Source organism: Mustela nivalis, assembly GCF_964662115.1.
Source record: "Mustela nivalis genome assembly, chromosome: 3".
Lineage (NCBI taxonomy): Eukaryota > Metazoa > Chordata > Mammalia > Carnivora > Mustelidae > Mustela > Mustela nivalis.
This window is the reverse complement of record NC_139022.1, coordinates 168,907,166-168,977,521: the sequence shown is the minus strand read 5'-3', so window position 1 is coordinate 168,977,521 and position 70,356 is coordinate 168,907,166. Positions and strand designations below refer to the sequence as shown.

Sequence of the window (70,356 nt, the reverse complement as noted above, 5' to 3'; positions counted from 1 at the left end):
TTCTTTTTCCTATTTTCAGATTTTACAGCTAGAAGCACTGAGAAACACTGTTTTCATAAATAGATGAGAATGGACTTCTGCAGTAAGAAAATTATTCAAATCTTTCAGCTTCTGATTTGCATGCCAAAAGTATCATAGCAATTTCTCATTAGGTACTTTAATTATATTTAAATTAATTTAAATTTAATTTAAATCCAATTAGCATATAATATATACGTTCCAGAGGTTGAGTTCAGTGATTCACCAGTCTTATGTAATTATCCAATGCGCATCACATCCAGTGCCCTACGTAATGCCCAACACCCTGTTGCCCCATCCCCCGACCCACCTCACCTCTGGCAACCCTCAGTTTGTTTCCTAGAGTTAAGAGTCTCTTTTATGGTTTGTCTCCCTCTCTGATTCCAACTTACTTTATTTTTCCCTCCCTTCCCCTGTGATCCTCCGTTTTGTTTCTTAAATTCCACATATGAATGAAATCATATAATTGTCTTCCTTTGACTGACTTATTTCGCTTAGCGTAATACCCTCTAGTTCCATCCACCTCATTGCAAGTGCTAAAATTTCATTCTTTTTTGATGACTGCATAATATTTACACACACACACACACCACATCTTTATCCTTTCATCTGTTGATACACATCTGGGCTCTTTCCTTAGTTTGGCTGTTGTGGACATTGCTGCTATAAACACTGCGGTGCACGTGCCCTTTCAGATCACTATGTTTGTATCTTTAGGGTAAATACCCAGTAGTGCGATTGCTGGGTTGTAGGGTAGCTCTACTTTTAACCATTTTTTTTTAAGGATTATATTTATTTATTTGACACAGAGAAAGAAAGACAAACTGTGAGAGAGGGAACACAAGCAGGGTGAATGAGAAAGGAAGAAGCAGACTCCCTGCTGAGCAGCGAGCCCGATGTGGGGCTTGATCCCAGGACCCTGGGATCATGACCTGAGCTGAAGGCAGAGGCTTAATGACTGAGCCACCCAGGTGCCCCTATTTTTAACTTTTGGAAGAACATCCGTGCTGTTTTCCAGAGTGGCTATACCGGCTTGCATCCCGACCAAAGGAGTAAGAGGGTTCCTCTATCTCTGAATCCTTGCCAACATCTGTCATTTCCTGACTTGTTAATTTTAGCTATTCTGACTGGTGTGAGGTGGTATCTCACTGTGATTTTGATTTGTATTTCACTGATGCTAAGTGATGTTGAGCATTTTTTCATGTGTCTATTGGCCATTTGTGTATCTTCTTTGGAAAAAATGTCTGTTCATGTCTTCTGCCCATTTCTTAACTGGATTTTTTGTTGTTTTTGTAGTTGTTCAGTTTGATAAGTTCTTTATAGATTCTGGATACAAGCCCTTTATCTGATAATTCATTTGCAAATATCTTCTCCCATTCAGTAGTTGTCTTTTGGTTTTGTTGACTGTATCCTTTGCTGTGCAAAAGCTTTTTATCTTGATGATATTTCCAATAGTTCATTTTTGCTTTTGTTTCCCTTGCTTTTGGAGATGTGTCTAGCAAGAAGTTGCTATGGCTGGGGTCAAAGAGGTTGCTGCCTGTGTTCTCCTGTAGGATTTTGATGGATTCCTGTCTCCTGTTTAGGTCTTTCATCTCTTTTGAGTTTATTTTTGTGTATGGTGTAGGAAAATGGTCCAGTTTCATTCTTCTGCATGTGGCTGTCCAATTTTTCCAACACCTATTGTTGAAGAGACTGTCTTTTTTCCATTGGATATTCTTTCCTGCTTCGTTGAAGATTAGTTGACCATAGAGTTGAGGGTACATTTCGGGGCCTCTGTTCTGTTCCACTGATCTATGTGTTTGTTTTTGTGCCAGTGCCATACTGTCTTGATGATTACAGCTTTGTAATAGAGCTTAAAGTCTAGAATTGTGATGCCACCAGCTTTGATTTCTTTCAACATTCCTTTGGCTATTCAGGGTCTTTTCTGGTTCCATACAAATTTTAGGATTATTTGTTGCAACTCTGTGAAAAAAGGTGATAGTATTTTGATAGGAATTGTATTGAATGTGTAGATTGCTCTGGGTAGAATACACATTTTAACTATTTGTTCTTCCAATCCATGAGCATGGAATATTTTATTTATTTTTAAAGACTTTATTTATTTATTTGAGATAGAGAGAGAATACAAGCAGGGGGCAGAGGGAGAGGGAGAAGCAGGCTCCCCATTGAGCAGGGAGCCCAATGCTGGACTTGACCCCAGGACCCCGGGATCATAACTTGAGCTTAAGGTAGATGCTTAACTGACTAAGCCACCCAGACTGACTAAGCCACCCAATGATTTTATTTTTAAGTAGTCTCCATATGAGACATGGGGCTCAATCTCACAACCCAGAGATCAAGAGTCGCATGCTCTACTGCCCAGCCAGCCAGGTGCCCTCGTGAAGTACTGTAAATCATCAGCTAAATCTGTAGGTTCTTCTTCAGACCTGTTCAACACAAAGACTTAGAAACCACCTTGGATTACAGAAGGACTCATTCTGCAGTCATCAGAGCCTGTCCCCTTCTGGTTTCTGGGAAGCACCACCTCACTCATAAACACTCATTCGAAGACAGTGTCCTTGCCAGGAGTTTGTCACCTGACATAAGATGATGCCAACATCTCTTACTCATGCTCTCTCTTTGTTCTCTCAAGACACTTCCTCAGGAGCAAGGTTTTCTTTGAGTCAAGTTATCATCATCCTAATAACCCTGCTCTACACTCTGTCTGAATGAACATATCGGCCAAAACACTCTGCTGAAATACCAAAATACCCACTCTTAGGAGAAGAGAAGGAAAGACACCAAGTCTGAATGCAAGTTTTTGATGCTTTCTTGATGCTCTAAAGTAGCACCATCCAATAGAAACATAATGTGACCCACATATGTAATCTAAAATTTTCTAGTAACATATTAAAAATTAAAAAGAAACAGGTGAAATTAATAATGTATATAATGCAATTCATTTGGCTTTTGAACAATATGGGTTTAAACTGCATGGGTGCACTTAAATGTGACATTTTTTCAATCAGTATAGTTCAGTATTTTCTCTTCTTCTATATTCTTCAGTATAGTTTCAGTATTTTCTCTTCCTTATGATTTTCTTTTCTCGGGGTGCCCAGGTGGCTTAGTCGGTTAAGCAGCTGCCTTTGGCTCAGGTCATGATCCTGGGGTCCCGGGAATGGAGTCCCACAGCAGGCTCCCTGTTCAGCGGAGAACCTGCTTCTCCCTCTCATTCTGGCTGCTGCTCTGCCTACTTGTACTCTCTATATGTGTGTCAAATAAATAAAACCTTTTAAAAAAATCTTCTTTTATCTGGCTTACCCTATTATAAGAATATAGTATATAACACACAACGCATAACATACAAAATATGTGTTAATTGATTGTTTATGTTATCACTATGTTATTAGTAATTAAGTTTTAGGGAGTGAAAAGATATACTTGGATTTGTGATGGCGTGGTTGGTGGGGGGGGGGGTGTCTGTGCCTCTGACCTCCATGTTGTTCAAGGGTCAGGTGTATCATTTCAACAGTCAATATAAAAAACAGAAAATGAGATACTTTACATTCTTCTTGCTTTTTGGTCCTAAGTCCTTGAAATCCTGTAGCATTTGATACAAACAGCAAACCTGGATGTTGACCAGCTACATTTCAGGTACTGAATACCCACATGGGACTAATGGCTACCGGACTGGACAGCCCAGTCCTTGAGGCACACACTGTAGTGAGCTTTGGGATGGATAAGAGAGGTCTTCTGTTTTTGTAAAGACTATTTTGAACAGAAGAAGTGTCTTGAAAGGAAAACAAGCCTCTCCATGCCCTATTTTTGACCCTGGGCTTTTGCAGTATAACTGTACAAAGGGGCCTTGGTATATTCCAGGAAATCGAGGTACCTCAGTTTGAAGACCCTCTTTTAAGATAGATTCTAGCTGCCAAAGTTTTGGGGAATGATGCAAAGATGATGAAATTATACATCCATATCTTCTGAAGAAGGCTTAGTCAACTATCCTTCTAAAATGCTGGGTCGAGTAAAAAGAAAAAATCACGAGACAAAATATTAGCCGCAAGATCCAGAAAGTCCTTGTTACTTTGTCAGCAATAGGCTGGTATGATTTCTAGGGTAAAGTTGACAAGCTACCTTATCACAAGCAGAGGGTTTTGGGTAATGGTAGGGTGATGTTTTCCTCTCTTAACGTGATGGAGATAAGATAAGATGTGAATCATCAACCTAACATCAGACTACTTGACGAGGGGAAGCTATCCAACATATGTATGGCACAGAAGTGACAAAGAATCTCTTCTTTGCCTTAATTTTCTTGGGAAACCACTACAGTTTGCCCCTTTGAGTTTTTTAAAAGTTTGAGTGTGCCACATGAATGATGGGCTTCCTTGCCAAAGGAACCCATAGGCTTGTCCTAAAAGACAAGTACAAGGAAGTAGTTTATGATACCATCTCTGTTTGCTTAAGGCTAAGGCTTAGGATGCGTAGGCTGCCAGGAGAAAACCCCACAGACTGGGTGGCATAAACAGCAGAAATTTCTTTCTCACAGTTCTGGCAGCTGGAAGTCAGGGATCAGGGTGCCAGGATGGTCAGGTTCTGCGGAGAGCTCTCTTCTGGTTTGCATACTGCTGACTTCTTGTATCCTCATCTGGCAGAGAGCAGAGAGGGGGAAAGCAGACTCTTTCATGACTCTTTGAAAGGCCCTAATCTCATTCAGGAGGGCTCCAGCTTCCTGACCTCATTTGATTCATCTTATTACCTCCCAAAGTCCTGCCTCCTAATAACATCCTATTGTGAAGCAGGATTTCGACATAGGTTAGGGGATGGTGGTGCGGAGCACAAACGTTTAGTCGAGAACACCAGATATAGTCACTTTGGGGGTTAGAGTTTCAACATATGAATTTATGGGGGATACATTTCAGTCCAAAGCAGATATTAAGGTTTGGAAGAGTATGGAATTCCATTTCAGAAGCTCTCTAAATAAAGTGAGATTCTCATCTGCCTGGATGATTTCTTTAGGATGAAATTCTATTTAGCTAGAGGCCAATGACTAGTCTAACATTTTCCAGAATCCCACGTCTTTGTATAACATCACTCTGTCTGTCATCTCCTTATAAGTTTAATTTTCATGACAAAATAAATTTCATTATGACCCATGCTTCTCCCAAGAAAAACTCTTGGGGACAGTTTTGGGGTTTTCTAGGTAAATTAATACTGTTGCAAGATATTTTTTCTAACGAACTATTTCCCCTATTTTTTTTTCTATTTAAAGTTATTCCTTTGAGTTTCAGAACTGCCAAAACTGACCCCAATTCTGTTTAAAGTAATGAGCATGCCACAATCCAGGGGTATGCTGGAAAAGTCAATTAGAAGTTGGCTATTTCTAGAGTAGTTAATTTCTAAGTGAAACTTATAATATTTCCTTTCAAGCTTGAGAGGTACATAACCTATGAAATAAGAATAAACTAAAAAGTACTTTTCCTGTTAGTACTTTTGAAATTGATGTACATTATATACTTGAAGTCTTTTTTTTTTTTTATTGCTATGACATTGGGAAATTCCATAGAGTAAAAATGGAAGGTGTTTTGACTTCACTGTAAAATGTGAGTTTGTGGTACTGAAATTTTACTATGGATCCAAGTTGGCTACTCAACCAACTTGTACAAAATTCCTTACAGAGAATTCATCAAACAAGAAACACCCTGAATAGAGGGTTTGGCCCTGTTCCTCGTGAAGATATTATAAATAAGGGTTGCTGTTTTCCAAGAAAAGGAACTCAGTCTTTCATGAATTAACTATTTTAGGCAAGGCAACTGAAGAGGTAGTTACCTTAATCCAGGGCAATTCAAAATCTAAGTTGCCAAGTGTAAGGACTTACAAATTACAATGGCATCATATAACTTTTAGTTATCGAATGAGGAATAAATCAAAGGAGAAGCCGGAAACTAATTGGGATTGTTCTGGTGATGTCATTACATAGGCTTTTCCATCTGTTTATGGACTTTTACAAAGTCCATACAACTTTTTACAAAAGTTTATGGTCTTTTATTTTTATTTATTCATCTTGACATAAGAATAGGCTAGTTATAATTATTTCACAGTTCTTAGGTTTATCTCTCACAATTTCCTCTAAGAAACTCTAATTTTTGAATTAGTTTAACACACTTGCTCTCTAATAATTTAGTCCTGTAATGTCAGTAAAATTTTACCACATCCCCAATGTGCATATATTAAAAATGTATGTGTACTTCTGTGTTTATTATGTATACTATAAAACATATACAAAATAGGAAGTTCAAAAAGGTTAAAGACATTAAAAATTTTCTATCTAAGTGCAAAATAAGAACAATGTGGGTAGATATTCATCATTATTTTGGAAAGTCTTGGTTTAACAGTTTGTGATGTGGTGATTTGATTTTTACTATATAATAGACTTTATTTTTTGGAATAGTTTATGTTTACAGAAAAATGGAGAAGCTAGTACAGAGTTTCTATATACTCTACACCCAATCTCCCCTGCTGATAACATCTTACTTTAGTATGGTACATTTATTACAGTTAATGAATCAGTACTGATACATTATCTTTTTAAAGATTTATTTATTTATTTGAGAGAGAGAGCACAAAAGGGGTAATGGGAAGAGAGAGAGAGGGAGAGAATCTCAAGCAGACTCTGTGCTGAGTACAGAGCCTGACCTGGGGCTCAATCCCACAACCCTGAGATCATGAACTAAGCAGAAACCAAGAGTTGGACACTCAACTGACTGAGCCACCCAGTACATTATTATTAACGAAGGTTATAGTTTACTTAACTTTTTTTTAAGGAAGGATTTTTTTGCTTCAGGATCCCTACCAGGACACCACATTATATTTACTGTCAGTCCATCTCCTTGGGCTCCTCTTGACTGTGTTAAAGTTTCTCAGACTCTTGGTGTTTTTGATGACCTTGACAGTTTTGAATAATACTGGTCAAGTATTTTGTAGGATGCCCCTCTCATGGAATTTGTAATATGTCCAGTTTTTCTCATGACTGGACTGGGGTTATGGGTTTTTGAAAGATCACAGAAGCACAGAGCCATTTTCATCAGATCCCATCTATCATGGTTCCAATCGACTGACATGATTTATTGCTGAGCCCAGGTTACATGGTGACTTGTGACTCACAGAGAAGCATTCTTCCTCTAATAAGGTCCAGTACAGGCCAAATCTGTTTCTCAAAGGGAGAGTAACTTCCACAGAGGGTAGCAGGGCTTTAGTCCCCAATCCTAAGATTTGCCGTGTGATTCACTTATAAATGTTTGCCAAGGACTCTAAATAGTGTCTCTATCTGCTACTCCAAGCTCCACTGGGTCTACTGGGTCCTGTGACCCAAATGGCAGAGCCACTTGCACAATAGCCTGGACCCATGGCAGAGATTTCTCTTTTCTCACTAGGTGTTGGGCCTCTTCCTATAGTAGTTACTTCCTTTAGTAACAACTTGTCCTTCACCTTTAAAGTGCTATCTTGATGAATCCCATACTACTGGACCCCTAGTAATTTCCCTGAGGAAGAAGGCCCTTGAGTCTTGGAGGATTTATTTTTCCATCCTCTGATATACAAATATCTTACCAATATGTTTACAGTAATTGCTACATCCTACCTATCAGGGCCAATCAGCATATCATCTTCAATGGAACGGACTAGTGTGATTTTCTGTGGAAGGGATAGGAGGTCTTTGCAGACTAAATCATGACACAGGGCCGAAGAGTTGATATATCTTGTGGTGGGACAGTGAAGGTGAATCGCTGGCCTTGTCAGCTGAAAGTTAATTCCTTCTGGTAGACTTTTTCTTTCAACAGGCATAAAGGGAAAAAGCATTTGCCAGATCAACAGCCAGGTCTTACATGATAAATCCACTCTAACATGTCAACTCCCTTTACCCCCAAGCCTTTGGATACCTTTCTCAATAGTATCCCAGGCAGTTCTGGCACTTCATTTAGTGTAGGCACTTTGGGGAGGATGGAAATCAAGTGATCAGTAGAGTTTCACTCAAGTCCTTCTCATAGTGGGTCCAGGGGGTCCCTAAGCCCATCTTATGATTATGTTCCCAGATTTACATGCATAATAGAAAAAGACATACTCAGCAACCATTCAAACAAACTGTTAAACTTTTTCTAACCGTTGGAGGTAACATGTTGTATCTAAAATATCTGATTGGTGGGCCCTTATCAGTAAATGCAGCCTGATAGAAATTTTGTAAGTCTTCATCTTGATATGTTAGTTTCCTATGGCTGCTACAGCAAAGGACCACAAACTGAGGGCTTAAAGAAACAGAAATCTATTCTCTCACAGTTCTGGAGGACAGATGCCTGAAATCATGTTATTAGCAGGGCCACACTTCTTCTTTGGGATCATCTTTCCTTGCCTTTTTCTAGCTCTGTGTATTGTTACAACACTCTAATCTCTGTCTCTGTCTTCATATGTTCTTATATATATATATATATATATATATTCATATATCTATATATTTCTGCATCTTCTCCTATTATAAGCACACTACTGATTTGATTTCTGGCCCACTCTAAGGCATTATGACCTCCCCTTAACCTCATCTACAAAAACCCTATTTTCAAATAGGTCACGTTGAGGTTCCAAGTGGACAAGAATTTTGGGAGACACTCTTCAACCCACTATAATCCCACATCCTTAATAGCCACTGGGAATATAACTCCTGTACTCTTTTGCATGCTCTGAATATTTTTAGCATGTGTATTTTTCACAATTAACGGAAAAAACCCACTCCATTGTTCTTTGCCTCAAAATGCAAATATTTTACCCCTATTTTTCCAGTTTTATTGAGAAATAACTGATACACATCACTGTATGAATTGAAGGTATGCAGCACGATGGTTTGATTTACATAGATTGTGAAATGATTACCACAACTGGTTTAATTAACAACCATCATTTCATATAGATAAAACAAATTCTCCTGTTATTAGAATCCCTAGGATCTACTCTTAACAGCTTGGCTATGTATCATACAGCAGCGTTAGACACAGTCATCCCACTGTACATTACATCCCTAGTATTCTTTATCTTACAACCGGAAGTTTGTGTCTTTGGACCACTTTCCTCCAATATTCTAGGAGAAGAAATAGTCTTTCCATCCAATTTCTTCCTTTGATGCCCACTACTATCTAGTCTCCTCAAACTGGACTCCCCGTCTTGCCCTCTCCCAATCTCTTCTCTAACAAAGTCACCTTGTCAAATAGTCGCCACCTTCCAACTTTTAGCGAAGATCACGCAGAAGCTGCCTTCCCAGGCTAAGGAAGCTTTTCTCCATCTGGTCTCCAGCATCCTCCTTGCAGTAAGACCCCCCGCACCCCCGACCGCTCCTCATCTTTCTCCCCGGAGATGAAACAGTTCGGTGTCTCCCGATCTCTGAGGTCGCTGCGCACCTGCCCTTTGCTCGTGTTCCCCTTACATCCACTTTCCCTTCGGAGACCACGGCCCGCACTGGACGCGCGGAGCCTGCGCAGCGGCACAGAACCAGTTCACCCCGCCGCCCTCACCGAGGGGAGGGACCTAACTCCCAGCCCTCGACAAGCCCGACCCCACACCCGAGACCAAAGCTCTCCGGGCTCCAGGCCGGGTCGTGACGGAGCTGTCACCCGGGGAAGGCCAGGCAAGCCGCACATCGCTCGTCCGCCCACATCCTGCGTTCTGCGGTTGAGGAAATCCCGGCCGGCTCTGAAGCCCAGACTGCCACTGCAAGCTGCTCAGAAGCGCTGGCGCTCTTCACACCCGGGGCGGGCCTTCCTCCTCCTCACCGAGGATGCGATCCTTCGCTCCCTCTCACGTCCCGGGCGGGCCCCAACATCCAGGGACAGCCAGACGCGCGGGGAACTCCAGCGAGGACCAGCTGTGTGGAGCATGCGCAGTGCCCGCACCACGCAGGCGCCGTATTGGCCCGCGGCTCAGTTGGTGCAGCGGCTTGCGCAGGCGCCGCGACGAAGGGCTCCCCGCCCACCCCTAGCGGGCCACGCCCCCTCATCGCGGGTCAGAGGCCGCGGGGCGGGCGGGGGTGACGCGTGCGGAAGCGTCCTGCGCGGCCTCGGAAGCCGGCGGGCTGTAGAACGGCGGCGGCCGCGGCCGGGCCCCCCAACGGGAGGGGCCCCGGATCGCTCGGAGCGGCGGAACCGCTGTGGCGCCCCGGCCGCCGGCGGTCCCATGAGTCGGGGCACCATGCCCCAGCCCGGAGCGTGGCCGGGCGCGAGCCGTGCCGAGAAGCTGGTGCGGGAGGCGGGGGCCGCGTCTCCGGGCCCCACGAGAGCGGCGGCGCGGGAGGGCGGGAAGGCGGCGGCCGGCGGGCAGCCGCGGTCCGCGGGGCTGTGCCCAGCCGAGCAGTGAGTCGCGGGGCGCGGCGGGGGCGGGCGGGGGCGCGCGGCTCGTTCCCCTTGGGGAGGCTGGGCGTGGGCTGGCCTGGGCTGGGGGGTAGCCGGCCGAGAGCCCGTCGCACCCTCGGTTCTGGGTAAGGTCGGCGACGGAGTGGAACTCAGACACTCGTGTCCCGTCTTGGTACAGAAGGTTTCCCCGCAGGGCCCGGGGGCGCACAGTTCTGGTCGTCCAGTGCCCCTGTTTCTACATCTGCATAGCTCTAAAGTTAAAAGAAAGCTCCAGGAACTTGGGAAACAAACCGGAAAAGCGTACTGTTCTAACTCAGTGAATCTTTCCTCCGACCTGGTTGGGGAAGTAAGGTTGCTTCTGTCACAGCCAAAGGAAAACTGAGCCATACGACAAGTTGGTTCTCGAAAGGCAAGTCGCCGCTGGATGAGCGCTCCACCTGTTGAACAGACTTTGGTCGGAGCCTGACCCAGTTCTCTTTTGCCCATTAACGGCTTAACTAGCTGTCCCCCTCCCCCTTTATTTTTAGATAGGAAAGGCAGCGCTGGTTAGATCAGTTGTTTAGTGAATTGTGAGGAAGGCAGCACAAACCGGAGGCGTGGATATTTTTAGCAAGGATCTGGAGTGAGGTGCAGGCAGAATAGAGACTTGAAGACGAACTTTTCCTATGCTTTCAGGTTCTAGGCGCATGCAAATGCCTTTGAATTCCAGAATGGATGAAAGCACTCAGATAGCCATTCTGACAGCTTAATTGGCTGGCAAGCTGAATTGTAAGGTGTGTTCAAATGTGATCCCCCCACCCCCTTTGGCCAAGGGGTCCTTGGTGGGCCTGCTGTGCAGCTCGTGTATTATAATGACATTGATGTGCACAGTTCTTGACCATGGCTGTTGACCTTCTCATTTATTGAGCACCTAAGGCCTCTGGAATGGTATTATCCACACTTAGTGTGTTCATGGCTACTGGGAAAGATTTGGAGTAGGCAGTCTCAAACTCCTCTACCTATGCGGGTAACCTAGGTGAGTGAGGCTGGCCGGGTGTGGACCATGGGTTTCTGGAGAGCTGTGTCCGTCACTGTTGGGGTCAGAGTCCAGGAGGTTCTACGTTCTGCTTGCTGAATTTTCTGTATTTCAAGAGTCCAAATGTCCTGAATTTTTAATGAAATATCCTGATTTTTAAAGACTAGCATTTTGTTCTTTAACTGAAACCACTGTGCAGGCCCAGGTGGGAGCTGATGTTGGTTTGCTCTTTGGGTTAGAAAACGACCTCAGACTCCACAGAGGGTAAAATAGAATGGGTAGGGCGGGCGAGAGGGGGTGTCTTCTGCTTCTGCCCCTCCGCAGCCCATGCTGGTTACTAACTGTGGCTGCCTTCCTCTTGCTCTGGTGGCCAGTGATGTAACTCCCTGGTTAGAGACCCTGCCCCTCAGAAGCTGCACCTTAGCCTTGAGTGGAGCATTCTAATGCCCCTTCTAGATGCAGAAACTTTGAATCCAGAACCATGTTTCTAAAAGTATGTATAGTTATTTGGCAAGTTTTTGGATGTGGTTTCCAGAGTCAGAACCTGGGGAAGTAGGCCGTGGTGGGAAGGAGCACTCTTCCTCAATGAAAAGGTTTGAGACACACCCCTTAACCGCTGTCAGTAGATTTACAGACTTCGTCTGAAAGGAAACATGGCGGTGGGGGGACCAGCCTAGGTTTGTCATCTTACCCAGGAGGAAACTGAGTGGTGGATTCCAGAGGTCCTTCTTGGCCAGGGAGACAGGGAGTAGGTTTCTGGGCCACGTTCCCTGAAGCTTCAATGGGAACATACCCATCGTTTTCTGGCTTTCTTAGCAAACCAGGCAGAGGAACATGATTTATGACTCTCCCCTTACCTCATCTAGCTCATTTGAGAACCGGGGTTGGTTGGCATCCCCTGGACAGACCCTAAGGATGGCTCACAAGATGGCTTACGGTCTGATTTGAAGAAGTCTTAGGTCACACCAGATTTGGTTGACTTTTCTTGGAGCTTCCTCACTGTTTCTGTGAGCACACCTGCTCTGCACTATCCCCTGCTCACCCCACCCCTGCATTTCAAACTGAGGCTGTGTCTGTTTCTTGCCCTTAGCTAAATAAGTTACCATTCCTGAGGACCAAAATGGTCCTGAGACATGGTCAGTGGCCAGGCTAGACGAGCTCAGGGAACTGAGAAGCATGACTACTTCAAGGCCGGTCTTTGCCTGCCTGATGGTGCAACACGGTTTGAATCTAGGGTCCATAGGCTTGTTGTATGTGGTGGGGAGCATATGTCTGTGAAGCTCTCTGAAATGGAAGGTGAAATTTGATGTGTATTTCTTTTTCTGGGCGGAGATTCTGATGGGAGCTATGGATTTTCAAAAGGGCTGTGCACAACGAGTTTTTAAACCATTGTTCTTGGATGTTGCTAATATGCCGTTGCGGGTGTGTGTTTTCCCACTCACCTCACTCCTTAGCTCCTGTGGGCTATGTTTGATGGGGTAACAGCCATTCCCTCATTCTCTTGCCCCTTGTCCAACCGGGAAGTAAAGACTGTTTCAAACCTCATTGTTGAGGATATCTGGGTTGTCCCCAGATACCTCTGGAAGTCACGTGGAATAGCACGAGCCAGTCATGGAAAGTCCACTCGCAGAGGGGGGTGGAATTTTGGCTTGGGTGCCGGTACTTTCCTGCATGGGATGTGTTGTTCACCCATCTCTACAACCACGAAGTGGTGGAGAAAGGCTGGGTTGAGTGGCCTTTGCTTTTCCTCTACCTTTTTGGGAAGATACATTGGTGTCACAGTGGTTGACACTGTCTCACCAACACTGCCTGGGTGATGGGTCTTCTGCGATAGGCCAAGTTAAGCATGAACTGCAACGTTTGAGTTCAGAAAGCTGAACAAAGCCATACTTAGCTTTTTTAGACAACTAAGGGGAACTTAATGCAAATGTTCATAATGGTGAGAGATTCCAATCTGTCTTCTTAGTTTTGCATATATGTTAGAATTGACTTTTTTCATATTACATGTTGTATCAGAATTTGAAAAATTGGCTCTACAGAAATGTCTTGCTTCACTGAGCTCTGTGTTTTCAGTTGATAACTTTTGTTCTTGGCAACAGTATAAGTGTCTGTATGTAGTAAGCATTTTAAAATTAAATTTTCAAACATTTTATTGTTATGCAGTTCTTTGAACAGAGCAAGAGAGATTATAATGTGGTCTGCAGAATCATATAATTTATTCAATCACATATATTGCCTCAGTATTAAGATATTTCATCTCTAGCTTAAAAGAAAACCAGAGCTTGAAAATACACACTTTAAAATAGCAGTGTGCTAAACTAAGAATTTTCTAAGTAGAATGTATTGGATTTTGGTTTTAAAATTTAACTCAATTATGTAATTGAGCCTGACTCACATGCTATGGTTCACAAGAAATCAAGTCATTTTTAAGACTTTGGCTTACTTTTCTAGCTATCTGTATGTTTTCTAGAAGGAAACCTTTTGCTGTGGTGATCATTTGAGTCTTTGGGTTTCAGTGGCCTGTTGAGTGCTAAACAGTAGACACTTCCCGTCCCCATCCCAAGTTGACATATAAACACAGAAGTTTACTAAATTTCTGAAGCTGGTCAGTATCAACAATTTTTATCTTACAATGCATATCCTTTTTCTTTTCATTATTTTACTATCTTCCCTTCTCAAAACAAAAAATTCAAACCTCTAGTTTAAATATAATAAATATACAACAAACAAATAATACGTAAATATAAAATATAAATAAATATATCTGTGTAATATATAAATATTTTGTCACTTTCAGCCTTAATATTTTGATACTTAAACAGGTTAAAGCAATAGATTATTGAGTCAACTATTTTCCTAAGTAAAATTATTATTTTTCTTGTTCTCACACACCTCTCTCTCTCTCTCTCTTTCTCTCCAGCTGGTTGTCCTTATGTGGGATGACTATTTCATTTTGGCTGTTAAATATCTTCTTTTCTGACCATAGTAGTTGAATGTATTGCTTAAACTTAAAATTTGTTCTCTCTCCAAGAAATTACAGCTTTAGTATCATTTTTATGGTAGCCTTTAAAAGCCATATTACAGTTTCCTTAGTGGCCTTTTAAAGTTAGCAAATGTCCTTGGATATTGTCCTTGGTGGCCAGGGAAGTTAGCAAACATTTGTGTACAGGATCTGAATGAAATCTGGTTGTGGTTAAAGTAATTTGAATGCACTCGGGCCTCCCATTCACCCATTTCTGCTTTGCTGCTTTTGTGTATCTTGAATCAGTGCTTTTAATTTCCAATAATCTTCCTTTCTACTCCGTCTTCCCTTTGCATTTAGTTCTCACGTTGATTTCTTTTCGTTCCATTCCTGCTGGCCTTCGTGGGAATTTGTATGTGTACAAGAGAGGCTTGTTCAGAGAACTTCCTCTGGGCACTGGTGTTGCGCTCGCACTTGGGTTATTTTGCAGATTAAAAAGGAAGAGGACAGAGGTGGAGCTAAATGTGCCTGCAGCATAGCCACAGAATTCGCTTGAAGTATAGTTTTTAACAACACATAGATTCATAGTCTCATAGAACTTAAGACCTGGAAGAGGAACCATGTACAGACCTTGTCTGCTCTTCTCACTTTGAAGATGAGAGAAACTAAGGCCAGGATTAGGGAAGTGGCTTGCCCAAAGTCATGCTTCTGATGATGACATCAAGAAAATGGTTCACTTTGATGCTTGTTTTGTTGGATCAGAATTTCTCTCCTATTTGATAAAGCTAAGGAGGAGGCCAGAAGGTACAATGAAGTTGTTAAAAGAAGAACTAACATATTGAGTCACTTTTTATTTTAGGCATTTGATGTGTAGTCCCTGTGAATCTGGTTTTGGTTTCTTTTACCTCTGGCGTGACAGCATACATTTTACGTGGAATCTCATGGGGGTCAGAGAACATGGAAAGTACCTTTTCCTAATACGTTCCCTCAGCCCCACAGTATTTTTAAAAAAATGGGCACATCCATACCCATACCATTACCTTTATTTAAAGAGAAAAAAAGGAGTAAGAAATGACCATTGGGAGAATATTTGTTAATACTGTGCACCAGTGGTGTAGTTTGAGAACGGCTAACTTTTGGGAGAGCTCATATTTTACATGTGTCCTTTTTCACAACAGTCTTTTGAGGTGAGTTCTCTCACTGTCCTTTTTGTGGTGGTTAAGTTTAAGTGGTTAAGTTTGGGCTCCGAGAGGTATAGTTACTTCCGTTCCATGGCCACACAGGGCTAATGAGGGCCGGAGCGAGGAGTCGTTAAAAGCTGACCTTGTAACGTCGGGGTCCCTGCTCTAGCTCCGGCACTCTGCAGCCTCGTCACCCAGAGGCGTGTGTCCTGATGTCGCAGGCAGTGAGTCATTCCAGCAGAGGGAGTGGATCGAGCCAATCACAGCTGTAAAAGCGTAGGCTAGTGTCGGTCAGGTGTTTGGACCGAAGGGGGGGGATGTGTAGAGGAATCCTGGAATCCAGGCTAGCATGGTGGGTCAGGTCCACAGATAGACGTCGCTGCTTATTTGAGAGCCAGTAGAGGGTTTCAGTGAGGTGGGGGAAGGGGGGGTAGCAGATGGCTCTCTGTATCCCTTCATCTTTCTCTTACTCCTCTCGCCTCTTCTTCCTCTCTCCCCTGCTGTGCTGAGCCTTGTACCGGGAGCTGGGCTGTCGAGGGAATTGGGAATGGGAGTATCTCAGGTCGTTTGCTTAATTCCGTACTTGTTCCTAATCTTCCTAACTCCTTCCTGTGTCTCCTGGCGCCTGGAGCCTCTGTCTGGTGTGCAGGGCAGGGCGGGCTGTGCAGCCATGGGGAGCAAGTATAGGGAATTGGGCATCTGATTACACTTTATGTGTACTTTGGCCAGTTTCCTCCTTTTCGGCTCTGGGGGTCTCCTGTACCCTGAAGAATGCTTGGCACTGCCAGTTCCTGAGCCCCTCTAGGGTTTTCTGCAGGTTTACCGTCTTAACTGTCCAGCAGATGTTCCTCCGCTGGCGTGGAGGCTTTCCTGTCCTCGGTCATTTACTGTTTCTTTGTCCCTTTTTGGACTGTTTGGGTCTTGTGGTTTTAGCAAAGATAGGTTTGGTATTTCTGTTTCTCCTCCTTGTCGAGTTGTGGCTTCTCATGAGGGGTAAAGGAGATATCTTTTTTCAGTCCTTGTCTGGCAGCTAGTGGGCTTTGCTATTCTTGTTCACTCACTAGATGGAACTAGAGACTTCAGGAACCTACCGTATAAGTACCAAGTCGATCAGGGTGGCGGCCCTTCATGTATGTGGGAGGAACGTGCTCCACGGAGCGGGGCTGGTTGCTGCAGTGTGGGCCGGTGTCAGGGCGCAGGAGAAGCCTCGGGAGGGTTTTTAGCTTTGGGGACTTAAAATGATGGATGGTCTCCTATCCTTGTTTTTAAAGCAGTGATTGTAAAATTTGCTTGTGACATAATCAAGCACTTGGCCTGCATTCCTGTGTAAATACTTTTATTAGTGTTGTCTCCATTCTTGGAACTTGATAGCATCGCGACGAGGCTTCATTGATAAGACGCATGCTAGGATGCTTACGAATGTAGCTGAGCTCCCGTTCACAGACCTTCCAGTTCAAGTGGCCTCAGAGCCACGCAGCCAGCGGAGTGATGTGAAAGTGTCACGTTTAAATTAAGAAGCTCTGAAGTGGAACGATAGAAGCATGAGCGTCCAGGGTTTAAGATCCATATTTTATCAGATCATCATCATGTAATATGAAAAAAGCTACACTTTTCGTGTCTGATAAATCTTTTAAGCAAGTGCCTGTTGTAACGGGAGGGAAATGTCAGTGCAACACGTTTTTGAAATGTCTGATTTGGTGTGATTTCAGTGAGGAGGACATGTATCGTGACGCGGAAGAAATAGAAAAGGAGAAAGAATTACTTACACATGAAAAAGGGTTATCAGGTATGTTTGGAATCATTTTATTCATCCAGTTCTTACTGTTTATAGTAGGAAATGCAGTAGGTCGATATGGCCATTTTCATAAAATGCTGGGATGTGCTTCCTAGGAAGCATTCTTATGCGTGTGGTCTGAGCTGCGTCTGATCACTCATTTTGCTGGGGCCGGTTTGGGGAGTACTGTTTCTCAGGTTTTAAAATCGCAGCGCAGATATTCTCCCTGTGTCGTTTACATCCACATCACGTGTGGCCCTGTGAGGGTTCGTTCGCTCTCTTGACGCCGCCCTCTAGTTCCGTGATTTCCGTCCGTTCTTGGAGGGAGAGTTTGGAGTTGAAATGCACTTTCCATTTCAAGTGGAAGGACTTCTTGGGAAGCTGGCTCTGTGTGTCTTTGCACACAAATGGCCTTGTAAGAAAGAAGGATCCTGGGATCAGTAGTGGGATCTCTCTCGCTTCATGACCTTTTATCTGTGTTTCTGCTCAGTCACACCTGCTCTCGCCCCCCAGCCCCTCAGATCCCGCACCCGTGGGCCCAGGCAGGGCCGGCTGGGCTGTCTGAGGAGAAGAGCCCCCTCGTTTCCCTGGCTGGCTCGGGCTGAGCCGAGGGGGGTGCTGCGCTTGGGGATCCGCCAAAAATGACACACAAGTGACATTTTCTCTCACTACCTGTGTAACGTACATGTTCCGGTTCGTTCTGAGCACTAGCTTATGTTTGGTTTACGGTTCACAGAAATATTGTGTGTGTGGAGTTAGGAACATATGATATAAAGTGGGCTTTTGGGTCATTTTGAGGTTTTTCTTGAGTCGTCCTCACAATGACTTGGCGGAACTCTTGACTGGGGTAGCCCCGTGGACCAGCTTCTCTGTAGTTGTCCCATCACGAGTTTTCCCGGGCCACCTGTCCCCATCCCCCATGGAACCGCAGAGGATGCTCCGTTTCTGCTGCCACCATCGCACCCCGTTCGTGACGACCTTGGAGTTGCTGTTAGTTATAGCCCTGAGGAGATGGTGCTGTGTGTCCCACTGCAGGGACCTCTTGCTTTCTCTGTCACTCTGCAGGTGCTCTGCTGTGGTTCACCCTGTCCTCGGGGGAAGCCCTCCCTCTGCAGGTGTGTCAGCGGCTGGGGGAGCTGTGTCATTTCCAGCTTTCGCCCGAGGTTGCACCTCAGTCCTTCTGGGGTCATTGCCCTTCCTGAAACAAGGTCCTTCCTGAAATAAGTGCTTCTGCAAGGAAGGGTCTGTTCGTGGGAAGCCCTGTTTGCTTGCAAATTGAGTCTCAGCTTGCTTTTTAAGAACTTCGGATGAGCAGGTTAATCTTTCCGAAGATAAGGCAGTTGACAGTTCTGCAGTCAGACTGATCCTTCGTAGATAATGTATCCGTTTTTTCTGTCTTCTCTTTGTCTTCAGTCTTCTGCGGTTTCTTTCTGATGTCTGTTGAGTGTGGACTTTTAAAAGCCTACTGCTTGAGGTCTTCTTTTGGAATCCCTCCATGCCTAGTTTTCATTAGTTTGGGAGAATTCGCACCATTATCTTCTTTTCTTATTCTCCCTACTTACTCATTTCAGAACTCTGAGTAGATGTTTGCTCGCCTGCTTCAGTCATCTGAGGCTCTTCATGACATGACCTTTCATAGCTACATATTTTTAAGTTATTTATTAGGGGCGCATGCGTGGCTCAGTGGGTTGAGCCTCTGCCTTTGCCTCGGGTCGTGATCTCAGGGTCCTGGGATCAAGCCCCGCATCTGGATCTCTGCTTGGCGGGGAGCCTGCTTCCTCTCTGCCAGCCTCTCTGCCTGCTTGTGTTCTCTCTTTCTTTGTCAAATAAATAAATAAAATCTTTTAAAAAATTATATATTTATTTGACAGAGAGAGAGAGACACAGTGAGGGGGGGAACACAGGCAGGGGGAGTGGGAGAGGGAGAAGCAGGCTCCCCACCAAGCAGGGAACCCAGTGCGGGGCTTGACCCCCCAACCCTGGGATCATGACCTGAGCTGAAGGCAGATGCTTAAGGACTGAGCCACCCAGGCGCCCCTATAGATATTTTTATTGTGTAGCCTCTGTTCCATTCTGGGTAGTTTCTTCAGATCTCTTCTCTCTTTTTTTTTTTCATTTTTGGAGATGTTCTGGGGGCGCCTGGCTGGCCCAGTCAGTGGAGCTTGTGGCTCTTGATCTCAGGGTCATAGGTTTGAGTCCCACATTGGGTGCAGAGATTACGTAAAGACTTAAAAAAAGACAAAAAAAGAAAAGAGATAGAGAAGTGCTGTTTTCTCCAGATTTGCCTGGCTCTGTTTTTGATAGTTTTTTGCCCTTTGCTCATGTTTCTTGCGCCTTTTGTTTCGTTAAGTATTTAAGACCTACTCCTTTGGGTCTCATAATTTCATTCGCTGAAAATCTTGGCGGGTCTAATTATGCTGGTTGCTGTTTTTGCTTACTTTTTGTTTTTCAAAGTTTGAATTGAAAGCTCAGCTTTTGCGTATCTGTGGAGGGCTTGTGCAGTTTGGCCTGAGTGGGAGGCTTCGGCCTTATTCCTGTTGGGCACCCACCGTGTCACCTACCCTGGGCCACATTATGTCAGTTTCTAAAATCGAGTTTCCAGGGTCTTGGGGCTCGTCTGAATTCCTGTCCTGACCCTGTATGAGAGCCAGCCTGTGGTTATGAATTCTCAGGGAGACTTCCTCTTTCCCAAGCCAGAGCCCAGGCCAAGGCCGAAAGTTTTCTTATGCTCTCTGTTAGTAAAAAAAACAAAAACAAACAAACAAACAAAAAACAACAAACACTCTTCGCTAACAAAGATGTCCCAGGGTTGGCGAAACTATGGCTGCCTGGCCAAATTTGATGTGCGACCTGGTTTTAAAATAAAGTTTTATTGGAGCTTCTTTTTTACCTGTGGTCTGTGGTAGCTTTCACACATGGTAAAGTTGACTAGTTGTGACAGAAACCTTATGGCCCTCAGAGTCTGTGTTATTTACTCTCTGGCCCATTACAGGAAAAGTAGATTCTTGCCCTGGTCCACCCTTTGACCCTGAGTTCTGGCTTTCTGAAGTTCAGTTTTAAGTTCCCATCTTTCCAGGTTCTGAATCCTTGTCTTTGTCACCATACAGTGATTAAGGACCAGACCTCCTGGTTATTTGAGCTCCTGATTACCCCTCTGGTTTTTAGCTTCTCCTTTGGGTTTGTTTTGTTTTTGACATTTTTAATGTTCTTTCTTAGAAATAGTAACAGTCTCCGTAGTTTGCATTTAAACGGACGGTCGTATACTGTGACTGTCCTGTAGTCTAAGACGTTTTAGGTCGGGGCTGCCTGCCCTTTGCCTCCGTCTTCTATCCTGCAGGAGGGCATGCAGGGGCTGTCGGAGCCCTTCTCCCCAAGAACAGCAGCGGGGCAGCATTTGAAGTATCATTTCGGTGGCCGCAGCTGTGTGGGCGTGCCGTTTCGCACTCCACTGCCGCCCGCAGGCCCCTCGTTCAGCAGGGCTTACGGCTTGTGGCGTGGCCTAACCCGGTGAGGTCCCCTGCCTCCTCCTCTCAGTTTTGAGGCGGTGGACCTGCCCACCGCGCCCGCGGGCCAGGGCTTACCTTCGTGGGGGCAGGAATGAGGACTGCAGGCCCGGAGAGCCGGAAGGCTGCACTTCGAGCTCGTGAGGTCCTTCTTGGGCTGGAAACGTGCTCTCTGTTCAGGCTCATAATGCCTCCTGGTGGAAACATGGTCCCAGTGATGACCTCAGTTCTGGATATTTGCTCTTCCTCCTACTTTGTGGGGAGGTGAGTGAGAAGGCACATGCAGGGAATTCTTCCTTCCGCTAGGTAGACCCTAAAAAAATGTTTCTTGAATCTAAACACTGATGGGTCTGTATTTAGGATCGGCCGTGTGGCTCCAGTATTTGTGGTCTCTGCATAGTGTGCTTCAAGGGTGTGTGTCCCTTGTACGCCAGTCCTAACTTCCGCCGCCGAATTGTCTGTAACCTGCGAGGAGGACTTCATGCTCCTCACTCCCTCACACCCTGGCCTGTCGGTGCCCGTGCTCTTTCCGTCTTCAGTCGCCTCCCAGTCTGTCCAGGACAGGAGCTGGGTCTTCACTGCCTTGGTAACCCTGGTTTCTAGCTCAGTGCCTGGCACATGGTAGACATTTAGTAAATATGTGTCGTTAATTTACGTCTTTCCTCAGTAGTAAGTGCATTGTAAGGTACTTCTGTCTTTGTATCTTAATTTCCTTGCTAACATTTACTTCTCCAGTAATTTAAGAAGGAAGTCAAGCTATGCCTGAGAATTACTTCACTTTTTTCCTAAAACACACATACCCGTGTGCGTGCGTGCACGTATACCACGAAGTCAACCCCCAAACCTTGTATGCTAAACAAAGAGAATCTAAAGCCCATTTATTTTATTACGTGATTTTTCTGATTGCAACTTGGATTTTAAATGTCTTACAAGAGTCAAGTGAAGTCTGTAGCTCAGCTAACATTTAGAGAGCTGGTTTCTGGCTTATTAATAGTTTGTAGCCTTTTGGGATGGGGGCAGAGTATAAATAAATAAATACACATTTTTTAGTAGGTCTTATCTCTTTGTATAATGGATATAAAAAAACTAAGTAACAATCATTAGGTGGATTTTTTCATAGCTCAGACTCCTGCACGGTGGGTTTGAGTGGAATGATACTCACGTTGTGTCAGTGAAGCTCCGAGCACTAAGGACACAGCTGAGACACAGAATAAACCCTTGGCCTCAGAGGAACTCGTGCTTTGCTGTGTTTGTGGATGTGGGTGGGAGTGGGAGTTTAGGGAGAAGTGGAGAAAAAGAAACATGTTAGGTGTTGATCAGTGCGTAGAAGAAAAACAAAACCGTGTAAGGGGGCCAGAGTGAAAGTGTGTATGTGTGACATGATATATGGGTTTTGGGTGACGTTAGAGCGGAGACCTGTAGGGAGTGCTGGAGTCCGGCAGTATGTGGGAGAGGTCCAGGGGAGGCCACAGGTCGGGCCGGAGCAGTCAGTGTGAGGATCGGCAGGAGCCGAGGCCAGAAAGGCAGTGGTGGGGGGCGCGCAGGACAGGAGGCCCCTGTAGGAAGTGAGGACATCGCTGCCAGTCCCCGGGGAGGCTCTGGAGCTCTCAGAACCCACGAGTGGTGGCAGTTGTCTGAAGTTTTATTTTTATTTATTTATTTATTTTTTGTCTGAAGTTTTAAACGCATCGCTCTGGCTGCCGTGTGGAGAAGGTGTGGTGACCTGGGAGACCCACTGGAAGAGCTCCGGGGAGTGAGGGGGTGGGGGTGGGTAGTGGCAGGATTCTGGAGCTTTTTGGATTGAAGGTGGAAGGAGAGTAAGCTGAGTAAAGCAGTGCTGCTATTCTGGTGGGGCTCTGTTCGTTGCTCACCCAACCCCCTTTTGATTCTTCTGCAGAGGCCAGGTTAAGTGTAGCTCCTGAAATGGACATCATGGACTACTGCAAAAAAGAGTGGCGGGGAAATACACAAAAAGCCACGTGTATGAAGAAGGTATGATGTCTAGATACACAAAGTTTCAAGTCTTTTAAGTAGTCTGCATAAGTGATTACGTAATATGTCCTTTTATATTTTTAGATGTGGTTACAACAACTGTTCTTAGACTAGGTAAATATTGGTGTTCTAATTCTAGAGATGAGGAAACGGACTCCAAAGGTAAGGAGCTTGTTTCGAGTCACAGTGTTAATATAGGGCCAGCTTTAGCTGTTCAGTAACTCCTTTTCTTTGAAAAATACGATGCTGTGCTGTTCACAGTTGGGCCAGTCATTGGTTGTCCTCTTGGGTTCATTTGGGAATCTCCTTTTGGCCTTTTGTGTTAAAAGCATTAGGGATGGGACCAGCAGATGCCGTCCGAACTGCTGTCCCTACCTGGGTCTGGTCTCCTGCCCTCCTGTCCGAGGGGCCTGGGCTCTCCCACACTCCCTGTGCAGAGGGATCTGAAACTACTTCCTTTGTTTAAGGTGTCCCTAGAGCTGCCCCTCCCGGTCCCATCACGTGATTGATGACTCTTAGGGAGGGACTCCCGTGACGTGGTCCCGCTGTGGCTGGGCTGGCAATTGTTCAGCCGGGCCCCCTCCTGCTACACGCTGGTCAAGCCCACCACCCTCTTGGTTCTGCCCTCGACGGACCCTGAAGCCAACATTCCTTAGTGAGTGGAACGATGTGAAATTGCTACTCTCTGACCATTTCTGAACTACAAAAACGGCAGTTTCGACCTAAAACATCCACCACCTCTTAGAACCTCTGTGTTTATCCTTTGCTCATTTTTCTCTTGGGACTATTTACATTATGAATTTAAATGTACTTCTTTTATATTAGAGATACTGACCTGTCATGTTTGATAGGAATATCTGTTTTGTTGTTTACATCTATATTGTTCAGGATTTAAAATATTTAAATATTTGTATATATCTGTGCTTTTCCTCAGAGCTGTTTTTATCGAAAACAGTATGCCCCTTTCACATGTACTGCAGCGTTCCCGCCTGCCCTGAACTTGGCCGGCCTTCCGAACATAGTGGCTGCTGCAGTCTGAGAGCCCGTGCTAGCTTTGCTCCCTGCCGGGTCTGAGCTGTGGGCTGGCTGTGTCTCGGGCACTTGGTAGGGAGCTCAGTCATGAAGTGCCTGGGACGATGATTGTTGACACTTGTGAGGCTGCCTGCTGAATGTGTAAATTCTGGCCACTTACAGGTTTTCCAGACTTGAGCCCTGTATCAAACTAGATAACCAGGTGGCTGGATACCTAACATATGTTTTCTCATCTTTTCCAGAAATGCTTTCCCTGACTTCCGGTTTTTATTTTATGATCTCAGCCTCTTTAAAGGATCTAACAGTTGGTACCTCAGGGTCCATAACTCGAAAGTATCTTTGAAGTTATCCACATCGTCCATATTTTGGAACTCACGCTAAAACCCTTTCTCTGTGATTTTAGTTTGAGGGAACGGTTTGGCCATGTCGTCAGACTCTTCCAGTGACCAAAGAATCAAAGGCACGTCATTGGACCAGGGTCACTTTGGGACCCATGGTAGTGATGAGAGCCTCTCTGGGGCCTCAGTTTGGATCTCAAGTTCTTTTTTTGTCCCTACTTGTCTTCCAGTTAATTTTGTTTTGGATATTCTTTTGGAAGTAAGTTTGTATAAACCCAAATTTAATTTTTGAAGTTTGAAATAGCACGAGTGAGTTATGCATTTGGAAAATGCAGTTCCGGTTGGGTCAGCCGTTGCCAGTATTCCCAGGGTGACCAGGAGTCCGCCCAAGGGAAAAGGTGTGTCACTGGCCTTAGTATGTTGTAGCGATTGGAGCGTTGAATGAAAACTCGACTCACACCCACTGAGGTCATCCTATGACTTGAACCTCGAGAACAGCTAATAACGAGGGCCCAGTGCTTGCGCAGAGTCTGCATGGCGCCCACCCCCCGACGAGGGCGATGCTCCTTCCTTTGTGTAAGTGCAGGGTAGAAAGCAGAGTCTCAGGTGACGGTCACGGCGGAGCAGGAGGAGCAGAAGGGCCCCCAGAACGAGGCTAGTGCAGTGCAGAAGGCAGCAGCTTGATCTGATGCGCCAGCATAATCCCGCCAGAGAAATCCGGTTGTCCCGTGCCTGTGGCCCATTGTATGGTGGCTGTTTTCAGAGGATGCTTCGCAGCGGTTCGTTTGGATGACTGTTCTGAGTCACTCAACATTTTCATGTCCTCGTTTTGCTTCCAGACCAAATGACACTTAAAATCCACTTTGTAAAGAGTCTCATAGAATTATCCAGACATCTCCTAGCATGTGGACTGTTTTTGCTATACCGTGGAAACTTGGGATTTTTACAAAAAATTTTTAAAATACAGAGATATAAACTTAGTACTTCTCTCTGTTCTTTCCTGTCTCTTCATTAGAGTTAGGGTCACTTTTAATGCAGATTAACCCCCTCAGGATGTTGGTTATCAGTAAGTGAGTATTATAGCAGATGTTTAGAGAGGGACTTGTAACTCCTGACCTCGGGGTTGGATATATTTTGATATATTTGATATATTTTATTAAATGGTAATTTGTAATTATTGGTCTTAATGATTATTAATGTTTATTAATCTTGATTATTAATAATCATTAATAAATGATATATTTATGGTTCCTGTGTGTTGTATCTGTTACATATGCTGATGTTTTGTACAGTATTAACATTTGGTAATTTCTTTAGACTAGTAAAGACAGGAGTTAGAATGGCTTATGTGAGGGACTCAGCCAGCCTTGTTTTCATCCTTCCGGTGATCAGAGGCTTGTTTTTTCCCATAGGAATAAAGCTTTCTGTACGGTCTGAAGTCAGTAATGACCATTTTGAATTCTTTGATGCTTTTACCCAGGGCTATGAGGAAGTGTCTCAGAAGTTCACCTCCATCAGACGCGTCCGCGGGGATAATTACTGCGCGCTGAGGGCCACGCTGTTCCAGGCGATGAGCCAGCCGGCGGCACTGCCCCCCTGGCTGCAGGACCCGGAGCTCACGCTGGTACGCTGCTGCTGCAGGTTTGAGTCCACCGTGTTTCCGATCGTTTTTGTGAGAAAGCTCCCTTCTCAGCCCGGGCCAGATGCCGGTACTGTCCGCAGTGTGACGTCAGCATGCGGCTTGATTCGGTTTTGGGTGGCAGAGATGATTTTCCATAATAAGGTGACCAAGAATGATTGCAATGTACCAGAAGAGAAACGTGGTAAAATGTATTTGAACGGTTCTGCCGAATTCGAGAGCTGGTGTTTGTGGTCTGTAAAAAGCACTTCGGGGTTGTTTGGCTTCAGTGTTGCTGTCTGCAGTGAGTGCGCTGTACGCTGTTCATCTGAGAGCCTTGGCGGGGTTATAGAATGCACATTCTGTGGTTTCCGCTCCAGTTCAAGAAATGGGCACTTTCTGCGTTGTGCTAAGAGGATCAGTGTAGGGGGTGGCGCATGTCACCCCGGGAGGGGCTTCCTGGGAGGTCAGGGTCATGGGATGTGTCCCGTGCCTGGCCTTAGTTTTAAATTGGCAGTGTGGTAGTGGCGTCCTAGGGTGTCGTGTCAGTGTGACTTGTGTCTATGACCTGTGTCAGATGAAGTCACGTGATAGGTTGGCTGATAGAATATCTCAGAGCGTCTGGTGGGCAGAACTGATAGTAAGACGTTCATCGGAAGAAAATTGGAAGCGCCGTGCTTAAACACATGCGCGCACGCACACACACACACACACACACATACAAACACACCCACACACACATACAAACACACCCACACACCATAGACATTAACAAAACCCAAGAGTCCTCACAGTGGGAGATCTGCCTTAATGGCAGCTTACAGAGGTCATCAGGATGAACTGATTGGCGGCTCACAGAGGCCAGCAGGGTGGATGGAAGGCATGCTCAGTCCGAGCCCACATGGCGTGTGGCTGGCAGTGAGAATGAAGCCTTGTCTCGAACACGTCTGAACCATAGGCAGTGACCGTCCCATCTTGAGTTGCGCTGGTTAGACCCCAGCTTGAGGGTTTGTGCCCGTGTCCTCAGTACAGATGGGAGTGTGGCCGACATGATTCCTCTTGTTCGGGAACTGTTGAAGGAGCCGGGGTATTTGCCTGGAATCAAGATGCTTTTAGAGGAAGCTGGTTGTCCTCTAAGCCCGAGATTAGGTACACGAGAGGTCACATGGCCTGAGGGGCACAGGCCGTGGAGGCCTTTACACTTTTATTCTCGTACTGGCCCTTCTGCGGGTCTTCCCTCGGAAAGCCCAGCTCCGACAGGGGCCTGAGTGTGGGCGTGATGGGACAGCGGGACTGGCAGAACCAGGCGTGCAGACGGAGGCGGGGGTGTGGCTAATGGAGGCCGCGGTGTGCCCCTTGGTGGCAGGGCACCTGGACCACCTGGCCTCCGGAGTGGGATCTCCCCATCTCCAGTACTCCTTGTGTGACTGTGATAAGTATCCTCTTTACTATAAAGTATATATTTGGTAACATACTTGCTTAAGACACGCAAATCAAGGGATACTTTATTGCTGCCAAACAAGACAGTCCTACAGGAATTGGGGGATGAAAGTCATTTCTTACTCATTTTCCTGATACATCAGAGTAAGATGTGTCCCGTCATAGTAAGTAAAAGCCTGCGCTCCCTTCAAGCCCGGGCTACATTTTTTGTGTTAAAGATGGCATAGGCTTGCCATGGTAAACACTTGGGGCAGAGCCAGTGACAGTGGGTCTGTCCGCATTTACCCTGATCCTTGATCCTTCCAAAATGCCCGGGGCCTCCTCTGACCACTACCCCATGCCTGGCGACAGTCTTCTGTCCTGGTCGGTTGAGAGCACAAGCACCTTTTGTTATTGTGTGTCCATGGGGCTTCTAGAAGTGTGGGAATGCTGACCACTTCCGGGGACACAGAAAAATAGCTCTCAGCAGGCAGCTTGAAGGGAATCTAGTTTTGCACTATTAGGGCCTCCTGAATGGCACTGGCTCTACATTAACCCATCTCGTCTGCTTTTGGGGTCAGAGAGGTCCTGGGGCACCTAAGTTTGTGGGTGAGTCTGGACTGAGAACCAGCGTCGGCCGGTGGCCTGTAGGCCGTGTACTTCTGGGCATCTCTTGACCTCATGGAGAATTTGGGCAAGCCCACAGAAGCCCTGCTTTGTCACTAAGGCACAGGCGCCCTTTAGCTGGCTGATATGCTTCTGTTTGCAGATCGAAATATGTTCTCTGTAGCATTTTGCCATTTTCCCTCTCTTCCAGAATGTCCTTGGTTTCAGAACATTAAAGGAGGGAAAGAGGAAAGCTAGACTAAGAGAACTTCCCCTTAATCTGAGCTCAGTGAAAGAGACCCTTTTCCTGCCCACACTCGTCTCCTCTGGCCCGGCTTCGTCCGCATCCTGGGAGGTGGAGCTTTGCCCTCGCTGCCCCTCTCGTCCTGCCCTGCTTGGGTTCCCTTGTCCGGGTCCCAGTCTCCGCATTTAACTGCACTTGATCTTCTGACCCTGACGCCAGCATTGGAGGTGGCTTGGTCTGACTGTTCTTAAACTTGAGGCAGTGCCTTGGTCCGTGAGAGGGAGTGTCGGTCAGGGCAGGGATCCTTTGGTTTCCAGGTTTACCAGGTTATAGAGCGTCTCGATGAGCAGGCGATACCTGGGACAGTGTTTGTTTACTGGAGCTCTTTGTTTGTGAGTTATTTTGGGGGACACCTCTCTGTTACCCCACAGTCCTTTTAATCATGGTGAGGATGTCAAGAGTTAAAGACAGCTTCCCGGAGAAAGCAGTTGGTTTTATAGTATAGGCACAAATGAAATTCCATCGAAGCTAATTACCAACCTTATTTTTGAAATATTTCCAATCATGGTTTCTTGTTCAAATCTCGTTACCTGCTTAAATCTCTCTTATTCTGACAAAAGCCCCGTCTCTTTGTGTGTCCTAGAAGAGTGGGTGTGTATGTGTTCTGTGTACCGTGACTCTGGAAAGCATTCAAGGTTAGATCTCCTTTTCTATTTTTGAATTAATCATTGCAAATGCATTGTTCTTTTCTCAGTATTTCTTTCACACACCTCGTTTTTTGGACTTTGTCCAGGATCTCCACATCTCCCAGAGGCCTACAACCCTGAACTAGGTCATTACGTCATGACGCTGGCAACGGTTTGCCCAGTGTGTGGAAGGAACGAGGTTTCAGGGTTTCGCTGTACGTAGTTAGAACTTGGGGCTCTTCCAAGTGGTGCAGTTGTGTGTTGTGACTGCTGCTGGGGTACGTCCAAGGTCACGTGAGGCTCCAATGGTCTTCCAGGCTTCTCTCTACCCCACTTCTCAGCTGACCGTCTGGTATTTCCGCTCCGCACTCTTCTTTGTGCCCAGCTGTGATTTCGGCTCATCGCCACTTGGGGGCATTTTAGGTTCTGGTGATAAATCTGAGAACCCGAATGGAAGGTTCCCTGAAGAACCACCTACCTGTTGCGGAAATGCTGGGTGCTGTGGGCACGGAGCTGGGCTGGTGGTGGGGAGAGCGCAGCCACTCCCGACTTAGTGTAAATCACCGTCACCACGGGAACTTTCCCGAAGAGGTGTACATCCCTGCATGGTGCTGGCTTTTGCGGAAACAAGACCACCTTTGTTTCCCAGGGTGGCTGCGGGTTGAGAAGGTGGACCTGGAGTCACCCTTTGTGAAGGGGCCTTTGGAGGCTTAGATTCCCCGGGAACTGAGCACAGGAGGCCTCATTTAAAACTATTTTTGACTGTGAGACAAGCCTGCGTTCCACGTAGGATGCTGTAGGAATGAATTCTTCTCTACTGATCGTTTGACTCCGTGGACTTTCTCTTCCTGTCTGGGTGTTTCAGCAGTGAAGGGACGTGCCTGTGCCCAGCCTTATGATGCATTTTCTCCTGACACACCCGGGACTTGGGGGAAGGGGGGTGTCGGAGTTCCCATGCTGTCATCGTCCTGTTGTGTCCCAGCTTGCCTTGCAGACTCCAGATTCTGTGGATGATTAGGGGAAAACAAAATAAAACATGGTCCAGGAAAAAAAAAAGGAACCGAGGAAGGAGTAGCTGAGCTGTCAATTCTTTAATGAGCTGAGCCCCTGCAGCTGTTAACACCTTGTCCCCCCCTCCACTTCCCTGCTGTGGTTTTGTCTCACTGTACTGATGAGGCAGTTAAACTAGAGACACATTGTTTTTGTGAATATTGAAGCTTTTGAGGATATGTGGTAATATCAGAAGTTAGGCCGTATTTTTCTAATCAGGAAAGAGTCGGGTTTTTACTTGATCCTGGACCATCTGTCCTGCCGGAAGCGCCTTCCTAAGTCGGGCTTTAGGGAGTGGCAGGGAGGCTGTCCTTGACCCCAGTAGCTACCTGGGTGGTTTGTGAAGACGTGTTGGGGATGCTGCTTTAATGTCCCCCTTGCAAAGTGCTGGTGGAATGTTCTGGGTGTGGTGGGAGCTGAGCAAGGTAGATTGTGCCTCTGTTATCTCAGCCGGAACCACCCTGTCTCTCCAGCAGACAAACATGCGGGAATTAATTCTGGAAACAAAGGTAGGTTTTGTAGGCTTTGTGGTTTTTGTGGGATCCTGTGGTGGATTTCTTGGAACGCTAACACCTCTTTTTCTCTCTGTTTCCTGATAATCCAGTTACCGGAAAAGCTCATAAGCAAATACAACTGGATCAAGCAGTGGAAACTTGGACTGAAATTTGAGGGGAAGAGCGAGGACCTGGTTGATAGAATTAAGGAGTCCCTCACGCTGCTAAGGAAGAAGGTTTGGAATCTGTAGTGTTTTTTCCTCTGGGAAGTGCAAAACTCTCACTCCTGATCGTCCCAGCAGACCACTTCTTAGTCCTCACGGAGTGCATTGCCAAATGTCCGTGGCAATTTAAATGAACATAAACCCTTCCTGTGAAGTCTTTGGTAAAATCGAGAAATAATGACACCATTTATCATGTTTAGTGAAACATTTGACTTTCTTAAAAGGAAACCTTAAATGTGGTCTTTGTTTTAAGTCATACTAACAAGTTCAGGGGTAGTCTGTATTTAGTCTCTATTTCTTAAGAGTATTATCAATGACGTGAATGCATATTTATAAATTCTTTCCAACTATGTTCATGTTTTAAGTTTCTGTCCCTGTTTACTAGACTTGTTTTCATTTCTGAATGATTGTCAGAAACTTGTCTTCATTTTTTTTTTAAGATTTATTTATTTTAGAGCACGAGTGGAAAGGGCAGAGGGAGAGGGAGAGAGACTCTCAGGCAGACTCCCGCACTGAGTTTAGAGGCCAAGGTGAGGCGTCCTTGATCTCATCCTGAGATCGTGATCGGAGCCGAAACCAAGAGTCGGATGTGTAACCGACTGTGCCACCCACGCATGCCAGTAACTTGTCTTTTGAAAAGTGTCCTGAGGGTTTCTCTGAAACAGAATTCCAGGGCACACTGATTCCCAGTGATTTGGTTATTAAAATACTCCATTTCTGGAGTATTCCATGGGTTTTGGAGGTCCTGCTTGGACACTGGCCCATGCGGACTGCTAGGTTGCTTGCCTTAGAAGAGCTTGAAGCTCTCCCACCAGGAACCCCAAGCTGAGAGCCTGCTGATTGCTTCAGGCTTTGTAGATGGCGGGGAGCCTGGTAAGGAGGCATCAGCCGGCCTTCAGGAGTCCTTTAGCGCTTACCCCGGGTGTTGATCTGTTTCATCCAGTACGGTCTGCCCCCCGCTTAGACTTTCAGCTCCATGAGGCTCTGTCCTGCTCCTTCCTTTTCACCCAGTGTCGAGCACCAAGCCTGCCCACAATAGACATTTGGTAAATACATTCTTTAGTGAATGAACTGAGGGCCTTGACCTTCTAGAACCTAGTTTTTATTTACAAACATAAGTGTTTCATGGAAAGTCTAGCAATTAAAAACTTGTGACAGGAGAAGGAAACAGGGATTCTTTGTATTTCCTTTGCCTTTTGGAATGGAGCATGGGGTTTACAGGGGCTGGAGGCCCCAGGATCTAGGGTAGGTGAGAGCTGAGAGCTGGCTTTGTGGGTGAACAGGAAGGCTCTTCAACTCAGCCATTGGTGACAGTTTCTTTTTCATCTCTTTTAAGGTCTTGTGAAATTGTAATTTTTGCTGTATTAGCTATGTGTGCTGTAAACAGATCCTTATTTTGGGGAACGGTTTAAGTGTTTCCAATTTGCGGTAACATTAAAATTACTCATTAGTAATCTAAGCCAGCATTACTAGTACTTCCTGTGTGCCAGACTGTGCGCTAAATGTTTCACATGTTATTTAATTCTCCTAAGATGTTGCCATATTATCCCCATTTTAAAGATGAGGAAACTAAGGTCCCTATGTCTGTTAATGCCCAGCAAAAACCACCAGCTGCTTGGTAGCAAGGCCTTCATTCCATCCTGACCCTGTAACTCTAGAGCCATGCTCTTAACTGCTGACTGGGTTTACTTCTGGAAAATAAGAGATGCTCCAGCTTTCAACCACATATAGTAGAGAATCCTGTGGTACAGTCATTACCATTAAAATTCACTGTTGAATTTAGAATTTTAATGGCTTTCTGAGAGGAGCAATAGTTACTGGTTATTCATAAGGACTAGTTCGTGTTGGTATCTCTCGTCTTCATTCACTTTAATTTAAAAGCACATGTATTTATAGAGTTTTCTCGTTCACTTAAAGTGTTTGCCTGTGTTAGCTGTATTCCTAGGACTCTGATTTTTTCTTAAGCAGGAGTCCATAAAAATTTCCTGCGTGGATGTATTCATTTGGAACTCCATGTATATTTTTAGGAAGTTGGAAGGATGAGTTTAGTAACCCTAACGTTCAGCGGCCCGCACAGGCTTCCTTGCTCATCTTCGTTTCTGCAGGTTGGCTTGGTGCGTCTAGGTGCTAAGCGCTCTCTCCCGTAAGCCCCTTAAGGGGAGGTATAATTTTAGCTACCCCTCACCAGCTGCACACACAGCTCTCACACGTGCACCTTATTCGCTCCTCTGGAAGTTATTTCCGATTGGTCCAGTTTCATTGTCTTGGAAGTTAGGGCAGTTGAAAGCTCCATCCCATGGCATCAGTGCTTCTCCTTAGTGCACTGTACTTTTGTTTCATACTAATGGGGGAGAAGCTGATTAAGGAATTTGTGTGGTTTAAAGAGTACCATTGTTTGAGCTAGAAACTTGAATGTTGTGAGCATGGGTACATGACCTGTTGTCGCCTACTTTTGAAAATTATTTTGTGCTCGTAGTATGAAATATACCAGGGGTTTTTAGAGCAGGCATTTAATTGTTACGTAACTTTCTTGTTGCAGTGGGCAGGCTTGGCGGAACTGAGAACAGCCGAAGCAAGGCAGATAGCTTGTGATGAACTGTTCACAAATGAGGAAGAGGAATATAGCCTCTATGAAGCTGTAAAATTTCTAATGCTAAACAGAGCCATTGAACTATATGATGATAAAGAGAAGGGAAAGGAAGTACCGTTTTTCTCCGTGCTTCTGTTTGCTCGGGACACATCGAGTGATCCTGGACAGCTGCTAAGGAACCATCTAAACCAGGTGGGACACACTGGTGGCCTTGAACAGGTGAGTTGTGCCTTTGAATTTGTTTTAGTCCGAAATGGCAGCTTTAATCATTAAACATTGTATTACAGCTTTTGTAGGTCAAGAATTGGAGCAGTGTAGGTGTGTGGTTTTGGCTCAGGGTCTCAGGAGGGAGCAGTCTTGTATTGTTCAGGACTGCAGTCACCCGAGGGCTCGACTGGGCTGAAGGATCCACTTCCCACATGGCGCCGCACCCGGCTGCTGGCAGCACCCTCGGGGATGGTTAGAAGGAGGGTTTAGTTTCTTGACACATGGGCCCTTCCATAGCACTGCCTGAGTGTCCTTGGGAACCAATGGCTGGTTTCTCCCAGACAGGGAAGTGATCCAAGAAGGGCAAGGAGGAAGCCGCAGTGTGCTTTACCGTCTCATCTTGGAAGTTACATAGTGTTATATACACCACTAAAAACAAAGTCACTAAATCCATCCCACACTCGAGGGGAGAGAGCATCGGGTCCCACCCACCTTATCAAGTGAGGAGGCAGAAGAATTGTGGGTCTATTTTGTAACCACCACGTTGATTTCAGCCTGGACTTGCTTCTGCAGGATGCTGGATGAGATCAGCACCTTGCACCTGGCAGGCTACAAATAAATGCAGCAAAGGGTCTTATTATTTAATCATGGTAGCCAGAGCTGTATTAGATAGTGTCCTTAAAAATAGAATTGGAGTCACCTTGGCCAGTAGAGACCAGCCTGCTCTGGGATCTTTTACGCATATGCTAAGTTTGGAGTTCTGCACGCAGACCCAGACCCAGTGCGCTCCTGTCCCCTGACACCACACCCACCCTGTCCTGTCTTTGGTGTGTGTGCCCTGTGTCATCTCAAAAAGCTAAGTCTTTGTTAGTGGAGTAGCCAGCTACAAAAGTAGCATTTAAGGCTGTCCATCCAAAGCGCAGCCTCTGTGATATGTAGCAAAGGGGAAAGGCTCATGGTCACGGCCCGCTCAGGCAGGATTGAAATTGAAGAGGACCGCTTCAGACAGTATCTGCGCTCAGAGAGCATAGGCTCCTTCTGTCTCCGGAACGGCAGCCCTTCCCTTCTGTGCAGAGCCTGGGGCACGGTGGTTTGCGTGTTGGACTGAAGTTCGTTCTTGAAGAGTCTTCACAAAGCCTGTAATGGCGAGTCCCATTTTTAAAACATAACAGCTGTATCGGGATATACTTTACATACCAAAAAGATGATCCTTTTGAAGTGTGCCGCCCAGCGGTTTTTAGTGTGTTTATAGAGTTTTGCAACCATCGCTGTAATCTAATTTTATTTTTTTTTAATTTTTTTTTAAAGATTTTATTTATTTATTTGACAGAGAGAGATCACAAGGAGGCAGAGAGGCAGGCAGAGAGAAAGAGGAGGAAGCAGGCTCCCTGCTGAGCAGAGAGCCCGATGCGGGACCCTGAGATCATGACCTGAGCCGAAGGCAGCGGCTTAACCCACTGAGCCACCCAGGCGCCCTGTAATCTAATTTTAAACTGTTTTATCACTCTAAAAAAAAACCCTATACCAGTTGGTACTAATTTAGCCTCTCCTAGCCCTAGGCAGCCACTAGTCTACTTTCTGTTTCTGTAGATTTGCCTATCCTGGAAATTTTGTAAAAGTGGAATCGTATAATATGTGGTCTTTTGTGGCTCGCTTCTTTCCCCTGGCTTCATGTTCTCAAGACTCGCACGTTTTGCAGCACACGTCCCGAACAGTATTCCAGCGAGTGGACAGACTGCAGTCCATCAGCTGACGGACGTTTGGGGTCTTTCTGCTTTCTAGCTACTATGAGTAATCCTGTTGTGCGGACGCATGTTTTCATTTCTCTTGGCTAGATACCTGGGATATACTTCTTTTGTTCTATAGTTGAAGTTCATGTAACATAAAATTAACCATTTTATTGATTTTATTTTTTTTTTTAAAGATTTTATTTACTTGACAGAGAGAGATTACAAGTAGGCAGAGAGGCAGGCAGAGAGAGAGGGGGAGGCAGGCTCCCTGCTGAGCCCCATACAGGGCTCGATCCCAGGACCCTGAGATCGTGACCTGAGCCAAAGGCAGAGGCTTAACCCACCGAGCCACGCAGGCACCCAAAATTAATTATTTTAAAGTATATAACTCAGTGGCTCTCAGTATGTTTATCAAGTTCCAAAATATTTTTGTCACCCCAAAAGAAAACGTGGTACCTGTTAAGTAGTTATGCCTCATTATTATCTGTTTGATGATAACTGTTCTAGTGGGAGTGAAGGGGAGTCCGTCTCCCTGTGGTTTTGGTGGGCGACCGTCTGAGGACTCTTCATGTGCTCATTGTCTACTCGCATATCCTCTTTGGATTAATGTCTTTTCTGTTCAGATCCTTTGCTCAGTTTTCAAACTGGTCATTTTTTTAAAATTGTTGAGTTATAAAAGTTCTTCATATATTCTGGATACAAGTCCCTTAACAGATGTTTAGCCCACTTTTGTCGGTCTGCTTATTTGTGACAAGTGTGTAGAGAAGGCTGGGGGCCGGGCCTGCGCAGAGGAAGAGAGGTTGTGGGGTGGCCGGGCCTCGAGCTGCCCCAAGCTCGGGGCTGGAGCAGGTGGCGAGCCACACCTGGCTTGGCGGCTTCCCTCCGCACAGCTCTCTGCTCTCTTCCCCAGGTTGAAATGTTCCTCCTCGCCTATGCTGTGCGCCACACCATTCAGGTGTACCGGCTCTCCAAGTACAGCACGGAAGAGTTCATCACCGTCTACCCCACCGATCCGCCCCTGGACTGGCCGGTGGTGACGCTGATCGCCGAAGACGACCGGCACTACAACATCCCCGTCAGAGTGTGCGAGGAGACGAGTCTGTGAGGGGCACGCCTGGGCAGCCTGGCCATGCGGCTGAGGTACACAGGCCACGCTTGGCTTGGGCCTTGGGCGTCCGGGTCTCTTAGAATGGCCTGTGGGAACTCTTGGGCCCTGTGAACCAGGCTGGACGGGACTGTTCTGAGGACAATTTCTGATAAGAATTAACCGAGTGTTTTCCCTCATCTTGGATGCAATACGTTTCAGGGGCCTTTAGAGCACTTTGTGGGAGGTACAGACTGCGTCTTCTCCATAAAGCACATCTCTGGTATCAGAGGAGACTCATTTTGGAAAGAAATGTGTTCTTTATGTCTCAGAATCAAACTCTTTTTAATTGTAAACTGGCTCTCCGTTTTTTCTAAGATAGTAATTTTTTGTGTTGGTGATAATGGGTGTCTGTAGGCCCTTCCTGTGCACTTGAGCTTACGTGACCTAACTCTGGAGGGCGTCTGTCACCAGGGCAGTCATCACGGCCTCTGATAGTCTTGTTGATCAGTGGTTTGGATTTACATATTAATTAAAGCTATTCTAAACAGATTGTCTTACAGGAGATTAAAAACTGGGTCCAGAAAGGAGTTACTAAAAGGAGAAGGAGCCACACGCAGGAGGGATGTGATGGCACCTGAAACCTCTGACCCAGAACGTGACAGGCGCCTGAGGTCACGGCCGCAGCCGGTCTGGTGCCTCGTGCAGGTGCTATGCTGTCAGCTGGGGGCACGGCTTGGAGCTGAGCTCCGGCGTCGGGCTGTGGATGATTCTCGGGCTCACAGGTGTGCCACTGGATAGTGCGAAGAGCGCAGCGATCCCCCAGGTCTTTGAGAGGAGGAAGCCAGGACCCCAGACTCCAGGCCCTCTCATCTGAGCTCAAGGGTGGGGGGAAGGTGGGTCTAGGGCTTCTTGTGCCCTTTCCTCGGGATGTTTTTGAGGGTGCTGCCACTGCCAAGTTCGTGTTCCTGCCGGGGGGTGAGTCATAGCGAAGTGTCTTAGATTTTTCTCGAGTAAGGTGAAGCGGAAGCAAGTAGAAAATTAAGCACACAAGTGGGGCCGAGCGCATCGGTGTGTGATTCGATTTCGGGAGGCCTGAGGGAGGAGGGAGCGTACCTGTTGGTGAGTGATGCCGCCTGGTGGCCTGGTTGCCTGCGGTTACGGCCGGAGTCGTCCACGGGGGGCGTAGGCCGTGTCCGTGGTTCCCCGGGACCAGACACATCGCTGCAGTGCTGTGTCAGCAGCTCCTGCCTGGGCTCCGCGTCTGTGAAGGTAGCAGCACCCTGAGGCACCAACCTTTATTTTATAACAGTTACAATCTGGATTTGGTTCAATTTAGTGTAGTTAATAAGCTATCACATGTTTGGGGGGAGTGGTGGGCCTTTTCTGAAGATTTAAGTTTTGCTTTATACTTAAAAATTAAAATTCTTTTGAGAAAACTCAGAGGACATACAAAACTATGCAGACATGAGTATTTTCCCGTTACCTCATCCATGACCCCACACTTCGGGAGGTGTTCATTCTTCAGACTGTTTGAACTGGGTTTTGCTCTGAATGTGCCTGAGTGCGTCGGAGAAGCTCTGTTTTTCACTGTGAAACGTCATGGTGCCTTGAGTAAGGAGGTGCCTAGAAGCCAAATTAAAGAAATAATAATGACTTCTTACTGGCTTTGATGCTTCATTTTAGTATTTGTAATTGTACAACAGTAATGCTTACTGTTCATTCTTGAACATTTTTAAAGCAGTTAGTGTTTGGACGCGAGGCAGTGGGGGTCCTTGTCCTCCAGGGGGTGCATTGTGTCTCACTGTTGGTCCATACCTGCTGTTCAGTTTAATAATACTCGTGACCATCTGTCTTTGCATTTTGAAAATGTTCTAATCTTTGTGAACTTGAACTGGACTTTTGGGCAGCTTAATTGTTTACATGCATATTTTTTCTTGTTCCCGTGTGTGACATTGTTAGAGCATGTGGAAGTTGTGGTCTTCGGTACCGCAGTGATGCCCATTTGAAAGCATGCGCTGAAGCAGCTCTCTGACCCAGGGCCTTGTGGGACTCTGCGCCCAGCCTGTCGGACAGGCTTAGTGTGATCGCAGCATGAGGGAGGCAAAGGTTTCAAAGAAACAGTACTTCGGGAAATATAAGTGATTGGCTGGCTTTAAAAAATAACGTTTCTTCATTATAACATGCAACTTCAGTTGCCCACAATCTTAATGCCATGAATCATTCCTGGTCATGGGCTGCTTGGGGGATAGCAGCAGAATAGAAATTGCATTGAGACCAAACCAGATGCAGGATAATTGATTTAGAGGGGCCTCTAAGATGATACAGTATCCCAGGAAAAGAGAAAGCCGTGGTGACTACACTGAGCTTACTCATTCGCGGAGGTCACTGCAGGAGTTCGGAGATCTGGACCCTAGGGTCTCGGCAGAAAGATGGTCTCCGTCTTAAGCAGGCATGACTTAACACCTTTGAGCTTCTTTAAGGCACATTTAAACCTGAAAGACTTTCCCTATAGCAAGTTCCCTGGAATTAACACTGCTTCTTCAGGCCCTCTTCTGGCTCCTCCCCTCTTAGGAGGAGGAGCTTAGCTCGGGCACACACTGGCACACACTGGCGCACACGGCTCGCACTGATTTCACTCCCGCACGTGCAACAGCGATGACCGCCGCCGTGGAGGACAAGAGGCCAAGGTGTGGGTTTGCCCTTGTGCTCCAGACCTAGGCGGGGTTTGACCTGAAGTGTTTGAGTTTCCTCTTCTTAGAATACAGCGTATCAGAAAATGTTCTAGACGCACCAAATGGGATTGGCCGTGCTTCCTTTGTATTTTGTGTTGGGCACTGAGTTAAGTGAGATCTGATGCAAGTTCTCAGGCATCGTCTTGGTATCCTTTCATTGCTCAGTTCCTTCCAGTTGTAGGGCTTCGCAGGTGAAAGTCTCAGGCCACATGAGTCTTAACACTTCTGTCAGAAGAAACATCTGTTGTGGGCTTTTGTGTCCTCCCCCCACCCTTTTTTGGAGGCTGTTTTCCCTCCTGCCCTGCCCCTCCCACCAAGGTGCTGTGTCGCTCCGTGTCCGTGGTCTGCTTCCTGCCGGTCTCCGGGTCTCCCTGCGAATAGCTGTGCGCGCCACCTCTCCTGCCTTTGCTACTCCTGCTGTCACTGCCCATGCTTCAGCCTCCAACAGACTTACCCGCTGCCTCCTCTTTCTGATGTTAAAATAACATTTCGAATATTTCATTTTCTGTCTTTATTAAGCAGTACTTTGCAGGTACTCCCCCTTGGAAACCCAGAAGTATTTTCAGAAGTCTAAACCTCCAGGAATCCTCTCTCTAGGCTTACATAGAAATAAATGTCTTTTTTTAAAAAAGCCTGTGCCTACTTAAAGCACAACAAAAAGGAGGTTCTCAGTGTGTGTGAGGTGCATCTGGGAAGTGTGTGAAAGGCACAGAACCCCAGATTGTTCAGGAAAAGGCAGGGCAGAGTCAAGTCCCTTGCAGAATTGGCAAAAGGAACAAGAAGTGAATCGAAGGAGGAACTGATTTTAGAATAAAAATGTCACTTAAAACAACAGGGGCACCTGGGCAGCTCAGTTGACTCAATGCCAGACTCCTGGTCTAGGCTCAGGTGGCTGCCCACACTGGGCTCCGTGTCGGCTGCAGAGCCTACTTGAAACCCAAAGGCCAAACATCAAATACCTGACGGACCTCCTGGCCCGTGTTACACATGGATGAACATCTGTGTGAGTAGAAGGACTTCTGTGCGTGGATTCTGAAAATCACTTTTCCTAAAACATATGAAGTTTCCTGTTCAATGCTTAACTCTCCTGGAAAACCCCGGTGATCTCTTCTGAGGAGGTCGAGAGACCAGGGAGCCGGTGCCAAGCAGAACAGACAAGGGCAGCTGACGATTAAAGCCTTTGTCATTCAGTTTATAATTTGACACCTGGAAAAGCACAAGACCACATTGGTCCGGTGGGCTGTTGGGGGGTGCGGGGGTGCTGGCAGGGGAGGGGTGCAGTAGGGTAAGGTTAGGGCCCTGCCCATGTGGGGCCGGTGCATGTCAGCATGTCTGCACCAGGTCTTGCTGGGCCCAGCAGCTCTCCGGAGGCCCGAGGGGACTTAGCCGCTGGTCTCTTTCCATGGTCAGTTGAAGTAGTTACTAGGAATGGGGGAGCGGGTTAATTCGGTCTGAACTATAGATGTGTTCATTGCATTGAAGTTCCATATCAGCAAACCATTTGATCATATCACACCTCTGCTTCCCAGGCCTTCTGGCCTCCTATGTATTTAAATACTTTGAACGCTCAGGACTAGCCAGGGCTATTCATGGAGGAGAACCCCCGCTGGAGTTTGTCAGTCACGTTGATTTCTTGGGTCTAAGCCTGGGTCAGGAGCCAAGTCGTCAGAACGTGGTTAATAGAAGGAAGACGATACAGACCTTGAAATACCTGTGGTCTTAGCCGTCATTCTCCTAGTAACTAGGGATGGTTGAGCTTAATTTTGAACCTTAAAATCATTTTTTTGTACTTAGATTTTAAGAGCTTTTCTATAATAAGAAACGCCTTGATCATGTGCCCGTAAATGGTGCTAACACACGGTCCCCTTTCCGGGAGCCACCGCAGCCCGCGGGACCTGCGCTCGCTTCTCAGTATCCCCACGTGGGCACAAAGCCAAAATGAATGTATCCAGTGAGCTCCCGCCTCATTTCCGTTGTTTTTAGAGAATGTTTTGCTATTGTTACCTGCATCTTAGCAGCTTCTGACGTTCCGTGTTGTGGATTTGGAGAGGATAACGACCAACTCCTGCCTTTGGCAACGCGTCTTCCTTCCCCGGGGGCCCTGAGCTGGGGGGGCGGGGGGCATGGCCGGGAGCTCACCCCGGAGAGCCTGGCCCTGCTCCTCTGGGCCTGTTCAGCAAAGTTTGTTTACACTGTAAAATGCCAGATTTTCGAGTACCTGTGCTCGGAGCAACGCGCTCTTGAGGCTCCCGTCTGTGTGGCCGAGCTCCCCACCTGCGGTTGTGGGGGTGCCTGCCTGGGGGCTGAGGTGGGGTTCCCTCTGTGACTTCATGACTCAGGGCTTCACTGTGGATTCCCTTTAGTAAACCCAGCCACCGAGGGATGTACACATAAATAACCAAAAATAAACGTAGAAAATAAAAGATCAGAAGCCTGGCTTTGTTGCTGTGTTGCTCTGTTGCCTTTGAGGACTCCGGGGGACTCGGGCCCAGTACTGTGACTTTCTGTCCGCAGCCCTGGACAGGCCGGTGGTGCCCCAGGACTTGACAGTGCCAGATCCATCAGTCAGTGCTTTGGGGCACCCTGGCGCCTTGTTCCTGCCGCGGGTCTGGGTGCAGTGCCAGTCCTCTGGGCCGCCGTGGTGGAGTGAGGCGTGCACACTGACCGAGCCCCCAAGCGATGGCCCGGGGGTCTGCAGAGCCAGGCCGCCGCCGCAGTCCTGACCCAGCCTTGGGTGCCTGCCCGGGAGAGGCCTGCAGGGCCTGTGACATTGTGGGTGCTCACCGACGGACGTGCACTTGGAGCGGCGGAGTGGGAAGGACGCTGTCCGCACTGCGTGCGAGTTAGACTGCCCCGAAGGACGGGAATGATCGGAAGGCGGGAGGAGCGCGCTCCCAGAGGGGGTCCTGGGGTCGGAGAAGGGAGTTGGAGTCAGCAGAGCCCTGCCTTCCTGTGAGTCTGAGAACCGAGTCCGGGAGTCTGTTTGCGGGATGGTGCCACGCCGCTGAAGAACGCTCGTTGGGGTGCGCGTCCGTCAGCAAGCAGCCGCGGGCGGGAAGTGGGAAGCCGGAGACCTTCCTGGGATCACAGCAGCAGCAGACCGCGTTCCTCCCCCGCCACACCATTCGGCGGGCTAATCGACAAGACATCTGCTATAAATACACTTTGCCTCCACTTGCCTGAATCACGTGTTCTCAGTTCTAAGGGCCGTGTTTCTGGCATTTCTCCATGGCCTCCCACTGCCCTGCAAGCGTAGAGAAAACCAGGGATGCAGGCTCTGGGTCCTAGGAAGCCCTCAGAATATGTTTACCCTGTCAAATGATAAAATACCATCTGTGTCGTCTGTAGTTACGATGGGTGTGTATTGCAACAGTCCGTTTTCACTTCTCTGTCTTGCTGGAGACCTTCTGGGCATTCTTTCTGTAGGGCGTCTAAATCATTGGTCTCCCCTTCCCACTTCTCCGACCCCTGCCTCTTGTCTGGGCACAGAGTGGGTGGCCTGGTAATCCCCTTCTGACTTTCTGGATCTGGAGGGTTCACTCTAGACTTCTGGCCCAGAAGAGGCAGAACAGATTTTGGCTTTTGGGGTGGAAAAGCACAGAGTGACCCAGGCTTCCCAGCTTCCCATAGTGCGTGAGGACTGCAGGGCCACTCGGCCGCCCAGCCCTCTGCTGTGGCAGGGTGGCTGAGAAGTTTCATGTTACGATGCAGCGTATTTATTATAGCCTAGGACAGTGGCTTCCACACAGTTCCTGCTGTCTCCCCAGATCAAGTAGTACTAGAACGTAGTTTAGGGCAGGTGAGATGCGCTCAGGTTGTGACATGCTGTGCTGTTCACGGGGGAGATGGCACCTCCAAAAATCTCAGCGAGAACGCAGAACACAAAAGGCCAACCCCACAGTAATTGTTGGCTAATGTGCCTGAAGATCACATCCTGATTGTGTCAGGTCATGAGGAATGTGCTATGCTATTAAGGTTTTAAAATATATCTTTTAAAAGCATACATTTAATGCCCCTGAATAGGTCCAGTTTTCATAATCATAACTAGTGCTGTAAATAAGCATTCTCATTCATGAACCTTTTTAGGCACTTCTAGATTCAACACGTATAAAGCTCTTGAAATGTATTTCCAAACCACCCTCCAAAAAAGTTGTAAGAATTTTCAGGCTCACCAGGAGGTGCTGGAGGGCCTGCTTCCTTGTTCCCCCAGTGATACTAGGTGGGATTTCATTTTTAACTTCGACCATTCAGCAAGGAAAAAAGTGGAAAGAGAGAGAGAGACAACTAGTTTTAATTGGCTTTTGATTCTGGTAATGGTAATGGTATTTCCTAGATATTTATCGGTTCTTTGGATTTCTTTCCTGCTTTGCCTGTCCAGGTTCACCCATGACCTTAATCTCCCTCATTGAGGGTGCGCTTGAAGCATCTTGCAGCAGTATCCACTGAAGAGGTGCCTTCGATGGACATGTCCACTGGGGACTAGGGGCGCCGATTTCCTTAGGCCCCTGCCCACGCTGAGCTCTATTGTAGTTTTTGATCTTTGCTGAGTTGGTAGTTGGACATCCGGTTTGTGTTCCTGTACCGAGTGAGACTGAACCTGCTTTTGTTTGTAGAAGCCATTCATGGGTCATTTTCTGGGAGCTCATGTCCTTTGCCCATCTGCCATACTTTCTAACTAGACTGTCATCTGTGAGGGTACCTTTGGTTTTTGTCTCTGTGTTTCACAAAAAGATTTAAGGGAGGAAACATTGAGAAGGGAGGGCTAACGGGTGATCACACATCCATGTTGAGCTCTTTTGATCGCAACTGACCGCTAGCTGGCTTAGGTCATCTTAGTTCGTGGAGGGCTTGATGTTCACCAACCAGAAGTGAGGTTGGAGGGGAGGCCCTCTCAGGAAGGGATCTGCTGTGCAAGTGTCCTGGGGTTAGCATATGCCAGGGAGGAAGGTACAAATGCCTTCTTTATCTGCAGAGTGCCTGCCCAGTTCCAAACTCCAGATGCAGAGATGAGCTGCCCCAGTCCTCCCTCCCTGTCCTTCCCCAGGCCCTCTCCCAACTGTCCCCAAATTTAACACAGCTCATGTGCATCTGAACGGCAGGACGGAATCACAGAGCAGCTTTGTCTTCCACTGTTGAAGAGTAACCAGTAGGAGAACTTCCCCTGCCCCTGGATGAAAACTCAGCTGTGGACATGCATGATTCTCCCGAGCACCCCCAGATCATAAAGCTTGCAGGAGCACCCGGGGGGCACAGGCGCAGTCGGTTTAGCATCTGACTCTTGATTTCGGCTCAGGTCGGGATCTCAGGGTCCTGAGATCGAGCCCCCTGTCCGGCTCCGCGCCCAGCGCAGTCTGCTTGAGATTCTCTCCCTCTCCCTCTGCTCTCCGCCCCCACCCCCGACTCCAGCTTGCTCTTGTGTTGTCTTTCTCTAAAATCTCAAAAACCTTATGGTCATTTTACATTGCCCAGTGTGATTCCTGTTCAGAAGCTGGGATACCCCATCTCGTCTAAGAGTCAAAGCCGCAAGTAGTCACTGATTGCCTCAACCGGCCCTCCAGCACTGGAGCAGGAGCAGACCCCTCTGCCCCTCCTCCGGCTCCCAGCTCAGCCTTGCGTGAGAACTTCCCTCCATGTGGCTAATCTTCTCTCCTCCCCACAGCTCGTCCTCTGCAGCTCCTAGGAATCCAGCAACCCCTCCAGCTTCCTTTTTCTAAGCCCTGTTCTCTAGGCGTAAGGTGCCGAGCTCCTCCCTGCCCCCGCCCCGCCCCAAATCACGTCTGTGCACACATCCCCAAGGAGGAGAAGGGCTCAGTATAACTCTGCAAAGAAACTGTCTCTACAAATGCTCTTTTCAAGTATGTACTCTTTGTTCTTTTATGCCCTCACAGTGGGTGTGGATGAAAGAGGGAACAGGGTTTGGAATGGGCGGGGCACGAAGACATCTCCTCCCCCTCCTCCCCTTGTGATGCTGCTTCTCACTGGGTGTTAGCATCCTCCTTTCTGGTTGGGCCTTGTTTACGACATGGAGCCCAAGCTCAGTCTCGTGTCTCTCATGTGAAGTGTGAGGTCCTCGTTACAGCAACCCAATGCCTAGAGTGAGAGGGATGCCTGGCTAGCTTGGAAAAGCAAGGAGATTAGTGGTAGGGAGGTGATCAGCCTGCTGGGAATGGTTGGGTAGGTTGTATACTGCAAAACTCCAGGAGGTCTCATTCCCCCAGGGGGACACATGGGTCTGAAAGCTCCTGGGTGACCAGGAGTACCTGAGCTAAGCCAGAAGGACTAAGGATGCAGAGGAGGGACAGAAGTGACAGCTACCAGGAGAGAGAACTTGTGACTTGGTTGAGGGAAGGGAGGGCCATGGAGGAGGCTTCTGGGTGGGTGATAATGACTCATCTAGACGGAAATCCAGAGAGGCAGGGACAGTGTGGTGAGAAAGTGTGCAGAGAGGCCCTGAAGGGCCTAGGCCTGTCTGGGACCCCTGGGAGAGGTTAGCAGGTCACTGGTCTGAAATGCAGGAACAAGTCTGGACTGGAAAAACTGCCCTGGGGATCATCAGTGCGTATTGGGAACTAGAGACAGGCCCGACTGGGTCGCCCGGCAGCACGCAAAACTGGATTCCCAACTTAGGTGGCAGCAGGCCTGCGGTGTGGAGGCCCATTTATGTTCTTTTCCAAAGAAAGCGGAGTCCTGCAGCTGTGGCCGCCCCAGCTGTAGGGGGAGGAAGGCGGAGAGCGGCGCGGGGCGGCATCTGGCAGAAAGGCAGAGCGGCTGGGGTGGGACATGGCCCTGCCTGACCCGTGAAGAAACCACATCTGGGTTTTTGCTTCACGAACCTGCAAGCACGTGTCCTCACCGTGTCCAGGGTCTGGGGGAGACAGACTGCTGCGGCCGGCCCTCACGGCCCCCGAGCTTCGTACAGAAATCAGACGAAGAGAGGGCGGGTGGCATACAGTTGGGTATGAATCGTGTTTGTTCATTTCTGTCTTGGCCTTTGGACTCAAGGGTATCTGAGGTCTCTCAACTGAAGCCGAGATTGGCCGTCATTGCATGGCGGTTGTTCTTGGCCAAAAGCAGGCCGGCATCAGCACATGTAGAGTCACTGGCTGAGGCCCAGCACACGCACCTCTCCTCGGCCCGCACCGCTGGCCATCGGGCTCTGCAAATCCTGCCGCCACGCTAGCTCAGAATGGACAAGGTCTCGTTCTGGAGCAGAGAAGGCTGACCCAGAGGCATCTGATAACTTGCCTGACTCAAAGCTAGTCAGCAGCCGAGATGGAATGAGGATTCACAGCTCCTGTGTGTGTGTGTGTGTGTGTGTGTGTGTGTGTGTGTGTGTTCTTTTCTTTTTGTGCAAAGACCTGTGTACTGAGCTGTGAAATTAGCACAGTATTTATTGGCTTACGTAGTCCAGATAAGAAGCCTGGAGCTCATGGGCTGACTTAAACAAACAAAGCCAAACTTCACCCCAACTCAGGTGTTGCCTTTATGAGTTGAAAAGTTTAATTTGGAAGAGGGCATAGTTTTCTCCATGATATTAATGTAAAAGCCCAGTAGATCATATCTATGAATATATCTGAACTGCCCCATCACAAGGGTAAACCTTTTGGACTGTTGCTACTGTTGTATAGCATGTGGGTGTAGGTGGTTTGGGATAATTTACAAATAGGCAAAGAGATGAGAGGCAGGTGTTTTAAAACCATGAACTATCTCATGGTTTATTTTAACAGCCTCTGGATTAAAAGCTCTCAGCCATCATAAATGAAGAAGACAAGTATGAACAGTAGAAGTCCTCTGCAGTGTGTGACATAGAGTGAAGGTGAGGAGAGGTGGGCAAGCTGCTGGGAATGGTTGTGCAGGCTGTGCACTGCAAAAACTCTGGGAGGTGTCATTTACATCATAGTCCAGGGAGACAGATGAGCTTGGAGAAGGCTCCTGTAGCATCTGGACCAGGAGCCCCTGAGCTAAGCCAGTGGCACTAAAGAGGATGCAGAGGAGGGGCAGATGGGAGAGAGTGACAGGAGGGAGAGCTGCTGGGGGTTAGCGGGACCTGATGGTGCCGGACAGGGCTGTCATGGAATGGGTTTCTGGGTGGATGATCATGTGATTGATTTCGAGCCAGGCAAGAAGACAGGCCACAGCCTAAGTGCCATGAATGGCAAGAAAGGTATTGACCTCTTTGACTCAAAAACATGGCAGTGTTAGAGGTGGTAACAGAGAAGCATGGTCGAGGCAAGAGACCTGGGATTTTAACCCAAAGACATGGAATAAAGCAGAAGCAGCCTCAGGCTGGGCAATGGAAGTCTCCCAACCCTATTAATTACAGGGGTGTGATAAAACCCTTTCTCTCTGTAATCTCTCGTGGGAGGTTCAAAGAATGAGCGCCGTCACTCTTTGAGGTGAAGACACCACATTTTAAAGAAGAGTCATGCTTTTCACACAGTGATCGATAAGAACAAGAATCTCTTAGATGTGGGCAGGAGGGGGTTTTGGGTTCTGGCCTTCTTACTTTCCTGACACCTGTCTAAGCTGGGTATCCCCGTTCAAGAAGCGGTGGGGAGAAGCTGAGCCTCAGAGAAGTGCTTTCAATATTACCGCAATGCCGGGAAGTTAGAATTCATTTTCACATAGACTATAATTTGAAGCAATAGGTCACATTTAAATAAGGGAGTTTTGAGAAATAACCCAGCAGCTAGAAGGTTTAGCCACCTAGGCAAAGGCAAAATTTTAATGCCTCCTGTATGTTTGACAGCAAAGGGAAATGCAGTTAGAATTAGGAAACCATGTAATTGGGATGTATAAATAGATTGACAGAGTTTAGAAAATCAAGAAACTAAGAGCAGTCTTAGCCGGATGCCAGATCTAAGCTTAGAGTAAAATTAGAGTGTGAAAACCGTTTGACAACTCATGAGTGTGAGCTCCACTCCCCCCAGTAACCAAAGAAGGAAAGCATCTAGAAATTGGTTTAACCACGCAGAAAGTTCCATCTATTAAATACACATGCAGCACTTGCTCAGGTTCTGTGTGTATTTTATACTGACCTCTGCAGTCACTTCTGACCCAAGGCTGTGCAAATGTTTTAACGTGAATGGTTTCCACAAACCCCCCCAGTTTTGATGTGAAGCCGCAGTGCTGGTCAGTGGACAGCCGCGGCACGTGTCGAATGACTCCCCGCAGACTTCATTTCGTTAAAAAAAGAAAACCAAAACCATTCTGCCTCACTGCTAATGTTCAGATTTGAGACGAAGAAGGAGGTAATTTTATCTTTCATCCTGTCATGTGCTCCAAATCCTAGATCGTACACAGCGCGACGGCCCTGGAAGGAGCCTTAGGGGCTAATGGCATCAGCCTTTCCGTGCGCGGGTGACTGTGTGGCGGGCACGGTGTGAGAGCTCTGAGGGTCAGGCTCTAGACCCACCGCCATTTAAGCTCTTCTTAGATGGGTTAGGACCAGCTGGTCTGCGTCACACAGAATCATTTCATGGGGGTCTCTGTCCGGATTCAGGAAGGGCTGCAATGAGCTCCTTGGTCATCCCGGCTCTGAATGTTTGTGCTTCGGAACATTATCCGGCAAACTGACCACAGCCTGGCCCCAAGGAGCTGTGTGTTGCTGCCCCGAGCCGGGGGGGCGGGGCGGCTCTGCGGTGGGGGGGTTGGGCCACAACTCGCTTGCTTTGTGATGGCTGGTCCACGCTGCGGGGACCAGGGGACTCACGCGGGTGGACACCTCATACCTCCTTCGTCCCAGCAGGCTGGTCTGAACTTCCCCTTGGTAGCTGGTCCATCCAAACCATGGGTCCCCCATGCTCAGGGAACCACAGTCGGCTTGGCCGTGATGTTTCCCAACGCCAAAGGCAGCCCTTTCTCGCCCCCTGTGCATGGCTGGAGAACATCTGCCTCTAAACCCTCCGGGGCCAACCGGTCTCCCTGCGCTGCGGGATTTCCACGAAGCCAGATGGGCTGGTCTGTCCCCAGCGTCCTAAGGACACCACTTCTACTTCGGGCTCTTGTGCGATTCTGTGGACACACACGGGCTTTGGTGAGACTTGTTAGCGGAGGGCACTGAAGTTTCGTAACCCAGCTTCGACGTCCCCGTGCCCCACGCTGTCTGTGCAGGTGCCTGACCTGACGCAGCCTTTGAGGGACCCTGGCTGATCATATGTGAAGCAGAGGGAAAAACATTTGGGCATCACCGGGACTTGGCAAGAGTGACTTAAAAACAACGCGGTGACCAAGCAGCCCACCTCCCCGTGGTCTGCTTCGCCCAGGCTGCTGACAGCTCCAGCCTCCCTCGTGGGAGGAAAGTCAACTCAGAATGTCCCCTCTCGACTGTTTTCCCCTTTCAAGATCAGACAGTAAGACACACACACCCCTTTTCTGACCTCTGAGTGGAATTGGGGTTATTTGGATTACATAATAAGATCTCTCTCACTTTGAACATTAGCCCAGTGAATTTGAGACCTTAAAAGGTCTTTTCAAGGACAAGTGACAGGGCCTTTTGGTACATTTGTCTCTGGATTTCTTCTACATCCTGTTTTATGTGTGGTTTGATCAGCTGATGGATCGTGTGATGTTTTGCTCCTTCAAGTGACAGAAATAGAGACTCAGAATAACCACACGGAGAAGCCTCTCGAATGTTTACCAAACACATTGCTCAAAAACATGCTTTTCCACGGTTCACATGCTTTTTATGAAAGAGCAGCGGGAGGGTGGGCGTGGGGAGCCACGGGTATCACGGAACTGGCCACACGTGGACCGCAGAGGTCTCCAGGCTACAAGGGGCCGTGTCTGCCGAAGCCCTGCCCGCCGACAAGAGGGGCCAGACCTCAAACACAAAAAGCCCCTTTTGCTGGGCTGTGCCTCGCTTTGTTTGGAAACTTCATTCCTATTTTTAGGGGTCAGCTCACCTGCAAAATAAGAGGCCAGAAGTCACAGCTCCTTAGAACGCAACAGCCCATGCTGTCCTGTGCATGGGTGTGCTTAGAGATTCATGGAAGTAGAAAGATTTTTAAATATAAGAACATATTTTTCAAGGTTATGTCATTGAATAACAAGACTATGAATACTTTTTCTCTTGCAACACAGCCTCTTGGGCTCTCCCACTTCAATCTGAATTAAGGAAAGAGACTGGTCAGAAAACTACTAAGTCTTCAAACCATTTTGTTTCTAGACACTAAGAGTATCAAAAAAAAAAAAAAAAGTTACTCCCCCCCCCCCCTTTTCTCCCGTAAGAAAAAAATCCCAAATGTGGAGCAATTAGGGTAGGGAGCTGTTGAGTTTTTTTTCACTTGTTACTTTACGCTATCTTTGAGGAACTTTTGTCACACTTGGGAAATGTAATGACTATTCCAACCCCAAGAGAGATCCAGAAAAGGCCGCCCATGAGGACTGCAGAGCTGGACCCTCGCTGGGAAGTGCTTTGGGGTTTGGAGAACTTTCAACCAGTTGGAGCTTGACTCTGGTGGAGCCCCTTTCTGGGCCTCCCTCTTCATGGGCCCTGCCCTCTGCACCTCCCAAAGTTATTTATTGGTAGGACGCAAAGAATGAAAAAGTGTATTTGCTGCCATACCAAAGCTTTCCTTGGCCCCCCCGTATATCCTAAACAACACCGAAAGCTATTCTTTCTGAGGGTATCAGCCATTCATGCACATCGCCAAAGCCAAGCCACGTGCTCAGGCCGAGCCCATGAAACAAACGCAGAACAAGAAGACCTTTGGGAGAAGGCGGACCCAACACAGGCAGCAAGGGGCCATGCCTGGCTTCCACCCCGTTTTGTAAACCAATGCCCCCCCCCCCCATGCCCAGATGAAAGAATCCCAGTCAGGCGAGAGGTTCTGGCCAGTAGGCAAACCTCTCAACAGGCCCCTGAGCCTCCGCCCAACAGGTAGAGCCCCGTCATGACTTTCCTGCAGCGAGTCTCGCCTGGTTCTTTCCCCTCACGGCTCGGGCATCCGATGCCCCGGGCCAGCAAGCTCCGAGTGGAACAGAGCACACGACACCTTCATGCGTTGAAGGACCTGGCTTATGACTCTCAAAAAAAGCAAGGAGGCCTCTGTCCTGGGAAACCTTCAGTATAGAAAGACTGCTTCGAGCTGCCCCAACTCACTTCTCAGCGTTTGAAAACGACTTTGTGCCCCTGTCGTTTCAGGTTATATTTGTCTGCAAGGATCACCCAACACGGAGAAAGTAACGCTTGGTCTTTTTACAGTCCTTGACCTGTGACTTTCCCAGGCACCACGCCCTTCTAATTATACCTGTCTGCTAAGCGGCTGGCAAGGAAAAAGAAACCTGTGTTGGGGAAATCTGGGTTTTTTGGCCAGCAAAGTCAAAGGTGTGGCCCTCCTGACTCTGAAAAGTGGGATGGAGCCGTGTCGTGTCCCCCTCCCCCTTCGGACCGCCTTTCCCATCTGAGGGCGCCAACACTGTGTCCTGCTTTAGAAGCTAAGGCGTGCGTGGTAGGCCACGAATGAAGTTAGCCCATGTGGAGGAACTGTGTGAGGGACGGCGTGCTTCAAGGCGGAAGGTATTGGACACGTCCCACACGAGGTCTGTCACCATGGTCCGGGTGTGGGGTGGCTTCCCGTGTTCTCTGAGACAGTGGCCACCTATTTATGGCCCGTTCATCACCGACGGTGTCTCTGAGGTTCTAGCGGCACCTTCTAGTTGTGTAATGAAGGCTCTCTAGCTGAGCTTTCCCTGACTTAGGAAGAGATGGCTTTTTCAGTTTGATCTTCACGTTCTAGCCCCACAAGCATGAGATAGTCACACATGTTAAAAAATACTGCTGTTTAATTTTCTAGTCATGTACTTTTAAAAAGCTGATACAATTAGACATTTTTTTCCCCATCTTCTCAGATCTGCCCCTGAAACCAGCCGAGAGCTACCCATCTTAATTCCCAGCACTCATCTATATGGAGGAAAAGTCTCTCAGAGGAAGCACATGAAAATCTGTCCCCACGGTGGACACACCCAAGGTCACTTGATGTCCGGAAATGTGAATGCAGCCCTGTGATGTTCATGGCTGACTTTATGCCCTTACATTCTTTTTTTTTTTTTTTAAATGAGGAACAATATGATTACACAGCACTGAAAACAATAAACACAAAAGGCTTGCCTTTTTCTTCCTTTTTTTCTTTTCTGCCCCTTCCAGTGTATATTTCCATTCCCACTGTTGTCTATGCCAGCTGACCTATTTATACCCCTGCCACCCATAATGAAAAATAGTTCTCTCCTCATTTATTGAGCCTTACATTTATATACAAATGACAGACTCTGTAAAACTGCTGTAAATAAAATACAATGTTCATCGATACAATACGTATCAACTGCAGGTCTGTGGAGCACACAAGCAATCACCGTATTGTATTAGAGACATTTTATTGAAAATGCGAAAATAGGAAATGTATTATAGCCTAAAATAAATTACATAACATATACAGTATATATTTATATCTTTAAAATATTTTTGTGTTTAGGTTCTTTCCATCTAGGAATTTTGACTAAATCAAGAATTTAGTGAACTGTGTCCATAATTTTTTAAAGAAAAAACCCGCTTTCCAAAACTTAGAAAAATATACTGCACTAAATGGATCTCAAATGTGTCATTTCAGGGAATATCACATAGTGACTTTGCTATCGCTTAGAAAATGTCTTGCTTTATCGTGTGGCGTGAAATTACCTGTCCCGCGTGGTTATGACTAAGAGCAGCGGAACCAGGTAATGAATCTACTTCGAAAGTTACGATACAGCAACCTGGCATTAGAATGCTAGATTATGACTTAAAGCTTCCGTTCACTTTTTTAAAAACTAAGAATGTGAAGTTAGAACGCTCCGTTTCACTTGCTCTAGCGCCATCTTCAGGAAAGGTGAGTGAAAAACAAGCCTTCGGGGAAAGTCATGCCTGAGGATGCTGACGTTTGGAGATGCGCGGTCCTGACAACTTAAAAAAAGTTAGCTCATGTATGTACACGGCGGGACCTGAAAGGTGGGAGCTCGCTCAAACCTAGGAAAATGCCGGTGAGATGCTCTCGTTCAGTCCGCTACGCCCCTGGCGGCCCGAACCTTCCCACGGGAGGGCAGGCCTGGCCGTCCGGCCGGCCGCGCAGCCCGTTCACAAAGGCACCGGTCAGTGTGAACGGCCAGGCCGGCCGCCGCCCGTCGCGGACACTCTGCATGGGGGCGGGGGCCGTTGGTGGCCGCAGGCCGTGCGGGGTGGAAGGCCTCCGGGGCCGCGTCTCTCCGCACAGCCGTGTTCCCAGGAAGCCAGCCAGAGGGAGCCGAGCTGTAGCGTGTGGATTCGGAGGAGAGATGCGGAGGGACAGGGTCCAGGCCGGCCCTGGGCGGGGGTGGCGGAGGGCGCCGCTGGCACAGCCGCAGTCCTTTGGTTCCGAGTGGAGATTGTCCGAGGGAGGAGGAGGAGACACGCTGTTCTAGAGGCAGCGGCGCCTTCGGGATTTCGGGGGAAGCGGGAGCGTGAACTCATTGTTCTGTTCGCGGGCAGGAGGCGATGGCAGAGTCCGCTGTTCGGGTCCCCGCAGCCGAGTGGGCGCACCCCGTATGCCGCTGAGTCTCCGTGAGACCTTCATGGCGAGGCCTCTTCCCTGACCCAAACCCAAACCCCCAGCAGAAGCAAGCAAGCACGCCGGGAGAGGAGAAGTCGCTGCGCTGCCCCCTCGGCTGCCCTGCTGTCCCCGTGTCCCGCTCGCTCCCTAGTCGTTCTCCTCTCGCATTTCCACCACTTCGGTCCCCTCCTCTGCCGGCGGGATGTCTGTCATGGCCGAGTCCTCCCCTTCGGCCGCTGTCTCGTTCTCCATCTTCTTTTTCTAAACCCAAGAAGACTCATGAGTGTGGGGCTGGGACAGGGACGTGTCACTGCAGAGCCACGAGCGGGCAGCAGCTGCCTTGCTGCAGACCTGGGTCCCGGTTCTGGTTGGGGTGACCTCCCCGAGGCTGCATCTGATTCGCATATTCCTTTCTGTCTGGTTACTCGGGGGGCCCAGCGCTGTGCTAGACGCTTTGGGGGATCCTGGCTGCCTCCCCCACGCCCAGAGAGCACAGGCAGCTGATGGGGACCTGCCTCTGCACACCCCCCCCAATGGTGGCAGCACCTGGCGAGCCACATGCAGACTGTGCTCCCTGGGGATGAGCTTGGGCCCCTCCCCCCAGGCCACCCCAGGTCCGCGTGTCTCTCCCACTCTGCTGGCTGGCTGTCCCAATTCCTGGTGACTGCGCTGCCATTCTGCCTGCCTTGCAGTAAGTACCTCTCTGTGCCCTGACCTCTTCTCCTTGGGGATCAGGTTCTCCAGCGCCACCCCCCGACCCAACCTGCCATGCTTGGCTCACTGGAGACCCTGTCATTATCGACAGCCTTGTATCACTGACAGGCCAGCTGCAAGGACACAGTTCTCCACCTCTTGCCACTGCCCGCCCCCCCTTCCAGGCCCCTGTCCCTACAGCCCACGGGCCTGCTTGTCTCCTCTCCCTTCTCATCAGCTTGAATGAAATGCTCAGCAGCTATAATCACTTCTGTGCCCTGTGCCTCTTTCGTTTCATCTCATTTGTAGGTAAAACCCTGGTCTTGGTTGGGTCCAAATCTCTGCCAAGTTCAGCCCTCGGCACCCAGCTGCCGTGGCTGGGGTGTCGCACTGGGGAGCCCGGAGATCTGTCCTCGGCCCCTTCCCTACCCTCCCCCCAGCCACTCCCTGGCTAATCCTCTCCCTCCTGCTCCCTAAGCAGATATAACCGTAGGACTGTATCCCCAAACAGCCAGGTAGCTCTGCAGGATAAACGAATTATGTGCCAGAGTATGTAGTGTGTGTGTGTGTGTGTGCACGCTCGTGTGCGCGTTGAGGAGCTGAGAAGACTTCCTGAAGGGCCAGGAGATCTGGGGTTGAAGAGGGTAAGGGATGTGCAGGGGCAGAGTCGGGGAGGGCATCCTGACCAGCCAACATCGGCTAGACCGGTCCTCCCTCCGCAATCAGTCCAAGTTTATAAGGACTTAGAGGACGGACAGTTTCAGCATTTTCTCACATGGTCAAAGCATTACTTAGTTTCTACAGTTTGTAGTTCTCCTGAGGAAACACTAGGATGTAGGACTGTAGCCATTCTCCGCCGTCTCTCCTGAGCAGTTGGGCTGCCTTTTGAGACAAGGCGGGTGTCAGGAAAAAATCCACATAATAGTTGTAAGGAATAACCCACAAACAGCACACCGAGGTGTCCCCTTGCTATTGAACCTGACCTAGGACTGAGCAACTCTGGCCACGAGGGTCCCTCACATGCAGGAGGGGCCCCGAGTTCTGGTGAGCAGCGTGGGTCCAGCTGAGGAGGGCTGTGTGTCTGTGACTGTGGGCTCCCGCCCCCCCCCCCGCGGCTGCCTCCTGCCGTGGGCCCTCAGGGAGCCACTCAGGGGCCCCTGCACCTGGGGAGGCTCCACGCCAGCGCAGGTGTGCGGGTCTGGGGCAGGCTCACCTGTTTCCGATAGACGTAGCACGCGGCTATGGCGACCATGGTGGATTCTCCCACGAACCCCGCCAGGAGGGAGCCCACGCCCAGAGTGGCTCCGTGTACCCTGGGGATGAGAACACAAAGGCCACTGGTCTGTTAAAGCCGTGCCTAGGCACAGGGAGAGCGGAACCCCAGCGGAAGCCCAGGAAAGGTGCAGACAAGAGAGGAGCCAACTGCCCCCCAGCTCTGCGGGTAAGGGCTGCACCTGATACACCCCCCCACTACATGGGGAGGGGACCTGGAGCTCCGAGGTGAGCTGTCCCCCACTTCCCGTCCAGGTCTTGGCCCCACACTGCTGGCTGGGCTGTGGGCCATGTCCCCCTCACTCGTGACCCCACAGCCCTTCCTGCCCTAGTCTCTGTACAGAGATGGGAGCTCTGAGGGCGGGGGTCACGATGTCCTTCCTCCTCTGTGTTGCCCTGCCCGCCCCTGCCGCCCGTAGCAGGTGCTCACTGAATAGGGTGTATGGGCTTGACCCCGAAAGGACGCTTCTAGAATGTTGCTGAGCTACCCTCCACCTACTGTCCGGGCAGAGAAAAGGTGTCACGATGCATTTCTAATTCTGGGTGTGCCTGGGGATGGGACATCAAGGTCAGAAGAGGCAGAAGGACCCTCGGCCCCGGGCCCCTCCCCCCGCCAGCCTCATACCCCCCTGCCCCCGCCCAAGACATACCCCAGGTAAGGCAGGACCACGAGGCTGGTGATGAGGACAATGATCCGCAGCACGGAGCTGGGGGCCAGCACGAAGGTCTTCTTCAGAGTCATCAGCCACCCGGTGAGATGCGCCCTCACAGTGACTGAGGGGACAACAGAGGTCTGGTCAGCCATGCCTTGCTTCTCCTAGTCCTCAAGCTCTCCCCCGTGCCTCGCCAGCACACCCGAGCTCGTGGGCCCAGAAAGGCGGACCCAGCCTTGCTGCTGCAGCCCTGGGCTGGCCACCGCATCTTCCAGCCAGGGCTCCTGACCCTGCTCCCGGGCCCGTGACAGCCCCGTCCCTGCTGGGCTCCCACCTCACTGCAGCCCTTAGCTTCCAGACCGACGGCTGCCGGCAGCTGCCCTTCTCCACGGTGCCTGCCGTCCGTCTTCCGCGGGACCCCGCCTGGCCCTGGGACGGTCCTGGCCTCCCTGCCCCTGCCGCAGCCCCCACCCCGCCCCAGCCTGGCCTCAAGCTCTGATCGCTCCTCTTCAGAAGAGAAAACACAGAGAAAAGCCACATTTGCCGGAGGTCCAGCTGGACTGTGGGTGAGGAGGGAAGCGGGACCAGAAGGCGCGTCCTCCTGGGGGTGGGGGGACGTGGAGACTAGAGCGGGGAGAGGGAAGGATGGGGCTTCCCTAGCTCCTTCCCAGGCACCCCGACCGCTGGCGCCCTGCTCATCTCCGCTCCTTCCCCAACGGCCGCCCCGCCTGTCACTACTCACAGGGGCCTCGCCCGGCATTCCCTACAGGCTGCCTGTCCATCCCGGGAAGTGTGGGGGCAGACCGGGGTGCCCGGCCCGGGCACGGACGAGGGCTCTGGGTGCAGACACGCCTGTCAGGGGGAAGTGCCTGGATGATCAGACCTGATCTGCAACCACCGCAGGGGCTGTTGGAAGCTGTGGCTTAGTCCTCCCAGGGTAGCAAAGCCAGGCAGAGTCCTGGGGTAAAAATGCACGCCCAGGGGACATTCGGAGGAAGACACTCTTGTCTTCCTTGTCTCTGCGAGGCCCTGCCGGGCCCCGGGTGGAAGCCTTGTGTTTATGAGGCGCAGACACACACTTGGGCTTGGGCGAGGCAGAGGGTGGGGCCCCCGCTGGAAGGCTCCGCTGCTTGGCCTGAACCCTGCCGGCTGCAGACAGGTGGGACGTGACGGCTGGCCCGGTGCCCTCCGTGTGACAGAGACAGAAGGGAGTCCAGAGACTAAAAACCAGTCCAGTCCCAGCAGGATTTGTCTGGGACCCCCATCCCCCAACCAACTGAATGCAGGGAAGGAGCAGCGCATGCCTTCATCGCCAGCAGGGGGCAGCCTTGCTCCGGGGGGGGGGTCTCCCTCCACGGAGTGGCTTGCCTGGTGTCCCCTTGACAAAGACCAGACACCACCCCGTGGCCGCGATCTTCCACGCCTCCGTTTCTTCCTCAGCTGGGAAGGTGACACCTGAGAGCCCAGCCTCCAGAAAGGCTCGGCGTCCAAGAGCAGGGGAGGGGTGGGCTCTGACCCAGTGCAGGGATGGCTCCAGTGGCCCTGGCCTCCTCTAGCTCTGCGGCCCATTTCTTTCTTTCTTTCTTTTTTTTTTTAAAGATTTTATCTGCGGCCCATTTCTTAACTGTGGCTTTGTCCCTTCTGCCTTCTCAGCTGAATGGTTTAGTGGATTATTTGGACATTAATTTTTTTTTAAGATTTTATTTTTAAGTCATCTCTACATCCACCATGGGACTCGAACTCACAACCCTGAGATCAAGAATAGCAAGTTCTTCTGTCTGAGCCAGCCAGGCACCCCTGGGCAATACGTTTTTGGAATAAATAATGACATGCACTTGGTATAGAACTGAAAAGGGAGGGAATGCAATACAGAGGTCTTTCTCCCAGGCCTGACTCCCCAGCCCCTGGTCCTGCTTTCCAGAGGAAATCATGGGTACCAGTTTGGTGAACTGCTTCCAGGAACAGTAAGTGGACACCCAAGCACTTACCATGGACTTGACACACACATGGAAAAGCATGTATGGTATGATTGTTACAGAAAAAGCAGCATGCTAATCAACAATTCTGCAGCCTGCTTTTCTCATTTAATAAAGAACAGCCTCACCCCCGTATAGTAAACCGCCTCCTACAGAATCAGCTTGAGAATTTTCAGCCTGGCTTATTTTTGACTACGGACATTTTTCTCTCTGGCCATATGCCGTCTGGCCTCAGCCCGGCCCCCAGAGCCTTAAGTCCAGCAGTGTTCTTTGTATATCTGCAGGTTTTAGCAGCTTTTCTGCCTTTTTGTTTATGTTATTTTTTAAATAGCATATTATAAAACTGACTTTGGAGCATACAGATCTAAGAATTTTAACACACGCACGCACAGATCTGTGTAGCCATCGCCACGACCAGGGCACGGAACAGTTCCACGGCCCCCCTAAACTCACGCTGTCCCTTTGGGTGTGCTTTCTTTTTACCATGTCTGCGACCTTGTCCTTGAAGGAACAAATCATGTCTGTCCGATGTGCTTCTCGACCTTGCAGCCCGCTGGAGGACATGTTTGCCCCTTTCCAATGCACTGTGACCTTTTACCGTTTCGGTTTGGGACATCATCGCAAACATTCCCAAAGAAAGAAGACCTCATCGGGCACACGGTTAGAGAGGAATTTTCCTTTCCTTCTGTCTGTGCTTACCGGGAACGGGGAAGAAGGAGAAGATACGCAGGGGAACGACGCAGAGCTCTGCAAAGGCGAAGTCCACGCCGATGATGTCGATCAGAATCTTCTCAGAAACGTTGGGCGTCCAGAACATCACGAAACAGAGCTGGGGGCAGAAAGGACAGGCAGCGAGGTCATTAGTAGGAGCGTCCATGAGTGAACCCACGTCGAAGTCGGTGTCTCGTGACCCCGCGGAGTTGGAGGGAGGACGGGGGGCCAGCCCATCAGTCCTCCAGCGGCCGCCCTCCTGCCTTGTTCTCACCTTCGACACTAGCCCCGCCCATTTGGCATAGGTGCCCCCAAGGGACCCCTGGAGGGACCCCTGTAGCGGGTGGGTGGCGGGCTAGTGAGGGAGACCAGCTGCTCTCACTGAAGGCGTAACTAGATCGCTAAGCGGCCCGATGAAGCCAGGGTGAGCGTGCTGTGTCATGGGATTTTTATGGCTTTCTCCCAAGACTGAGAAGTGACCCGAAAGCATCTGGCACCCACACCTGCATGCGCAGGGCCACCCCGAATCAGCGCATCTAATGGAAAAGGAAACAGTGAGACTAACACTGATGATGGGTTTGGGATCTTTTCAAGGTCTGGTTTAGAGAACGAGAGGCAGCAGCCACAGAATGTGCACCTTTGGAGAGCAGGCAGGCAAGGAGTGCACGGATTTCACAGAACCCCTCCCCCACAAAACGGCACGGGGTAGGGGTGGGGACTGAGTTGTCTCCAGCCCTTCCAGCCTCCCTGTCAGGAAATGTTGGCAACAGGCCCTTCTGGAAGTGGGGGTGAGGGCGGGGCCAACAGCAGGCCGGTGGAGAGTCTAGTTAGTGAGCAGCTTGGGCACAGTTGCGTCTGCACAGCTGGTGAGTGTGGCCCTGACCTTGGGAGGGCCCTGGAATGTCATCTCTCTGGTGTAGGACAGTTGCTGCCCAGAAACCGGGAATTAAGGGAAGGATGACGTCAAAGGTCCTGTCTTTTCCTCTGATCAGCTCCCGGAACGCAGGAAACCAGCTGCGTCCCTCCCGGGGAGAAGAGCCAGGATTCTGGAGGCTGGAGGATGCTGGTGGGCCAGCACCCCCCCCCCCGTGCCGGACCGGCCACCACGAGGCCCACACGGGGGATCGGCGGCCTCCACATGTGCATGGCTGCGGGTCGGCTTCGGATGCCCCCACCAGGGAGGAGACAAGCAGGGATCACCGGGCTTCACGGAAGCTCTCTAAGCTGAAGAGGCTCAAACGGGGGGAAGAAATTGGGGGGAAACAGAGAGAAAGCAGAGAGGCAGAGAGATGGACACACCCACGCGTTCGCATGGGCTCTCTCTCTCTCTCTCTCTCACACACACACACACACACACACACACACAGGAAGGGGGAGAGAGAGGAAAGTCTCCCCCACTGATATTCTCAGAGTGATAGAAGATCCTGCACCCGTGATGTGAGGCCCAAATGGAAATGTTATTTAAAAAAGACATTTAAAGATCAAGAAAGTACTTCTGACAATTAGAAAGATTAAATCAGAAATAAGAAAATTCACAAAATGACAGTAAGATAAAGTTGAAGAAATCTACAACAAAGATGGAGCTGGACAAAGATACGGGAACAACAGCAGAATGGGCTTGAAGAATATAAATCAAAAACCCATCGCAGAGCCCCAACATTCAAATCATACACGTTCCAGAAAGAACAGTGAAAATCCGAGAGCTGAACCACACGACTCTGAAGACCTTCGTGGGGTCCATCAGTGGACACAGCATCATGGATGAAGGAAGACCCCCCAGTAGAGCACACGCAATGCTGGAGGCAGAGACAAGAAGATTCTAGGAGCTCCCAGAGGAGCTAGAAAGCTCACACTGAGAGAAGACACGGAGCAGTAAGTTCGGGGGGAAACGTTTCTATCCTAGAACTCAGAATCAATCCATCGTGTTGGAAGAAAGACATCTTCACATGTTCAAGGCCTCAAAGAATTTCCTTCCCACACAACATTTTTTCAAGAAGCCACGGGGGTATCCGCTGCCAGAGCAAGGGAGGAGTCATGGATGAAGAAAAAGATACAGGATTGATCTCCAGAAAAAGTCCTGGGGAATCCCTGGGATAGGGTCAGGGAAGACAGAAGGGCCGAGAACAGGCCCAGAGGTCAGCAGATTTGCACTGGCCGGAGGAGGAGACCCAGTGAGGAAAATGGTGAAAGTCCAGGAAAAACTACAATTTTTTTTTTTAGAAAAGTAGGGAATCAGAGCTCGGCTGTCTAGAGTTTGCTACAGTTAGAACTCATCGAAAGAGCTGGGGGGGCGGCAGGAAGCTTTGGCAGGACAAGAGGGAGTGCTCAGGCCAGGGGAAAGGCTGTTGGTAACAATCCTCAGAGAACTGACTTTTGAACCTTCGTGTGTGCATAATTGACAATCCCGGAATTAAAACTTGTAATAACAGAACTTTGGGAGAGAATGCTAACCACCTGCCAAGTTCACCAAATATTTTCTCTCCCTTTTTTCAGTAGCAAGTGACTCTCTTTAAAATGAAAATGAATACGTTCAAATGAATCACAATCATAAAAACAGAACGCTGACATTTCAGAATACCCTCTCCTTTAGTCTTTGGGCAAATTAAGTTTCATGGAATTAGGCTGGTCTCATTACCTATGTTGTCCTGAAGTACTTTCTCAAATACCTTGGAAGATCTATTATAAATATGTGCACCTTATAAATGTAATGGACATTTTATTCTATTAGTGCATTCTTCAGCATCTGGAAAGAATATTCCATTGCTTTTCAAAAGTGACAGTTGTACAATCATTCAACCCTCCTACCTAATGCCAATTCTCACACCCCGTTTTTGACACGAAGGGAAAAGTACTTCCTTACGTCCAGCAACCCAGAGCCCCGAGAATTTATTACCTAGAGTCCCGGACAAGTGGCCTTGTCATCTTTTCCCACGGCAAAGCTGCCAGCCTGAATTGCCGAGATGCGCGCCTACAGCTCGGGGAGGGGTGGGTGGAGAGAGGGAGGCAAGTTCGTGCAATTATGACTTCAAAATGACACTGAGCACAGGGCTGGGACACCATTCATTTCCCTGATGAAGAGACGGATCATCTGTCCTTCCAAATATTTTCCATTGCAGCAAAGCCGTAAAGATTAAGATAAGTGAGCATCACCCCAAGTCTGGACTTGCTTTGTGCCTTAGGAGCTGGGGAGGGCAAGCCATCCTGGGTTTTCCTGGTTGGGGGGAGATACCTCGGGCATATTCTCCTAAAAACGTAGGCTTCCAGGAGAATCGCTGGCATGCTGTATTTCTACTCTAGCCTGCCGTTTTCTGTGAGATAATGCTGCACGTTGCAATCTCTCTGTGTTTTGTAAGTCACCGTAAAGTCGCCGCTAGGTTTCAACAAACCCAGGAAAAAGGCGGGTGTGGCCACATGTCCGAGACGGTGGGACAAGGAAGCGTCTGTGGCCAAGGCAGGTAAACCCTCCCCTGCTTCTCCACACGGGTAATGTTTGTCTGGAAGATTTCACTGCCTTCGATGAGATTATCAGTAAACTGTTGAAGGAGGGAGTACAATCTGAGGACACAGCAACAGAGAGCGGGTCCCTGTCATCCGACACGTTTATACTCATCTCAGCCTGGACAGGGTCACCGTGCTGGTCCCTTGCAAACCAGACGGTGAGGTTTAGTGGGTCGCTAATAGATCCTCTGGGAGAGCGGCTGGATATTTCACTTCCAAAATCCACGATTTTGACTTGGACCCACGGAACGACTCCGGTCTCCATCTGGTCTCCATCCGTGCCAAGGACCCCTTAAAGGTCCCCATCAAGGCCACATGCCACCAAGGTGCCTCTCTGGAGCTTTCAGTCACATACACGAGAGCCTAGACTGGCTCTTCTAGAACAAGGAAGCTGGAAGCCATCAGTCTGGTCTGGGGCTTTAGCAATCCCAGGTAACGATTCAAAGAGAAGGAAAACTGCCGGTCTCGATGCTTCCTTTCTTTTCTCCCCCAAATTTCTTCTTCTTCTTCTTTTTTTTAAGATTTTTTTGTACATTCATTTGAGAGAGAGACAGAGGGAGCCTAAGCAGGGGTAGAGGCAGAGGGAGAGGGAGACAGACTCTCCAGCGAGCCAGGAACCTGACATGGGGCTCGATCCCAGGACCTAGAGGTCATGACTTCAGCCGAAGGCAGACGCCCAACCATCTGAGCCACCAGGTGCCCTTCCCCCCCAAATTTCTAAACATGGTCCCTTTGCCTTTGCTGTGCTTCCAGCTGCCTTCCAGCAAGCTCCTGAGAAAGTCACTATTCCCTGCATCGTCGGAATACGTGCGACTTAGAAGTAGGCGTGGCACTGGTTAAAAGCGGCCATCAATAGCGATCTGCCTGTCATTTTCCCCTTAGAATAACAACCAGATCACCTCTGACCAGCCTGTTTGCGAAAACAAGAAGCTTCAGAAGTTAACAAAGAACATTTCAGGAAATGTGTCATTCTAATGAGTTGCCCAGAGGTGGCTTCCCTGGGAACAAGCCCTCCCAGTTGACCATGACATGCCGTGTTCCTCAAATATTTGCAGAGCCTAATGACATTGACTTTTCCAAACCAGAACACAAACCTAATAAACTATGGACAATGAACAGAATTTATTCTCCTTGGAGCAGGTGTGTGGTTGGCTTTTTCCCCCCCTGCAGAGCTTGCTGTCAATATTATCTCATTAGGAAGTAGCCAGCAAAATGGAACAACCCACTCAGTGCCCAGGTCTGGGTTTTTCTATTTATTCTCCAATAAAAGGAACCAGGGCTTCTTAGAAAAGTGGCTTTTTCGAAGATGAGGGCAGGAAATATACGAGATGATCTGCCTGGAGTAGCGTGTCAAAGGACACAGGAGCTCCCGATAGCCGGAGCTGGAACAGTAACACCAGAATAATACAGTGTTGAATTATGACCCACAGTATACAATAGCCACCCATGGATCCGTGCTGATTTAAACAAGTAGGGACAAAGCTCCCACACAGACTGCCACATGATTTATATTTTGGACGAGGCCTCAAGGGGGTGGTGCATACCTCCCCTTCCCGAAACGTGGGCTGACCACAGCCACTGCCTCTGAGAGACAGTGCCTTCCAGTGGGGAAGCGGTGAACGCGGTCTCGGCCAGGCCATCCAGGCCGGGGTCAACAGCGATGAAGTCATGCTGATTGCACACATTCTCGGTAAGATGGGGGAACGGCTCTTCACTGGTCGGCTTCCTCCCTCCAGACCCATAAGCCTGGTCTAACAGAGAAAAACCTCAGACGCACCCAAACTGAAGCCCTAACGAGTATTCCTCAGACTCTCAAGGCCACCAAAAATCGGTTTGAGAAACTCTCACAGACCCGAGGAGGCTAACGGACGGGAAGGCTCCCTGGACTATGGTCACGCCGCAGGGGCCTTAGAACACAAGAAGGACACAAGGAAAAAGCTGGTGAAATCGGAACGAGCCCTGGAGTTTACTTCATGGTGGGGTTGGCCTCTTGGGTGCCTTGCACGGGCCCGTGGGGAGCAAGACGGAGTGAGGGAGCTCTCTGAGCTGCCTCCGCCAGTTTCCATAAACCTAAAATAATGCTAAAAGGTTATTGAAATAGAAGATCCGTGACACATTCCTCTTATTTGACAGACTGTAACTCTTTTTCTGATGACCAGGCCACTGATTCTGACATTTCTATTTTGAACTTGGAAATACTTAGTTACGTTTCGAGATATACTCTTCTCTAGCAGAGCATGGACCTCTCCAGACAGAGCCTTCTACCTTCACGATCGCCCATCTCCTGCTTTTCCTTTCCTTTCATTGTATTAGCCTCTTTAGAAACTAACCACCACCAGGCCACAGGCCACAGCCCTCTCGTTCACAATCAGGACAGGAAGCTCCTGGCCGGTGTAGATGCCACGGTCAGGGTTTGAATGACGGTGTGCCCCCAGAGGGGTGATCTGTTAGGCGGGCCTCCCCTGGATGTAGTTGTTCTGTGATGGGGGCAGTATTTAACCTTTCGCTTCCAGATTTGTATAACGATGATCTAAACTATGACCAAGTTCCGCCGTGTATTAGAATCCTCAAACAGGAATTACAGCATGCTCAGAGGGCGAAGGAAGCCCTAAGCCTTACAGAAATTTCCCTCTTGGGTCTAAGACCCAACAGTCTGAGTCAATGTGACCAGAACCACAGAAAAGGCATCCACTCCAAGCCGTGCTTCCTCACCCGCAGAGTCAGTCCCTGCCCTGCCTTGGAACAAGGATTTGGGAATGGGATTTGAAGAAGCCAGTTGCTTCTGTCAGGGTCTGAACGCAGAGAGCCTCTAAACCCAGCCACCGTGGCACAGCAGTGTCCGCACGTCCCGAGAGGGACCCACCCATTCCACAAAGAACCAGGCCAAGAGCTCTGGGTTTGACTTCATTTCCAGAAGCTGTTGACCGTGCCTTTGAGGAACACACAAAGCCATCTTCGCGACCCGAAATGCTCAGGAGGAGTAGCAAGTCGGAGATTCTGATCCCCGCAGCTAGAAAAAGGGAGACGCACGCAGCTGTTTTGAGTTAACGTGGTCAGCCCTGGGCATCATTCTTATTTGGAGATTTTACTTAGAAAGAAATTTCAATATCCTTTTAATTGGACTTAAGTCTCCACTGGGTAAGCCGGTGGTTAACCGGCAACCACACCGTGTCCACAGAGGTGGTTAGGAGCTTGGCTCCCGACCAAGGGCTTGGCGACTGTGTGCATTTCCATGCTGGTGCCGGCTCATTCCCCCAGTGCAGGCGACCAGACCACCAGAACGTCCGTGGCCCCACACGGAGGAGCCTGCCCTGTGCCTTCAGGGCCCTCTCGGCACCTGGCGGAGTCCACGGGATCAATCAGTCTTAGCCGCCGTTATCATAAAAGCTTTCCTGGGACACAAGGAAATGTTAATGGTGGAGTCATCTGTAGGCGGTAAGATTAGGATTGATTTTATTTTCCTTTGTACTTTCCTGTTTTCCACAAAGCACTTGTAATCTTCTTCCTTTGTCAGAAAAACATTTTAGCATAAAAAGGACCCCTGTATCTGCTTCCCAGATCAAGTCAATATGTGCTTATGGCATGGGTGTGAGAAATCCTGATTTGGACGTGGGGGGGGCTGCTTTTACAAGGTGGCTGCCAGTTCAATTTTCTTTCTTTCTTTCTTCTTTCCTTCCTTCCTTTCTCTCTCTCTCTCTCTTTTTTGGGTAATATTTTATCTATTTACCTGACAGAGAGAATGAGAGAGCACAAGCAGGGGGAGCAGCAGAGGGGGAGGGGAAGCAGGCTCCCCGCCAACCAGAGAGCCCAATGCAAGGTTCGATCCCAGGACCCTAGGATCATGACCTGAGCTGAAACCAGATGCCCAACCGACTGAGCCACCCAGCTGCCCCATGACTACTCGATTTCCATAACCAGTGTCCCGGGGAGCTGTGTCCCATGTCATGACATTCGGAAGGCACGCGGATTTGATTTGCTTGCGGGTGGAGCGGCGCCATCAGAAAAAGCAGGACCCTATTGGGTAGCCCATGCCTGTCTTGCCTGAGTATTCAGGGAGAGCTGATGAAGACCTGAGAAACATCATTTGGCCTTTTGATTCTTAAGATCAAATTGCGATGGCCATATGCCTATGGCAGGGATGGGTTGGGGTGGGGAGTTCAGCGAAGGTTTTGTGGGTCATGGTCATGGTTCTGGGCCAGGCAGGGGGGAAAGGGGGTGGAGAATGGGGGTGCCATGGTTAGAATATTGTGCTGACAGGCCCGCTGCTCTCTGGTGTTGTGTGAGGACTGACAGTGGGGGGGGCACAGGCAGAAGCAGGGAGCCCCGTCATAGTGGGGGGTGGGTGTTACGGTAACTGTAGTTACAGTACAGGGAGTTGGCGGAGAGAAGAGGAAGGGTCGGTTCGGAGGAATTTGCGGTTAGTATTAAAGGGAAGTGCTGGGGACAGAGGTGAGGCCGGAAGAGGGAGGGATATGGCGGGATGCGAATGAGCTGTGTTCCGCGTCAGCCTGGAGCCCGGGGCCACCGCGGGTGCCCTTCTGGCCTGTCTAGTCCAGTTTCTCCCTCCCTTTTGCTGGCTGCCACCTGAGCTAGATGTGGTCCTTTGGAAGAGTTTTCCCAGTGCAAATAGTGAGCTCATGACCCAGCATGTTTTCAGGATGCCTCTTGAAACCAGCGTGAGTCCCAGTTTTGAAGAAAAAAAAAATGCCATCTTACTAGAGCAGGAATGACTAAAGCAGACACAATGGGTGAAAATAGCCAACGAGCCCCATTTCAGGACATCGGCATTGAAGAGGGTGACAGGGTGGGAAGGGGGGGCAAGCCTGGGGCAACAGCCAGAGGGCATGGCTGCCGACCTGTGGGCTGGCGCTCTAGGGGGCCGCCGATCCACCCTGACAGAGAAGGGGCAGCAGGGGACAACGCAGAGGGAGAGGACACTTTCGCAGAATAAAAAGTCAGGCAGGGAAAACCTGGAGAGGAAGGGTCACGAGTATGACATCACTAGCCAGCGGGGAGGCGCGGGGCCCAGCGTCTGTCAGGTCAGGCCGGCGGACAGCAGTAGGGGAACGAGATGGGGTAGACCGCAGCTGTCACAGAGACGCAGAACATGGAAAAGCGCGTCACAGAGTATCTGTGGCGTCCCTGATAGTCTCAGTGTGTCTTGAGGACAGTCACACTTCTTACACATCTTCCCCAGCACACATTCCTAAGGGAGTTGATGCACAACCCCAGCGTGCGCACAACCCCCACCACCCTGCCCGTGTGAAAGCACAGCCGTGGTTAAAAAGTTCATGTTCTTGGATGTACATTTTAAAGTCAGCTTTTTACAAGAATATGAAAACGGAATCATCCCTGCCATCATTTCGATGGACTGAAACTGCCCCATTAGGACACCCCATCAGGACACTCAGTACCCTTCGCCCAGAGCAAAGCCCCAGCTCCGAGCAAGTCGGAAATGACGCACTTCCTACAGCAGGGGGCGCCATGCACCAAGTCTGCAGAGGGCGTTCCTGTTAGCTGCAGAATTTTTCATTCTTTCCCATTCTTGCCCGATTGGAAGAGTATTTAGAAAGTTCCAACCCAAGCTTCTGCTTAGCCTTAATTTTCCGTTGGCTGTTCACAGTCAAACTGAAACGTGCTCAGGGCTGGGGGCAGGGAGCCCGGGGAGCTGTTTGGTGGGTGGAGAGTTTGAGCCTTGCAAGATGCAGAGCTCTGCGGCTGGACCTCGGTGGTGGCTGGGGCACAGCTGTGAGAATGTACTGACCTTCGCGTATGCAATGTATGTATGAATGTAATGTACTTTAACACTTAGAACTTGAAAACCTTTACAATGTTGCTTTTTTCCCCCTTCTAACAATGTTGCTCTTTAACAATGGTTAGGATGCTAAGTGTTCCAGAGAGGAGAAGGAAGTTGGGGGAAACGGGAGGGGGAGACAAACCACGAGAGACTGCAGACATGGAAAAACCAACTGAGGGTTTTGGAGGGGAGAGGGCTGGGGGGGGTGCTGGGTGAGCCTGGTGGTGGGTATTGTGGAGGACACACACGTATGCGTGGAGCACTGGGTGTGGTGCATAAACAATGAATTATGGAATACTGAAAAAAAATTAAATAAAAAAAAAGATGTTAAGTGTTCCACTGGGCGCATTTTACTGCAATGAAAAGACCTTTCTATACTGTCATTTCATGATGAAGTTTTTGGTGGAATTTTGGGCACCAACCGTCACTGTTTTCACCTCCTCAGAGTTCTTCCCAACAAACCAGTAAGCCCCACAAATCTGCAGGGCCATGAGGATTTCCTTAAAAAGCAGATGCTGGCGAAAGTGGGAAGGAAAAGCGGAGCTTCGTGGGAAGGAGCAGCTCTTACCCCTTCTGATCACGCACCAAGAACCTTCTGTCGCTACACACTGTGGGGCAGCGAGGGAGAAAGCTTCGAATTCAGTTTATTTACCTTGGGTCCTTTTTGTCCTCCCCATGCACAAGAGGGTCATTTTCTTCTCCCGGATAATGTGAACAACGGGCGGGCAGTGTCCAGGCGCGGGGGTGGGGCCACCAGGCAGAACAAAGCCTCAAACAGGCCGTCCTTGTTGGGGACACAGGGTCAGCATGGTACTGTGGCCGGAATAAGGCCTGTAGTGTCCGCTGCCCTGATGGCCGAGGGACGGACAGCCGGCAGAGAAGTTCAGCAGCAGGAAGGTGAGACTGGGTCACTCTCATGAGCTAGATGTTTCAGTCTTTGAAGACAGGGCCAGCCGGCTAAGGTGTCACGGGACAGTGGGCTTTCCCTGGTTTGCCTGCTCAGATTCGGCAGCGCCCTGGCACACAGCCAGACGGGCTTTACTGACATGCAGCCCTGAACCGGGCATGTTCCGAAGCAGGAATTCTTGATGCTTACGGGGTGATGTGCTATGCGACCTCACGAAGCACCAAGAGGGGAAGAGGGACGTGCGGCCAGAGCATGTGAGGCCCTCCCCTCTACACGAGGAAAGTAGATGGACACGGGACATGGGAGCATTCATCTAGAGCCCAGGATGCAACACTGGCCCTTAAATAATGCAAAATGGCTCCTAACGGGGGACACGGGAGCAGCGGCTGGCAGCGCGGGTCATGGAGATGTCCCCAGCCTGCAGGCAGGGCACCTTCCTTCCCCAAGATGCTGCTTTTTCTGCCAGCAGCACCTCGGACCCAGAGAGCAGCAGGTGGCCAGAGCCGGGTGCTGGCCGGGATTTGGGATGCTCTATGTACTGATGGGGACAGCGACTTAGCTTCCAAAGGGAGCTGGAGGGACGAGGAGGCAGAGCCGAGTTTCTGTTCGTAGCTTTAGGATTTGTGCTTCCTGGGGACTTATCTAGTGTGAACAGCATAAGAAGTATTTCAGGATCATCTGAACCTCACCGAAAGGGATTATCTCGCACGTCCCAGAGAAAGCACCGGTCTGCTTCCTTCTCTGACGCTGCTCTCTCGCTCTCTGCCCCTCCTGGAGGGACCCTCGAGGCCTGAAGCCCTGCAGCTTTAGGATTAACATGTTTTCAATACCAGATATCTTCGCCTTAAATTCTGCAGTGGCCTCCAGCCCTTGACGGCCTCCATGTCCCTCCAGGCTTGGGGCTCTGGAAGGCAAGGGTGGCAGAGGCAGCCCGGTGTGTTGCAATCCCATGCCTGATTTCTACAGACCACTCCCTCGGTCACTGGCTTATCTCGGGAAGCTGGGGTCGGAGATGGAGGACAGCCTCCGGGATGGGACTCTGACCTGCCAGGAGGAGGAGGAGGAGGAGGAGGCTCACATGGGAGTGAGGGACTGGCCCCCCCTCCCCCTCCCCTAGTAACCGGGGACAGTAAAAACAACAACAAAAAAACCAATGACCTAAAGAAAACAGATTTCAAATTTTGTGGAAAAGAGGTAAGACCGCGTAGTGCTGGGGCTTCTGAAAGGGGCCGGAATTGCTCTCCAAAGAGAGACGGCCTCACACACCCGGGAGAGAGGAGAGCACACAGGCACCTGCTTGCACACCGATGTGTTCGCTCAGCCCGGCTCTCCCCGGCTGCCCGTCCGAAACGGCCTCTCCCTCACGCTGCTGCCTTTCATTTTTCTCTAAAGCACCCTGTGCACTTTGCAGAGGGGCCGTGA

At 49.0% G+C, this 70,356-nt stretch overlaps 2 protein-coding genes across 4 annotated transcripts in view; one reads left to right on the top strand and one right to left on the bottom strand.

Moving 5' to 3' along the window:
• Nucleotides 1-10,076: 10,076 nt before the first annotated feature.
• On the top strand, nt 10,077-37,797 carry OTULIN (OTU deubiquitinase with linear linkage specificity). Of its 3 annotated transcripts, none has more exons than XM_082723313.1 (7): nt 10,077-10,385; nt 17,253-17,329; nt 22,718-22,812; nt 25,663-25,806; nt 30,410-30,535; nt 33,063-33,332; nt 35,961-37,797. In XM_082723313.1, exons 1-7 carry the CDS (start codon nt 10,210-10,212, stop codon nt 36,153-36,155), a joined length of 1,083 nt encoding a protein of 360 aa, XP_082579439.1. In that variant the 5' UTR covers nt 10,077-10,209; the 3' UTR covers nt 36,156-37,797. The 3 variants fall into 3 exon arrangements, with proteins under 3 accessions (XP_082579439.1, XP_082579440.1, XP_082579441.1); XM_082723314.1 differs by having other exon boundaries at nt 10,168-10,272; XM_082723315.1 differs by lacking the exon at nt 17,253-17,329 and having other exon boundaries at nt 10,270-10,385.
• Nucleotides 37,798-51,637: 13,840 nt separating this feature from the next.
• Nucleotides 51,638-70,356, bottom strand: part of ANKH (ANKH inorganic pyrophosphate transport regulator) — a 124,797-nt gene continuing 106,078 nt past the window's right edge. Inside the window, exons 9-12 of the mRNA XM_082723311.1 lie at nt 58,721-58,850; nt 56,043-56,166; nt 55,334-55,433; nt 51,638-53,688 (exon numbers count right to left, since the gene is read on the bottom strand). Coding sequence (XP_082579437.1) covers nt 53,575-53,688; nt 55,334-55,433; nt 56,043-56,166; nt 58,721-58,850 — 468 coding nt within the window. The 3' untranslated portion in view covers nt 51,638-53,574. The remainder of the gene's footprint in view (nt 53,689-55,333; nt 55,434-56,042; nt 56,167-58,720; nt 58,851-70,356) is intronic.

Coding starts and splice junctions, on each gene's coding strand:
- OTULIN (XM_082723313.1), top strand. CDS start 10,210: ATGAGTCGGGGCACCATGCCCCAGCCCGGAGCGTGGCCGGGCGCGAGC. Junction 10,386..17,252: donor GGGCTGTGCCCAGCCGAGCA/GTGAGTCGCGGG, acceptor GTGTGATTTCAG/TGAGGAGGACATGTATCGTG. Junction 33,333..35,960: donor ACACTGGTGGCCTTGAACAG/GTGAGTTGTGCC, acceptor TCTCTTCCCCAG/GTTGAAATGTTCCTCCTCGC.